The sequence below is a fragment of the Scomber scombrus genome, chromosome 17 (assembly GCF_963691925.1).
Source record: "Scomber scombrus chromosome 17, fScoSco1.1, whole genome shotgun sequence".
NCBI classification, from domain to species: domain Eukaryota; kingdom Metazoa; phylum Chordata; class Actinopteri; order Scombriformes; family Scombridae; genus Scomber; species Scomber scombrus.
This window is the reverse complement of record NC_084986.1, coordinates 13,609,443-13,673,087: the sequence shown is the minus strand read 5'-3', so window position 1 is coordinate 13,673,087 and position 63,645 is coordinate 13,609,443. Positions and strand designations below refer to the sequence as shown.

Genomic DNA, 63,645 nt, shown 5'->3' with positions numbered 1-63,645 from the left:
AATTTTGTGTTGACATTTATTCATGACATTTATGTCAAAAATCACTTGCAACAACTGTTTCAACAAAACGTATCCTTAATAAAAGGCTACGAGAGAAAGGGTCCAAGAAAATAGGCAAACAGACTCCTAAAGGAGACAGAAATGTCAGATGGCCATAAGCATCTTTTCTGCCTCCACTTTGTCAGTCACAAATGTCAAACAGCCAAAACAACCCAGACATTAAAAACAAATGCAAGACAATGCATCTGCTGGACAGTGAGTATTTGAAGGAAAGGACTACAGGCAAGCCAGTGGTGTAATGTGTTGGGAGATGTACTTTTCTATTTAAACTAATGCATATTGCAGAATGAAAAGGCTAGATTGTATGCTTTTGTGTATCACAGAGAAATTGTAACTGTGTTGAATGCATTTTCCTCCCTCATAAAACATTTACCAGTCAGTTTTGGATGGATTTGAAACCTACATTGCATCAAATCATCTGTGAGACTGTCACCCACATGCACCTCTGTTACAAACAAAACCAGGACCAACTCTTAACAACATTGCTCCATAGTGCTACTAGTGGTCAAAACCTCCACATGGTACCTTATAGTATTTGTGAATTATGTCCAAAAATGATCTCTTGTATATTCCAACTATGACATTATGGGAATGTGAACATTGTCAGTCGTGATTTTGCAGTCTGGTTTACTGTTCAGGTTTGTGTTGAGAGTATAAATTGCTGGTACCTTGTTAGCATTGCAACCCATAGACAGTAGATAAACTCTCACTGTAATTCAAAATGGGAAACATTGTTTAAAAAGTGATGTAAATACTGACATATTTGCAATAAACTATCAAATGTTAGGGTTTACATTTGGCATACTCATCTGCAAAATTTATGAAAGCCACTCATTGTTCTTTGCAAATATTCTACAATAGCCATCCTCAAAGAATAGCGTGCAGCAGAATAGTTTCCCCCCTGGTGCCTGTGTGTCTACTGTCCAATTGGTATAGCATAAGGGTGGGGCAAACAGGGACCGAGTAGTCTGCAGGAGGAAAGAACAGACACTGGGACAGCTCGGACAATGGCTTTGGCTAGCCTTTGCTATTCTGAGAGGCTTCCTCCACCTTTAGCCTCGCCCCAAACTTCACCCGCCTGGCTCGGCCCATTACAGTTCTATCTTTTTGGTCTTGTGCTAGCAGGCGTCTAATCAAAAGGCGAGGGTGAGTCATAGAGTGTACAGAACTGCTTGTGGATTGAAATTTGCTTCCCGGATGCTGTTTTGCTGTTCTGTCTCCCCCAACTTTCTGCCAATGCAAACAATTGGATAAAGAATTGCCAGTGAGTTTTTATGGGTCAGGAGTAGAGTTAATTTGCTTTTAATACACACATGCTAAACACATTTTAGTCCTGAAATAGAATGTATTTTCACCACTACATAGATATGCTCATTGCTTCTGCTCATTTTTTGTAAATGAATGTATTTCATTTCCTACTTCATGCTGAAAACGATCCAATATTAGACATCAACAGTACATACAAACTGTAACAGCGCCCTCAGCACAGGAAGCCCAGCCTTCCGATGACAGGAAGGCTGGGCTGCTTTCACCATGGAGACAGCAGTCTGAGATGGTGTCCTGCAGGTCAAACACGAGCACATTCATACACGCACACAAACAATCTGATGCCATCTATGGGCGAGGCAATGATTTAGAAATCTAAAGAGTCAGGAAAGAATTGATGCAAAAATCCCTTCCTTGTTTATACAGACCATAACCTTTAACCACTGGAAAGCGCACACACACACTTTCACTCATATACACGCTCAATACTGTGGTCAACACAGCACTTTAAATAGATGAGGGAAACACAAAGCCTCTGTAATTCCATGAAGAGGTGACGACCCGCTCCTGTCTTATTATCTTTTGATCTTTCCTCGGTTAATCCCCACTTATTTTCAATGCATTTTACACTGACTCAAGCCTTTTTACTATTCCTTTCAGTATACAAAAGCATGTTGAACAAGATCTTTTTAAATGACCTCTTTGCATGTGTATCAAAAACAAGTGATAGCTAGATATTAGAATTGTGAATGTGAATATATAACAAAGAAAAAAAGGAGGGGAGTACTTGAATGCATAAAAATGAGAACAGTAAGTGCCACTTCAAGCTTTTTTTGTTTTGTATGTGTGCACATATTAACCCTATCATATAATTAGAGAGTGGAGATTGCTCTGCTATTCATACAAGAGGGTTCACATAGCCTCCTTTATGATTGTGTGCACATCATACATTTTTCATAAATTGATTATTTAATATGTAAATTATCTTTGCTTCAAGATCATTTTCAAAGTATGAGGAGTTCGGGTAAATATCCTGTATGATGCTGGGAACAAACAATGGCAAAATGGCAGTGACTGTATTATCATTAACTTCAAGTTCATACTGAAAATAAATATAGTCCTTTCACAGTCAAACATTGCATGAAGACCAAACTCTAACACTATCCAGTACAGAATTTAATGCAAATATAAATCATCATTAAATGAAATGTGATCATTGAAATCGTGATGTGTGATCCTGCATGCTTTGTGATTTCTATTTTATTGGGAAGTTTAATTCATGCTTTTTCCCCTGCTGCTGTTGTTGCCAACAGAATTTCTAATGAAGCAGAAATTATCTCATCAAGCCTCCAAATTAGTGTAAATTAGAGCATGAATAATAGTCAGTGTATTTCAGTTTGCAAAATATGTTCAATAAAAGACTGTCATATCTGTAAACACAACATATGATGAGCATGCAACCCACAAACCGTTCCACATTCATGACCCTTACTAATGTGAGTGTGTGTATGCATGTATTTGTATTATTGGAACCGTAGTCGGTGTTCATTCATAAGCAAGCAAGTGTGTTTATACTCTGGCTCCACGCTGACCCGGACCTTACACATACTTTCGTCATACTCCCTTCTTAAAACCAAAACATTTACCACCCCTCCCTCTTTACCTCCCACCCTCTTTTTCAGTCAACCTTCCCCTTCTACCTTTATGCAGTACTTGGACATAACAGTCAATAATGTCACCATCAATAATGACATCAGCACTGTTATTTGAGTTTTTGAGGAGTTTTATGCCACGTGACAACATGCATGTAGTTGCAGAGATTAGTTAATAATCCATTGGGTGGAGCGCCCTGGTGGTCGAGTGGTTAGAGCGCATGTCACATAATAACAGTGTCCCTGGTTCGAATCTAGCCAGGGACCTATGCTGCAGGTCATCTCTCCCCCTGTTTCCTGTCGGCCTCTCTGACATTCACTGTCTAAAATAAAAAACAAACCCATTGGGGCCCCAAAACACAATACTGGAATTTTGAAGTAATTGCTTAACCAACCAGTTCAATGCATGTGAACACTGTTGTTATTGTACAACCCAGCCAATCAGATTGGACCAGTGGAGGGGAGTCTGCAGGCCATGCAGAGGGAATAAGGTCAATTGATTGATATCCTTGTGCGAAAAAATCTTTAATTTGTGTCGTGTTGGTGGATGAAATGTGGAAAACACGGCACTGCAGGTTAAGAACCTGATGTGACAGGGTTATATAAGTACATCAGGACCCCCTTTGGAACAAAATATCACATGATGTGCTGGCAGCTGAGCTAACTACAAACATTTGTTTTATATTATGGTGGTCATTCAAAAAGAGCTGCACTGAGGTTGTAAAGCTACCTGTGATCAGACATATACTGTAGATCACCAACAATTAGATTTATTCCACAATCTTGTAAGTAAAAACAAACAAGTAATTTGACCTTTTCTTTTTCCTTATTTTCCTTCTCTGAAATTGTCTTTTATTCACTCAGTCACACACACACACACACACACACACACACACGCACGCGCACACACACACACACACACACACACACACACACACACACACACACACACACACACACACACACACACACACACACACACAAAATCCTACCATTATGCATACCAAAGCCACCAGTCAAATGAGAACCAAAACAATCAGACACACAGAGCTTTGTTCATTTTTGGCCTCCCACAGAAAAGATGTGTACAGACTGACTACACTGCAACAAACCATGGAGGCAGGAGAGTGGGCTTAAACTGCTTGCATGGTGCAATATGAAAAAGCGGGACAGATATGACAAACTGTATGTATTTTCACTGCTGATTTTCTGTTGCTGATTTACTGGATATAAAATGCTACTGACTGATTCTGCTTGTCCTGCAAGCTACTGATATCTTACATATCAGAATCAGAATCAGAAATACTTTATTGATCCCCTAAGGGAAATTGGGTCATATTAAACTTGCTCACATTTAGAAGAATATATATAAGCATAGAGAAATTACAAGAAAATAGACATTAAGAACAATAAGAAATATGTAAAATATGTGCATCATACACATATACATATATATAGTATATATATATAGTCATCTGCTGAAGAAGAAACGTTTTTCTGCTCACCTTAAATCCAAGATTGTAGGGCATGTACATACGAGCAGGATTTGTGACAGCAAAAGTGAAGCCTTCATTGCACATATTGGACATTTTGTGTCCAGTAGTTAAACTCTTGAAATTAAAAATATCCGTATATCCATCAACTCTCACTCAATTTTTAACTAGGTAACTGAACTTTTTATAGAAAAAAACACATACACCCATATTACTAGTCAAAGCAGAGTATTTTCACATACCTTTAAGACATCTCTGCAGGGGATTTTTAAACAAAAGCAGTAACAATCTGGTTTTCAATGCCTGAAAATGCCCATTAAACCCAACATTATACAAAAAAAACTATACATTGACAGTATGACTGTGCTTAGAAAGGCAAATATGTAATGTAATTTTATATCATTAGTCTGGCATGATACCTTTAATATCAAAAGCATATTTTATTACATTATGGCAAGTATAGTTGTCGAAATCTTGCTTTTGGATCAGCTTTGGCTGACCAGCTGACTCAATGGCAACAACATGTCGCAACTCTCAGAGGAAAAAAATGGTAAAAGTATACACATGTTTCATTTCCCCTGGTTTTGAAAACATCATGGGATGTATTTAGAATGGGTACTATAAAAAGAGCTAATCCAATACAAACTAATCCAATTTCAGCCTAGACTATACACAGGTTTCTAGGTGGTCAATGGGCCATGCAGTGGTTACTCTGAATGCCACATCACACATTGATGATTAGATTGGTTTCATTGGGAAACTATTGAAAACAAACACTGTTGACTCACTGCTTTTTTGCTCAACATCGATCACTTATCTTTTTCTTTTTTGTACAACTCTGTTGTCAGAATTGCATAAATCTTCAGCCCACTCTCCTCTGTCTTTCCCACTTTCTTTCTCCCTGCATGCCTTCCTCTTCCTCCCCTCATCTCCCTGTTGTATCCTGAGCACAGCATCCCAGTAGGCCAAAAAGACGGCTGTCCTTCCGGTGTTGTGAGGCCCTGCTGTGCATTTACATAACCCTCTTTCTTTATTGTGTCTCTCTTAGATCCTCTCTCTCCGTCTCTCTATTTAATCCCACAGTTGGTTTCGGTGGCACAACTGACAGCACCCTAGGACAAGTGCTCTACTTCCTTTTCAAGCACTGCTCAAACAGTGGGTTACGCAATACACCAACACACACACACACACACACACACACACACACACACACACACACACACACACACACACACACACACACACACACACACACACACACACACACACTAAATCACCAAATTATTCAATTAGCTGAGAAGTGGGAAGGAGAGGAAAGGAGAGGAGAGGAGAGGAGAGGAGAGGAGAGGAGAGGAGAGGAGAGGAGAGGAGAGGAGAGGAACAGCAGACAGTAAAATATCACACTACTAAATACTTAATATCAGTGTATTTGGAAGAAAACAAGTTTCATGACATGAGGCCAAATATCACAATGCTTCAGCAGACACAAGAGAGTCTGGAAAAGGATGCGACTACCGGACAGTAGCTTTAGGGTTAAAGCTAAGTTTCGCTGTAATTCATCCAGAAGAGCTGAATCTAACACACACAATCAACCAGCTTTACAATACAATGTCAGACCAGAGATGTGGCGCCACTATCCCAACATCTGAGGCTGAATATAGTGCTGTGTAATCAGACAGCGTATAGGGAAGGAAGCGACCATGGCAGCTGTAACAGTGTCAGCCAAGAGAGTGAGTGTTGCGTGAGTGTGTTTCATCATGGATGAGGGCAAGGCATCAGAAGAATCCCCGGAAAATGTCCCTTTCTCTGAGTCAGGAAATGGACTGGGACAAGGCCCTATTGTCACGGCCTGTGTGTGTGTGTGTGTGTGTGTGTGTGTGTGTGTGTGTGTGTGTGTGTGTGTGTGTGTGTGTGTGTGTGTGTGTGTGTGTGTGTGTGTGTGTGTGTGTGTGTGTGTGTGTGTGTGTGTGTGTGTGTGTGTGTGTGTGTGTGTGTGTGTGTTTGTAGGGTCAATGCCCTTGTAAAATAATACTATTGAACCAAATCTAGGTGCAGACCAGCTGAATTACCCTTGTACTAATTTGATAAGGATATGATACGTGTGTTATGAAACAATACAGACTACATTTTTAGGCCATGGAACAGATGGCAGGATGGAATGGACTGAATGACAAATGGATAATAACTGATATATGGACAATAATATGCATCTTGGATTATTAGAGTATAATCTTAAATAATCTTGGGGTTTCCCATGTGTTTATTCTGCTACACATATGGGGCAAGGCATCAATGTTGTCAGACACAGACATAGTTGACTGTCGGTCACAGACAGGCAACTAATGTAAATAGACAGAGAGGTCACATGGTGCTGTTTTCGTCAGGTGCCAGGAAGGGTAGGTCACTCTTTGTGTAGTTAGGCATGTGTTTGATCTTTTGTGGCCGCGCTCCCAGAGGTGGTGTGTCACAAGCGAGCCAATCAAATGGCAGGAAAAGGTACAAGCTTCAACAATGAATGATGAGCAGGGTGGAGAGATGGACGTACGAGCAGGGCTGATGCTGTAAAGAGAGGAAGCGGGGAGGCTGGGAAACAGATAACAGCTACTATACCTGAGATAGGAAAAGACATGAAAAGCAAATGTAGAACGTTTGATTCTTTTGCATTTTGATCTTTGACATCCCCTACATAACACTTTATTTTACAGTTCAAAAACACTATGTGGATTTGTTCATGTGCGTAATTTTATATTATTTAATATGATTGTAGCTATCACTTATTAACTGCTTATACACCGGTTATGGAATCTTCATGGCAAACACTTTATCAAATTTTTAAAATGTCCAAATACTGTATATTCTTACGATAGTGTGTTGTAAAAGATAAGTTGTGAATTGTAAGTAAGTGTTTATATCCTGCTTATCAATGCTAATTACAGGTGCTCAAGTAAATCTGTCAATTATAACCTCCATATAAGCACATCTACTAATCTGGCTTCCAAGTGTGCAAGTATTTATCCCTTTTTTATTTTTCTGACATTTTTTCATTCTCCCAAAACACTTTTCATAAACTATATTATATAAACTAACCCAAAAAGTAGGACGACTGGCAAATAGGCTCAGGCAATTAACTGAATTGTATGAGCGACATTAGGTTTCGTATACTACTGTGTATATGCATATTTTTGTGCAGACAAATGCTCACCTGGACAATAGCCTGAGGAATCAGAGGCCAAACTGGGCCATCTGGTCTTTTAGCCAGAAACTGACTAGTCAGCATTAAGTAGGCAGCTCTCCCTCTCTCTTTCTGTCTCCATCTCCCTTCTTCTCCCCTCTCCCCCTTATGTATCCACACACACACACATACAAACACACATGCACCCACGCACTGACAGACAGGCTTCGTCTCTGTGCAGTCTCAGCGGAGCTCTGATGGCCTTCGTGAGGCAGCCATGCTGGAGGCGACAGGCTCGGCACACTGTTCCACCATGACATGTTTGGTGTCATCCCTCCCCCCTGCGTGGAAAGTGAGGCACTAACACCATGAGGTATATTTTTAAAGAATCTATTGTAGGGAATGCAGCAGAGAGCACAGCTGACACTGTAAGGATAAATGTCTTTCCTGGTCAAGATGTTTTTGAGTGCAAGATCTGCTGCCTGGTTTGTAAGACATGAACACAAATGGTTTGGCTAATTATTGGGTTGAATTTGGGTTGCGTATGATTCCTCCTAAACAGTTAGTAACTACTACCTAGTTTCAAATAAGGGAATTACTAAATTGGGTTGCAACATTACAACTTAATAAATGTCTCAAATAATCCTGAGCAGCAGCAAGAGAGATTCCCCCATAGAGTCTAGGCACTCGTGGTGGTGGCTGGTGACTCTCACTTTAACTTTGACTTTCTCTAAAGCTCCATACATTTTAAACTGAGTATAATGCAATACGATAACATGATTTCACACTACTGTATACAACATTTACATTAGCTAGTTTAGTTGTAAAGTGTAACAAAACTAATTAATATACAACAACTAGTTTGTTTGTTTGGTAAAATCAATTTGATCCCAAAACATCTGCATATCAGTTTAAAAGAAATGTTGTTGTTTTGTTGTTGTTGTTTTTCAAATTTTCATTATGCTTCGTTAACCAGCAACTCTCAGACATCTATTCACCGTTGAAGATTAAATTACTCCCAGTGAAGATACTTCTGAGCCCAATACACTTACTTGAAAGGTCATTTGTCTGCTCCTATTCAAACTCTTTAATTAAGGCTCAATAAATCTAGGCCAATCGGCCACCCAGGGTCATGATCTGAGTGCTGAGCAAATACACCTAGATTTGAAATGCAAAGACGAGACATACTGACTAACAGAGCATGAAAAGAAGACAAAATAATATTATTTTATATTTGGCTGACAGTCCTTTAAACTAACAAAGACAGTACCCATAAACAGTAGATGCTATTATTATTTGCAGCAGGGTTCATAAGCCTTTGACAAGTATATGTGACCTATTCAAGCACAGCTATACAACAGACCAAACATACTATCATACCAAGTAACAGCCCTCCTTTTGATACTGTTCCTCCACTGCAGCCCAGCATGGAAACACAAAGAGGACATTTAGTACAAAAAAGAGACTTTGGAAGAGGGTTATTTAACTAATTCAGACTGCTGACACCTTATATTAATTTCTGCTTTAGTATACATTTTACTCTGGAGTTTGTACCTGACTTTTCAGACAGCTGTGGAAAAACTGAACTTTCTTTTAAAGTGCATTGGAGAGCAAGGCATATAAAGATTATTTAAAAGATATAAATATTGAACATGAGTAATGTAGGTCAGACTGTCCTACACTGCATGGGCACACTTTCACATAGTTGCACTCTAGGTTAGTGATTACCTGCATGACGGCCTACTTATAAGACAACATGGTCAGTATTTTGTTGCTGGGTATCAGCTGAGAGCTGTTTGGCAAGCACCATGACATTTCATTCTGCTGCCAACACTGCATGTCCTTTAGCTAGGCGGCTGCATGTGTCGACAAACAACCTGAACAAATCTGACAAAGATCTCAATCATTTTTCAGAGTGCTGTACTAAACTGGTCTCTATAAAAAAAGATTGTCTTTTTTTCCCTTGTCCTCTACAGAGCAGCCACAGAACATCTCGTGGGATTTCAATTTGTGTCAGCTCTTTTCTCTTAGAATATATACCCTTTCTTTTTCATATTATTTAGGACTACTGGACTACTACTGTTTGTGTGTATATTTTTGACTGTTATGCACCACAACACCAAGGCAAATTCCTTGTGCAAAACTACTTAGTAGGAGACTTGATTCTGATAAGCAACAATCCTTAAGGGTGCCTCCCAAACGGCTAACATTCAACAAACAGGTTTACAGGTCAGACATGTCAACGATCTGCATGTAAACTATATTCACACCTAAAGCAACAACAACCGCTGTCTAACTAGTAGTCAGTAAAGGATTTTCAAAATGCTCCTGTATCACATGAACTCTTTTGTGTCCCTTCTTTGTTGGACTCTTCTAAGGTTTCAGGCTGAGCTTAATATCAATAAACGCCCTAGTGTAAACATCTAAGATTTCAGTGCTGACCTGGTTCCTACATAGGTTTGCTCTGCAGTGGCTGACCCCAAACTTTTGTGTCCTCTTGTGTCTGCATCTGTTACATGATGCTATGTAAACTATGGGAACTGCTTCAGTGCACTGCTGTAAACAAACAACAAGCAAAGAACTATGAGAGGTCATCCCCCCCCAGTGGTACATTAGTTTTTATTGCAACCAAAAAGTACACAAACCCAACCCCAGCAACATCGGACCTCTGTTTAATATGCTTCCTAAGTAGCTCATACTAAATGCGTATGGATAATTCCTAACGGCAAAATATTAGAAAGATAATAAGCAAGAAACCACTTCAAGATAGAGAAACTATTTATTCAAACATGAATCATTGCTGCCTGAGGACTGAAAGGCAATGCCTAAAAGTGTGCTTGTACTCTATATATATCCATATTTAAACAATAGGCTACACATTTTTATCCTCACAACGGCCTGGATCGGTGACAATGTTTTGCTTTCCTGCTTATTTTTCAATAATTTCCTAAGGCCAAAATATGTCATAGTACAAGGGGAGATTGGCATCATTTTAAATGCAATACTAGACCTAAAACTTTGCACATTGTTATCATGATTACATGACCTTGGGCTTCCTGACACATTTGCACTATGCTCCAGTTTTACACCAAATAAAATCATCATCCCTTTGCTCTGTGCTCTGTTTGTCCACACCGGTATAATTTGGCAGGTAACATGCAGGACTGAGGAGCATCAACAGTGCAACAGGAAGTGGACTCACTCTAATTGTTTGAAGTGTGGAAGCACAATTCTTTGGCTTATATGCACTATTAAACCTGCCAGTGTGGTTATTGAGTCATGAACTATAATCCTGGTTGTACTAAAAATAACAGTAACAAATAAGTGGTCTGATTTCATTACTTATAGCAGTTGTGAATGTGACCCAATATCGTCATATCTTTAGTTTTCAAGGGAATCAATGATATGATGATGTATTTACATATACAATATGGGTAAATACACTGTGGATGTCTGCCCGGGGGGATGTGCAATTTTGGGTCTCTATTGCATTATTGACAAATACACAGTCCAGATGGTGTGAAGTATAATGCTGTAATTGATGTATACTCAGAATAAACACATGATTCGCTCAATTTGTCAAGAAGAAAAGATCTAGGCCACCACATTTTGGCAAGCACAGTGTGGCAGAGTTGTTCAGTACATCATCAGCCTGTCACATTAGCAGAACATCAGGAGGGAAATTAAATGCAACACAAAGAAAGGCAAAAAGACGAGGCAAATGTGTGTAACTTTGCTAGAGAAGCTAAACACTGGAATTGAACACAATGTTCATAAATTACAGGTGTTTCAAGTCATGTTTTTTTTCAGTGATGGCTCCTAGCCAAAACAAGTCTATATCTTTGTCTGTCATGAAATAATGTAATAGGAAAGTGTTGCTTGTGGTGACAAACTTACAATTATCACCCAATCTTTAGATCCCATTCAGCTCTGTGTAGCATTATAGCACCATTAAGGTTGTTGTTTTAGCTTTACAGCCTACGTAATGACTGTGACAACAAGTCTATTCTCTGTAGTCAATTGAAAAAAAAACCTATTTCATTATCATCAAAAAACGCGTAAAGAATGTACATAATTGTGATATACTTACTTACTACTCATCTTTTAAACCCATGTTGTTTTGGCTTCATTTTGAATTTTCAGACTGGTAAATATAGTGCTCTCATTGACATGCAGCTGCAAACATTTGGCTTTCTGTTGCCAAATAACTCTCTCTCTCTCTCTCTCTCTCTCTCTCTCTCTCTCTCTCTCTCTCTCTCTCTCTCTTTTTCTTTCACTCGCCCTTTCTCCACATACACATGGGGTTTCTTGGCTGAATTTGTTTAACCTGCTTGAACTCAGCCTTTTCTCAGGGCTCAGCTTCATCTCAAGGCTTATCTACCGCAAAAACCCCAGACTGTCTGCTGTGGAAAATTCCCTGAGCCCCAATGTGGCAGAAGGCCTTGAGAATTGGGAGTGTGGCGAGAGGAGAGGCTGGTTGTGGGAGAGAGGGAGCTTACCATGTGTGACACCTGACATTCAAAGAGGGAAGAGGATAATTTAAACAGCTAAAAAAATGCCATTGACACAAAAACCAAGAACATATATTTTGACTCAATGAACAGGCATTCAATCCATAATTTGAGCTCTGATTTCAGATGTCATACCAGACAACCGTGTGTTGGTTTAAGCAATAAATGCAAACATAGCGCTTCATTTACAGAAACTAGGACACAAGGTCAAGTCAGGATAGGATCTTTCCCTTTTGGTCACCGTCTGTGACTCTCTTTCTCTTGTCTAATCAAATTGCACACTGCCTTTTCCAAATAAAACATCTTAAAATCCCCTTGTATATTAATAATTAAAACACATACAAAAAGATAACATTTGAGAGACTTATTGCATTGGGTTTAGGCCCAAAAACACAGAAAAAAATGGCTGTTGGCTCTGACTGTTCTCTCCACATACATATCAATGAGTACACCCTCTGCAGGAGGCCTATCACATCCCTGTAGCCAGCAATGAAAACAGATCCTTTATGTTTTCTACAGGGCTAGATATTCCAGTTTCCTCATGGATATAAAATGGAAGGATGCTTTATTTTCATTTCTCCATGTGCCCGATAAGTGAGGTGAGAGTGAAATGCTTGGTTTGGCTGAAGCCACCCAGCAGTGTCCTCAAAGTCACGTACTGCAGGGTGAGACCTGCTTCAATAAGCCTCTTCCTTCTGAATGAAACATCCACAAAAAGGGGCGAGATGAAAGATAAATAAAGAAAAAGGGAGGAAATGGAGGAAAATGTAATACTTGCTGACTTGCTTTGTTCCCATTCTGTTTCTAAGATTACGGCTTGGTGGGTGTGTGCGGTGGTGGTGGTGCAACTAAACACGTTGCTTTGGACCTCCTAACCTAACTTTTGGGTGGTATCCATTTCATCACACGCTATGCTCTAGGAACACATAGCAGTGCGCATGTGTGTGTGCAATCACACAGTGTGACATAGTACAATGCTCCTTCCCTAGCCAAAACACAAGAGGGTGGGACACACATTCTGGCTCTGTGGTGAACCACCAGTGGACGTGATTTTAACCACTCGCATTACAGATAGGGCACTTCCTCCGGTGTACTCTTTTACTCGACTGGCACGACTGCCGGAATGGTACAGAGTGTAACATGCGCACATGCTCATCAGCATGCATAGTGCACCACCCATGTCATTTTCATCACTCACTGCATTGAGTCATGATCAGATGTTTAGCAAGGAAACATGAGGGGTAGAGAAGGTGCTGACAAATGCGAGAAAAATGTGATCAGGAGATGATAAAGCAAGCTGATGAAGATGATTACTTAAAAGATTATTTTACTACTCAGCAAGAGTCGGATGTGAAATCACTGGAAGTTGAAGTTACCTACCATATTTAAGAGACGTGTACATTTATGATAATATGCATATTTGTTATTTCTTTGATTTAGTAGCTGTTGTGGAGCTTTCGATCATATCTCACAATCTTTGTTTAATTCTTTCACCACCTTCAATCTCAGCTTCTAAAACTCCTTGAAGTGCTCTGAAAAATGAAAACTTGAACAATGAACAATTTGACAACAACTGGGCAAACACTAACACACTGCGGAAGAAGACTGTGTAATATGATCAAAAGCCCCACCACAGCTAGTAAGTAGACTTAATTGTAAGGCTGTTTTGTCAACTACATTACAAGCATTTTACAATATGTGTCAATTTATCAGGTGGAACCTCATTTCATATGATATAGGGACATTTTGGGGGGGCTCTTTCACATGTGGAATATGTGGTGTGATCATGATGTCATTTTTTATAAGGGACACAACTTTCCTATTCACAAAAAAGACACAAAAAAACTTGTGATACAGGCAAACTGAGTGTTCTGATATGAATATTTGACAAGGGGAATGCTATATTCCACAGGTGTTTTTTCATAACAAATCATGCAACACTATTATTCAAATGGACTACTATACAGTTCAGTAAAGTATATATTTGTTTCCTGTCAAACAGTTATCCAGTTAAGCTTGCTGACGTCCCTAATTCTCTCTTCAAACATGTTGTCCATCTATCACATCGGACAGTTTGTCATTTTTTTTTCTTTCTTTACGTCAGCAACTGAGACATAAAAACAAATCAATGAGCTGTAAAACAGTTACTTTGAGTACTTCTGAGTTCACATGACGCAGAAAATCCTATAACAGAGCAGACTTTGACCAAATATATAACGTGACTTGTGAAAAGTACAAAGTGTGGTGAAGCTTTGACTTCTTTATTGGCAAAATAAATCTATCTGTGGACTTATTTTGCTTGTTACGAACTTGCAAAGCCAACATTCCAAACCTTTTACTGACAGTGTGTCACAGATACTGCCATGAGTTACTGCATTCCACAGACAACAATAACATAACTCAGACACTGCAGTCAACACAAAAACACACTTAACTACATGTGGCATTCGTACAAGGTGCTTTAATTTGGGAAAATGCTTCTATTTGATACAAAACAACAGAAAAAATTAACCTGGTCACGCTAATGAAATTCACCTACAATGCTTTGCCTCTTGGTTTTGGTTAGCCTGAGGGACGCATCAGATCTTGTGTTTACCTGCTTCACAGACCATTTTTTTCAATATTCCAACGTTTCTTTGCAGTATAAATGTATGAGGGATGTTGGATTAAATTTATAAATTGTACTCTTGACTTCTTCTCTTACTAAGCTTTAATCTTGTCTGGTCTGTACTCATTCTAGTTTTAAGAAAAACTCTGACGCACTTATCACTCCATGTGTATCAGCTTCAACAGAGGAGGATAGTATTACAAAATATTCAGCAAAGGTATAAATATTACAGCATTTCGCACTGTGGATTTTTTTTTTTACTATACTTTTTTATGGGATTACAATGTATGTATAAAGAGCATTGGAGGTGGGCTGGTTCATTCCCATGAAAGTTGTTCAGTGGCATATGAAGCCAAAGAAGGCACTTCCTATTGTAAAGAAATTACCTGGGAGAAAACTTACTGCACACACTCTATGGGCCCGATGTGCCCAAGGAGCATGCTCAGAGAGACTAATGCCAGCTGAGACAGATGTAACTTCCAGTTTGGCCCTCCAGCTAACTTGAATGGGGATAAAACAATTCAATGATGCAGCTCTTCTAGACTTTGAAAATGTGTTTGGCCACTAAATCAAATTTGCTTCAAAGCCCATACGTCCATGGACTTCCTCTGACTTTTGTAATCTAAAAATGTGACTTAATTAAAGGCTCCAGTATTCACAGGGGTGGGAGGAGAAATACATTTTTGAAAATGTTGCTGACAGAGACTTATGGGTGTCAAGACAAACCTTCTCCACGTGTGCACCTACTTCAAACAGAAAATGTTCCTCCATTCAACACATGCCTCTGCTGTCATCTTCCTTTGCATTTTCAGTGTTTGATGGTGATACTCTTCACCTCTGTGAAGAAGTGGTAGGAATCCTTCCCTCCCTCCCTTCCAACACCAGAATTCTTCATCCCTCCAAAGGGCAGGTTCAGATCTCTCACCAGCCAGCAGTTGGTCCACACCAGACCTGCCTGTAACCGCTTGGCCACCCGGTGAACCTTCCCCACGTCTCGTGACCACACAGTGGCTGCCAGACCATAGCGGACCCCGTTACCCTTAGAAACAGCTTCATCCTCTGTGTCAAAGGGGCTGACACAGGTGACAGGGCCAAAAATTTCCTCCTGTATGACTCTGGAGTTGTCAGACAAGCCTGAGATGACAGTGGGTGGCATGAAGTAGCCATTCCGGTTGCGTTCTGGGAGGTCCAGCTGGTCAACCCCCTCACCACAGTGGATGATGCCACCTTCAGATTTGGCAAGTGCTACAAAGCTACGAACCTGAAAATCAAGACAGAAAGACTTATACATATGAGTCAAGAAAAACAACACATCATTCCAAAAGTTGTTGTTGACAGTTTGAGTCCCCACCTTCTCCAGGTGCTCTTTACTGATGAGTGCTCCATTGTTGTTGCTGGGGTCAGAGGGCAAACCGGTCTTCCACTTCTTAGCTGCAGCCACAAACCTCTCAAGGAACTTGGAGTAAATACTCCTCTCTACATAAATCCTACTAGTGCACAAGCAGATTTCTCCCTGAGAAGAGGAAGAAAAAAGGATTTTCATTGAGGCACTTGTTCCCAGGCATTTACCTCACAACAAAATATTGGATTTGATCGCCATCATGTGGTCAAATAATTTAACTGCACCTTTATCACTCTTCTTCATACAGGTAGCATCCATTCAACACTCACAACACTCTTTTCTGACCTGGTTGGAAAAGCTGGAGCGAACAGTAGTTTCAATGCATTGGTCCAGGTCTGCATCAGCGAAGATAATGGCAGGGTTTTTCCCTCCTAGTTCCAGTGAAAGCTTCTTACAGTAGGGGGCAGTCCGCTCTGTGATGCGTTGGGCCGTTGCCGTGGAGCCGGTGAAAGAAATCAAGGGGACTTCAGGATGGCCAACAAGGGCATCGCCTGCTTGTGGGCCAGTCCCAAATATGATGTTGACTACTCCTGGAGGAACACCTGGATAGACAGACAGAGAGAGATTTTTAAATAGTAATTCTATAAAGTGAAATTTGACCATGTGCAAAAACACTATCACCATTATGGTTTTGCAAATAATTCATGAGAATATCTCTCTAACTTCTGTGTGTATAATCATGTGTTTCCTTTGCATTGTGGGTGTTGTAGTCTTACCAGCCTGCTGCATCAACTTGCACATCATCCAGGCAGTCACAGAGGTCATCTCACTGGGCTTGGCTACCACTGTGTTGCCAGCAGCGATTGCAGGTGCAATCTTCCACGACAGTAGGTACAGGGGGAGATTCCAGGGGCTAATCAGACCAGCTACACACACACAACACAATTTAAGAACACATAACAAATATATCCTTTACAGGTTTTACTGTGAACATATGGAGCTCTCACCCACTCCCACAGGGCAGCGGATAGTGTAATTGAGGCAGCCCATGTGGTCCATCTGGCTGCAGTCGGTGGTGTGGTGGAGCACGGATGATGCAAAGAAGCGGAAGTTGTACGCAGTGCGGGGAATATCCACAGTCCGTGCAAACGTTACTGTTTTACCTGTAATGTTGCATCAAATACATAGAACTGGTCAATAGAGAGAAGAGAGGAGAATAATACACTAATAATCATTTGCTCAAATACTCTTTGGAGGTTTTTGATATTAAACATTCATCATTCAAAGGTCACATATTATGCAAAATGTACTCTTTCATGTCTTTTCAACATAATTATGTGTCCCTGGTGTGTCTAGAGACCCCCAAAAGACTTATTTTTTTTAGTTTCAGTAAATATGTGTGCAAAAACACTGTTTAAATTAGGCTCCCATCATGTCATATAGGGATCTGTTGAAAATAGACCTCCAACGGTAGCCTGACGGTCCCTGCTCAGTGAAGACAAACTGAATCAAATTTTGAATTGAATAAAAGTTCTGTTGTTGGATGCAAGAACCAATACCATGGTCTTTATAAGTTTCCATCTTCTGAAGAAGTGCAGACCTGTCGGACTTTCCTTTTTTATGGAAATGTACCCACAATAACTGGAGTTTTTTTTTTTGCTGTTTTATTGTTTCTTTACCAGGCTAGCCTGTTGAACCTGGCATTAGCATGTTGCACGGCTAATATTGCCAGTGATGTTAATGTTGGTCTATTGAGTGACAGTCAAGATAAACTGTGTGAATGATAATCCTCATTTGAAGCTAATTTACAGTAATAAGTCAGATGTTTTTTCATTTTGCGTTTGGGGAACTTTGAACTGCAGTGCTACCTTTGTTGTTAACCATTAGTCCATTCTGCTTCATGATCCTTGCTGGTATGTCTGTGTTGCTGCTGTAACATTATGTAAATGTACTTAATAGACATGCCATGAAGGTAACATATGTGAAAAAGTAATGGTCAAACTCCTTGATTTCCTTTTCTTGGCAATGTTGCGCAACTTTGATTTGCACCCAGCAGCTAACTTGCGTCAGGCATCACAGGATGTCAGAGACCAATATTAACTTGTTGGAAAAGGATATGTCACCTTTAATATTTGTCAAATTATTCTATACCCAACTGACATTAAGTGTTTATGTAAGATAACACCTTGTTTAAAAGAAAGATTTTGCTGATGTACTCTCCTTCATCCCCAGCACCAAACTATTTGGTTTGAAGGAGATGAATGAGTTGTCTTTGGCTTGCAAGGAGACAGCTCTGTCTTTAGAGACTGGTGGTGGAGGCAGAGAGTTGGCTGGTGTATAGAAGGTTTTGTGAAAAGGTAGACAATGATCCAGTTCAGGTGGTTATTCTTTTCTTCCACATTTAGAGCCTGACTGTGTTTTAATCAGGCTATAGAGTAGGCTGTTTTTGTTTGAACTATGCATTAGTTGATCGGTAAAACTACAAAAAACGTTCTTAGTTTGTCATACATAAACCTTGCAACAGTTGTGTTTGTTTTACACAATGGTCTTTCCTTTTGCACTATACGTACAGGTCAGAATGTCCCTTTTTCCCATGCTTTGCATCCATAACAAAATAGGCTTATGTAAAAAATATAATGGTTAGATTGTTGTAAATGTTGGTGTGAATGTTTACAGCCCTAAAAGTACAATATATAAATACTAATGTTTTTAATGACCTCTCAACTTAGCCTATGCCACCATAAGGCCAAAACCTTCTGTAAATATTAACATTGCCATAAAATAGTTTGAGCACTCACGTTTCCCAAAGCCTAAACTTTTTGTTTTGTAACTCTCTAATGAGTTTTCCTCTAGCACCTCCCTCAGGCCAAATGTCAGCTGATCAAACAAGACATCTACTGCAATTTCACCATATTTGTTAAGTATTTTCATGTTTAGTGTCCCCACTACTGGTATAAGCCTAAAAGCAATAAAATCATCAGTATTATGTACTAGGATATGTCATGAACATAAACAAAGATCCACAAAAGATTATAGGACAAAATAAACAACCTTTCAAAAGCAAATCCATTCATCACAATTTAGTGAATTCAAAAGTATCACTTGTCACACAGACTAAATAATTGTAAAAACATATCAGTCATCATTCACTACTTAGACAACATAAAACAAAAACTGCATCTGAAATGTTGGAGCCAAATAATATTAAATTCAAGGATTTGGGCATATTTAAGATAAACTAGCCTTGTGACTCAAACAAACAAGTCAGTTTTGATGTGCTGCTGCTAAGTAATTGATTTACTGACTGATTGGTGGGTTGATACAAAACAGTTTAAGACACCTTGGTCTCTGGACTCAGCCTGGGCAAACTCCTCCAGGTGAGCTTCGATCAGGTCAGCCAGCTTGTTGAGAATCTGTGCTCGCTGCTCTGGGCTGCGAGCAGACCAGCCAGGGAAAGCTTCTTTCGCTGCTGCCACCGCTGCCTCCACCTGCACACAGTCATGTTCATTCATACATTGTTATATTCTGAGATTGTTCTGGGATTTGCACATTGTTCTGCATGTCCTTCAGACCTCAGTAGTTACCAAACTAATGATTAAGCCTCACATTAACTTAAGATAAACATCTAAATATCTTGGCCAGTATGAACAAGAGGAATGATTACAACAAGAAAACATGCCAATCTTCATTTGGGCACCTGACTATTGTTTCAAGACAGACTTGGACATTTGTGAACCTATGCTTTAAGGTTCATCAATATGTGTGTTCAGTGTGTTTAATGATTACTTGACTGTTGACTCTGCAAAGAGCAAAGGTGCTTCCCTGTTTTAGTATTAGCTCTCTGAAGCAGAGTTCCATGTGCAACATCTTACCTAACTGGGACCCCATAATAATATATAACACACAAGAATTTGCTTTCCTCGTCCTTTCCTTTACCAATTTCAATTTCTTCAACCAAAATAAAACCTTGCAGTAACAACTCTTAAGATAGAATGCAATTCAGCAGCAAATCCCTGCAACAAAGACTATCTTTGCAAAGGTTATGAGTACAATTTTGGACAAAAACAGCATCACAATCTGACACAAAGACAGCTGCAGAAATTAGTCATAGACTTCAGCATGGCCTCAAAAATGATTTGCTAAACACAGGGAAAATATACTGATAAAGAGGAGCGGTCCCACCAGTAAACCTCCTCTAACCCTACAAATATTGTTTAACATCTTAAAATATGTCTCAAAAAATCACAGTTATACTTTTACAAACCTCAATAAAACCTTAACATTATAACTTTACAGAGGTATTAGTGCAGGCCTTTAGCAGCAAAGGAAAGTTCAATTACAGTATAAAAAGGCTGTTAAAGGTTCAAGAAGTAAAGTACAAAATGCATAAAGGTTAAGTACAAAATGCATAGTGCAGTGTAATCAAAACAAAACAAAATCCTGTGTTATTGGGAAGTCCCACCTCCTCCTTGCCGCTGTCTGGTACTTTGCAGTAAACCTCGCCCGTGGATGGGTCGAAGGAGTCGATGTGACTACGACAAGGAATGAACTTTCCTCCAATGTAGTTCTCCAGAACCAGGTAGCGCTCCTCCGAGTGATTCAACATGATTGTCAAAATTAGTGCTATTTACTTATATTAGTACCAAACAAATACAACAAATCAAGAAAATGACAGGAGACTGGAGCAGGCAGTGCTTCAAATCTCAAAAAGAGAACTTTACCTGACCCTGGCTCCACTACACCTCCCACTGCAGATTTCACAACAAACCGCATTATGCTGCACAGCAGTAGGTTGACTAATTATTCTCCCAACAGAAGAGCTGATTGGAAAGTTCTCATGGAAGTCATCATTAAATAATAGTAAAACATAATAACAATCCACCGCAGTGACTCAGACAAATGAAAAACTATTAGAAAGGTATGAGAATTTGTTTTGATGTAAAAATAAGTGAACGTATATGTATTTCATTTTCAGTTACTTCCTGTTTATAATTAAGACAAATAAGATGTGTTGGAAACAAACTTTGACTTCTCTCCTTCAAAGGTGATTCTTGACCTTGGAAACATAGTTGACAAAAACTAAGATTGTGCTTACACAATTTCATGACAACTGGGGCAAACTCCATCTGCTGATGAAGAACATGTGATATGATCGGAAGCTTCAGAGCAGCTTCTAAATGGACCTTGAGGTAATATTGTTTTTTCAAGTATTGAAGACCCGCAGACCTGTTGGATAGTCATCTTCTCATTGTCTCCTCTGCCCAAGGTTCAGTTGGAGATTTTTAGCCATTTTAATGTTAAGGATTAACCATTTTTATGGTTTAAGGGAGACTGGAGTCTATCCCACCAATGCAGCGAACATCACAGGTTTTACCTTCATAATTTATATAATGTGCATTTATAATGAGCACAAGGCTAGGCCACAGCGGAAGAGCCAAAGCTACATACTGTTCTTCAAGAGACATACTGAGAGGTTAAAAGGTGCCCAAGTGTTTGTTTTAGGTTTGTCTTTTTAGGTGAGTCTGACAACCATGTGACTGCCAGTTTTAGAAAGTACTGACTCAGATAGAGCAGCGTTTGAAGAAGAAGCTAGTGCATTACTCATTCATTTACAGAGAAAGTGATTCATCATCAGGATATGGGCAACCAGACAGCATTTACAACGGCTCTTTCCCTTGTGCCATATTTTCCCCCCTTTCAGAGGTCTGTAGACAATCTCAGACACATACTGGACTTCACTGTATTTTTAAATATGCTTTGATGCAAAACAATACTGAATAAGGTATAAACTGATCTGTCAGTGTTGTGAATAATACAATAGGATGAGGTTCACATAAGTGTGTGGTGACCTTGCAATGAACTGAATACTGGCATCTAATGGTACCTGGAGAAATTACAAAATCTTTCTGTACTGTACTGTACTGTAAATTCGTTTTGGGTGGATTGTATCAGGGCACTGAATATCATTATTATCAGCCAGAAGATATTCCATTTAGTGTCCTTTGGCCCGTGTTCGCAAACAACTACACAGTCCCACTGTTGCTCTCAGATAATACATTTCCCTTTGGTGGGAATATATCACATATGAGACCTTTGCATCAGCCATTTTATCATACAACTTTAAAGTGTTTGTGGTTGATGCAAGTCAAGCCAGGTGGCAACTTTGGTAAAGGCAGTTATAAAAGGTAGAAGGTAGTAGCACAGTGAGTCTTATTACTGTAGGTTAAATATAAATCGGTAGTGCAACTGTCTGTGTTGTTTGTGTCAGATAACCACACAGACGAAGATAACATAAGGACTAATAGTCATTGCTTGTGCATCACTCAAAAAACATGCCAAATTATGAACAGAAATGCGGAAAATATATAAAATTCCTAATAACGCTATAGAGCATAAACTACATTCTAACAGTCAAAGCAACACATCTGGCAGTCTTGACAAATGATTATGAGCAGGGCTGATGTTATTCTATCCATTCTCTGAATATATCTAATCTTTACGTACATTATCAGAGATTGCTCATCATTGTTAATTAGAGACATAATCTGACAACGCCTGTGCACATTTATGTAGCTGAATAATGCCAGAGTCCCAAGACCCCACCCTGGACCCTTCCACAAAATGCAAACATGGTGTTTGGCATATGGGCCTGAGTGCACAAAATGATTTGCTAAACACAGGGCAAATATACTGATAAAGAGGAGCGGTCCCACCAGTAAACCTCATCTAACCCTACAAATATTGTTTAATATCTTAAAATATGTCTCAACAAACTATCACAGAGTTATACTTTTACAAACCTCAATAAAACCTTAACATTATAACTTTACAGAGGTATTAGTGCAGGCCTTTAGCAGCAAAGGAAAGTTCAATGTCAGTATAAAAAGGCTGTTAAAGGTTCAAAAAGTAAAGTACATGATTATGAGCAGGGCTGATGTTATTCTATCCATTCTCTGAATATATCTAATCTTTACGTACATTATCTGAGATTGCTCATCATTGTTAATTAGAGACATAATCTGACAACGCCTGTGCACATTTATGTAGCTGAATAATGCCAGAGTCCCAAGACCCCACCCTGGACCCTTCCACAAAATGCAAACATGGTGTTTGGCATATGGGCCTGAGTGCACGAAATCTTCCTATTTACTGTTCTTCTACCTAATTTGTGTCTTGTGCTCCCCCCAGTGTGTGTCACAGTTACATTTTGATGGTGTTTAAGGTTTTTGCAGACAGGCAGGTTAACTTTGTGATCATTTCTAAATTCTCATAAGCTACTTAAACAACAAGCATAAGTCTGATTTGGCATCCATTCCCTCCATTGACCATTGTCCTCCATTGACTTATTAAATTATTATCTCCTTTGATCTTTCCCTCTCTCACACCACTTAAACAGAAATGTGTCCCTGTATTTCTGTCTTTCCAGTCTCTCAACACTTATAAAGCAGTTTGTACTGGAATACTGGAAGAGCTGAGCAGCTGGGAGCCACCCTGAAATACACATGTATCACTTTAGAGTCTACAACTAGATCACCCCCCTACAGACAAGCAAGATGGATTGCCTTTAAACTTGAGCTTTTTTTTGTTTTGTTTTGTTTTGAAATTGTGAAGCATTTAACTTGCAAATCAAACTCCTTAAGATTCTTGGTGACAGTACCAATAAGATCTGTTTTTTGTGGTGCTTTCCAGCCATCAGGAAATCATCACCTCTATATTTTACACTTCCATATGCATTCTGACAGATGAAAAAAGTTAGTTATTGCTGGAGTACAGTATGCTCATTTTCACACCAACCATAAACCTACGTCAAGTATTTGCTCAGGTTGACGGAAAGTTGAAAATTGTTAAAATCAAAACTCAAACCACAGGTTATTGATGTCATGTTCATTTTGTATCATCTTTCTTTACACCAACTTGCACCAACTGTTCTGATACAACACATGGAGAAACAGAAATACAGCTCCTTCAGTCTCTTCCTTTGTTAGAAAAAACAAACAAACAGATCAGCCCTTCAAATAGCATTTTGAAGCTTTACTGAAAATCTCATTTGTGGAAGGATTTCAAGTAATCTATCTTTAAATAACATAAAAGATAATCCCAACTCCTTATCCAGGGAAAGATGAACATTTGAAGTTCCCTTTTTGTTCACAAGCTACTCTACCTTAGAGTAAACATATACATGTCTTTGTTGCCTTGTCCCCTTAGCTATGCAATTTGAGATGCAAAGTTAAGATTAACATTGTGCCTTGATCTCCTGCATGACATTATTGCTCATCTTTGATTTCTGTCTAAATTTAAAAATTAACCAGTTTCAGTTTAGCAGCTTTATTAGGGGACAATTCTGCCTCATGAAAAATGGAAAAAAATACAATGTACAATGGGTCCTCATTGTCAATTTTAGATAAGGGAAAATGGGAATGTGTTCTTTCTAAAACACCTCAGCTCCAGTTTCACTACCTGCACCTACAGTAGTTTGATTTGTTACATAAATGATGAGCCATCGCTCTTTCAGGGAGAGTGCAGTTGCATTAATCACAGAAAATCTCAGCATTTTAGGAGTCTGATTATAGTATTGATTTAACTCGATCAAACAAAGAATTAAGAGCAAACGGGTTTTACTGACAGGGGAAAATGGTTGTTTTTGTGGTGGAAATTTAAAGTTGGTGTAGATGGTTAGTGTGCCTGTTTGACGGTGGAGTCTGCTCAGTGTTACTGCATTAGGATGTCAGAGCTGGCGGATATGTTGCGATATTGTTTCGTGCAACATGGTTGGTATCTATGCAGTTAGTGTTGGTCAGCTGGATGGAGAGATGGATGAATGTCACGCTCTAAGTCCATGAGTGACATCACTTGAGGAATTGCACTTTTTCTCTGGCTGCATGCAGTCTCCAGAGCAAGGTCTGACTGGCTCTGTGTTGATGGAAAAGGTCTTCATTCTTTGATCTGCAGTGAAGAAAAAATAAGGAACACTTTATCAATAAGGAGAAAACAGCATTTCAAGCTAATGTCACTTCATGGAACCATCTGTCAAGCTGGGACAATTGCACTTTACCTCAGTGACCACGCCTGCAGCAATGGTGGAGCCTACGTAGCGCAGCATGAAGCGGCCAAGTTCCTTGTAGTCTTTGTAAAGCTCTAATGACACTGGCCTCTGGGTCTGGATCTCCACAATGGCATTCATACCCTTTCCCAAACACCTTTAAACAGGCAAGACACACAGGAAGTAAGCATAGCACACTTCCTAAATTTCACTACTCCAATGAGAATATGGTTTTCCTGCATTATCTCATTTAAATGATCTTTTATCTATTTCAAGTAGAAAGTAAAATTAACACGCTAATGTCCTGTAAAGCAGTGGATCAACTCTTTGCGACTAGAGGACACAATATTCAATAAAATTCTGATGTGAATATTAGGATATAACATGCCAAACAATGCCTCCCACGAACACTCACTTTGGTTTCTTCTTGAGGACTTCACCACTGCTCTTATGTAGAACACTTATCAGTTTCCTAATGGTAGCTGGCTCACTGACCGTCTGGTAGTGCAGCAATACCTGCACACAGGCAGACACAAGCACGATGCCATAATGAACAAACATGCACTTACAGAGTTGTTAGCTTGTAAATACATAAAAAAAAGAAAAAGTGTGTGTACTTACTGGGAAACCTTGTGTGATGGGGACCTCAATATTGAAGAGGAGGATTCGGGCTCTGAATCGGGTGCACGCTCGGATAGGCTCCTTGGGATCACAGAACACACAGCCAACACTGCAAGGAAGCAGTTATCACTTATACAGCCAAGTAAACACAATCCAGCCCCACAGACATCATCAAAAATATTTAAAGTAAAACAGTCCTTCCAGTTTATATTAACCCAAACAAAAGGTAAAAAGGGTTTACTTGATCTTGATGATGTCCATGCCAGTGACCGTCAGGCTGACATGATCTCCTGCTGCAGCCCAGTCCAAAGCCTCATCATGCAGTGTAATACCTGTAGTGCAGATAGACAGAGTTATAGTCACTAAGCTGCCACACGATGGCGGCATTCACCACTCACATGACACTCTCACTCAAGAGATGCACAAAAATGTCATGCACAGGTGTCATTGTGGCTTGAACATGTTATTTGTTCAAAGTAGAAAAACTAGCTGTATCTTTATTTAATTTAAATATTTGTATTGATTTTGGGTTGTAAGTGTGTACATGTGTTTTCTTTTGATTCAGCTCATCTTCTTTAAAAGGCATTGCATGATGTGAATTATTGACATTCTCATTACAATAGCTGCTAAAGCTGTTAGACACTGGACAAGATTTGTGTTGTTTGGACACTGAAACAAACAAAATCGTCTTTTTTTTTTATTTAAATCTGTGTAGTGGATGTTTCTACGAGCCAAGTAGCATTATTGTCAGCACCTGAACAGTTATATCTGGTACAGACAGTGGCAGTTTCAATGGCATAGATTCAATGCAATGCTGCAGCAGATATATTACTCTTTTAAACTATCGTCGTAATAAATTTCCCAACAAGGTTTTAGAGAATGTTTGAGCGTCTTGTCCTGCTGCCATCTTTAAGAAAAATGATGAGTACGTCAAAGAATATTGAATTGAAGTTCCTGCCACAATGTCAAACTGGCGCATCAGTGCATACCTTTGACAGTGCACGTTTCATTGGGAGGCATGGCAAGTATTCTTTCTCCAGTCTGAATATAACCAGCCTCGATCTTCCCTGTAACACAGAAGCCTGAACCCTGGTCTGCAGAGAAAAGTGCAACATCAGCAATTTTATAAATTAAAAAAGGAGAAATGAAAAGGGACATAAACAGAATCACTTATACAGTATGTGATAGTTATTTTACCTTTGAACACATCAGAGACGCAAAGTCTGAAAGGTTTGTCCACAGACCTCTGAGGGGCTTTGAAGGCATCTTTTGAATAGAAGGAGGAAAAGAAAGAAAAAAGAGGAAGAGATCCATGATGACAGGAAAGGCTAGTTAATATTATGAGAAGTATTGTAACCTGTTGGGATGAATAATCTTCTCTGGTACTGAATGACACAATAGGGGTCTGGATGATTGTCATGAAATATACAGTACTAGTCAAAGCTTTGGGCAAACTTTCTATTTCAACAGGAAGTTGTGTCCAAACCTTTACTGGCACTATGTTCTCAAAACTCTAAAGAAAGTATAAATCATTTCCTCTTGACTGTAAGTTACTTGGTGCTGTACTGAGTCATTGTGAACTGCAAGTACGGACAAATGTTTTGAGTATCTAATCCCATGACCCTGTAAGCTTTTTACTGCTAACGTTTGCTGTGAAAGGCTTGAATTCATTTGGTAACTGCCTTAAAATAGTGACTTTGTTATAGTAGAAAAAAGAGCATAATTATCTTCTCCACTCATATACTCAGTACACATACTAATGATTCAGGCAAGTTATGGCCTGAATAGGCTATTTTAATAATAGGCTATTCGATGAGCTACAAAGAGGGAAGAATCACAACTTTGAATAAACACACAAGTGGAACATGCAAAAAAATCCCACTGGAAGTGAAATATGCTGGAGTTGCTTGAGAACTGAACTGCTATTTTCTCAAGCCTAAAAGGTGTGCACAGCTTCAAGTGTTTGAAATGTTTGATTTTCATTGCATTAGGTGATTTTTTGCTTTCTATTTTTAAAGGACATTTTAATATTCAACAATAGCCTTGATGACTATGAGATGAGTTTTTAATGCTGCACAGTTAACAGGCTTTTCTCCATGTCTGTTCACACAGTTGCAAGGGATCTATAACGACCATAGAGCAGAAATGCTGCTGGGTCTGAGTTAGCAGTAAGCGCTTCGGGCAGCTTGATGCATGCCAGTGTGCATTACCAATCTGCTCAAGCAGGCTGGGTCCTGAGTACCAAGAGGTGAGCTGTGCAACCAAACTCCTGGTGGCTAGGTTCTCTCCTGACAGGCCGCTCGTGGGGATGTAGAAAACATCAGAGTCCTGGAAGAACAGATTAACACTGGATCAGACTAAACCCAACAAGGCAAGCCAGGTAATACTTCTGCTTAGCTAAAGAGATCAAATAATAGACTGTTTGATTTACTGAAAACAATTTCATATCCTATGATGTCAAGATGCTGTGTGATTTGGTGCCAACCTACCTTGAATCCCGCCTGCTTGAGAAAATGGCCAAGTTTGGATATAATTTCCTGGAATCGCTCTTGTTGCCAGTTTACCTGTGTACACACACGCATAAAGGAAAAATACAGACTGAGCGAGAAAGTTCCCCCTTCACCACTGCTTTGATATGGAAATGTGTCAGCAAAATGCCAGTGATTGTAGGAAACAACACACACACACACACACACACACACACACACACACACACACACACACACACACACACACACACACACACACACACACACACACACACACACACACACACACACACACACACACACACACACACACACACACACACACAGTTCCCTCAGGCCTTCTGCTTTCCTAACCGAAAGGTTTAGGGACTTTCAGAAAAATCTGAAAACAAACGGAATGGGTCATTGTATTGCAATTATCACTTTGTGATCTAAAGTGTATACCAGATTACTGCAGCTTAACTCCTTTTTTTATTAAAAGTGTAAATGAGTGATTTTAGTTCTTTTTGAAACATTTGTGAATACCACTTGGATAATCTCTGCATAAGTGTGGTTAAAGGACAAATTACAGACTGGCTCAGTGAACTCATATGTTCATAAGGCTCTATAGTTCATCAAAAAATAGGTGGAACAGATTGCTTTCAAATTATTTTTAGTTTAATTTATTTATATATACAGATATCATTTACAGATATCAATTGCATACACAATATGTGTAAATCAAGGACCTCCTCACTAATTTGTGACAATAATATTATGTTAATCAAACTACCCATATTGTGTACACATAATATGTAGTGGGAACAAATGGTGTGTCAGTAATGTGTAGCCGGTCTGACCTGGTCCATCTTGTTAACAGCCACAGCCAGCTGAAGGACGCCAAGCGAACGCACCAACAATGCATGCTCTCTGGTCTGACCACCTGCCTCAAAGCCCGCCTCAAACTCTCCTCGGCTGGCATCCACCACAAGCACCGCCACATCAGCCTGGAGAAAGAAGCCAAGGGGGAAGATAAGAAACATATGCATCTGTTTCTGCTGAGGCAGGCATGAGACACACAGTTCAGTAGTATTTGATATTTGGACGGCTACATTCTGTTGTTTTAGCTCGAAAGTGACAGGGATATTTTCAGCCTCATCAAACCATCACATTGGAAACATTAATGTTTTCTGCACAGGTCCCCCCATGCATTATTTTTGTCAGATAATGGCTGTTCAATATATCAAATTTTCTAACGCTGAAGCATTTATTTACATAAAACTATTTTCTCAATACTTGGGTTTCAGCATTCATTTTCCTATAATGATCCAATAAATTGATCTGTGTCATTCAACACAAAAAACACCAACATATCAAGTTGTAATTATTTTAAGCATGGGAAAACTGTATATATACACACACTATCACACAGTCAGCAATGTAGAAATTCTGTGACTTTTTTGTAACTCGGCTGTTTCTTGTCCCTGGGTCAGGTTCTTCTTAAATGAATAAGTGCGTGCTTTGCTCGTTTGTCTTCATTAGAAGACTAACTGAGCAACTCTTTCATTTGCTTTCAACAGAAACTCCTTAGTCACAACATGATCGGGCTGAACGTGAGGACAGTCATATGGCAAAAAGAGAAATTACAATAGTCCCCCAAAACAGACACAGACAAGCACACCCATGCTTGCAAAAACACCTTGTGACACCAACACCCAAAACCACCAAAAGCTATTTGAAATCAAGCTGACGGGTGTGGTAAGCTGAGAGTTGACTGAGGGAGGGAAAGTACCCATCCCATGACTATCATAGATGACATTAATGCAGCCAAATTATACATTGAGAGAAAGGATCAAGATACCTGTGCAGTAATCATGACATGGTGGACGCTCAAAGTTTGCATTAATCACATTATACTGCATTAGAGTTGTGCAAAAAACTGATGTATACTTAAATAAATAATTAAATTGAGATTTTGAAACTTCCTTTACATCCTGGAGGCTAGCTTACCCATTTAATATCCCTGCCTGTTTTAAGCTATTGTGAGAAATGCTGCAAATTAATGAGCAGGACTGTTTTATGGCAGCAGTGGATTAATACTTACTCTGTATACAATATGTCAAATATTGAATGTCGGATTATATTATGCACAAATCCTTTTTCAATTAATTTAGAAACTCTTATATCTCACAATATATATAGATGCCATACTATAAAATTACATATACCATGATAGAATTTATCCATATTTCCCTCTGCTGTCTATTTATATTTTGAATGCTGCTTTGTTAAAGACCATAAAGAACTTTGCAAACATTGCATCTTCTTTTATATGAACCACAAATTAGCTTATCATGCACCACATTTGTTCTTCTGAGCAACTATAAACACAACTCATGTGCATCTACATTATTCAGTTTGACCTTTGTGACTGTTCTTTTTAAATAAACCTGCAATAATATTTAATACCTTGAGACACTGCACAGTGTAGGCTGATTGAAGAGCTTAATGCTTTAAAAGGTTTTCTATTCTCAAGAGGAATGTTTTACGTGGTATACCTGTGCAGCTCCTGTGATCATGTTGGGAATGAAGTCTTTGTGTCCTGGCGCATCCATTAGAGTCACCACCTTAGAGTTTGTCTCAAACTTTGTCATGCCCACATCCATCGTCACACCTCTGGAGTGAAAATTAAACAAATTATCAACAAATTAATGAGTGTGACTTTGTGTGTGTGTGTGTGTGTCACGGGGGGGGGGGGGGTTATGGTGTCGAGAAGTAATTCTCAGTTTCAGTAGACAGTAGCTAGACTGCCATGTAAGGAAATGTTGATTTAGAGACTAGACCTATTTCAGTTCAACAGCAACGTCTACCAGTGGGCGAGGCTCTCTATCAGAATCTGTACAGATTACACACTCGCTTCAGAAGTTAGTGATCAGCGAATATGGAATCCCACCCTAGTCACTTTCTGTTTCTGGCATATTTCGCTTCCGTTTCAGTCTGGTAACAACAAAGGAAAGGTGGCAAAAGAGGGAGCTGAGATTTTATGACTCTGAGATTTTGTGATTCTGAGATTTCTTTTCAGATTTTGTGCGTTTAAAAACGATATTATCAACGTTAAAAGGTATTTGCTATCCAACTATTGAAAGAAAAAGTTGGTCATTTTTAAAAACAAGACAAGATCCACTAGGCATTGGTCAGGAACAAGGCAAATGTCTGACTCCCATGGTTTGTTTGTTATCAACCAGACACATATAGCAGGAGGAGACTGCTGTTTGGTAAGCTCTATGGAAGTGTCCCTGAGCAAGATATTAAACGTTAGCTTTAGAGGCATCACTCTGTTGCCAAACCTCCAACCTCTGCTCTCTATGCGGTGGGGGACAACAGAGGATTTTCCTTTGAATATCAATAAAATATCATGTGTAAATATACAATTACTGCGTATATTGTTTATATCTGTTTGTGTGTACTTTTATGCTCAAAATGTACCTGTCCCTCTCCTCGCCAGTTTCATCCAAGACCCAAGCATAGGCAAAAGAAGCCTTGCCTGCTTTCTTTGACTCCTGTTCATACTTGTGCATGGTGCGTTTGTTGACATTGCCCAGCAGATAAAGGAGGTGGCCCATTAGTGTGCTCTTCCCTGCATCCACATGACCTGCAAAGAAAAAGACAATAATATAATGATGACACACATGAGTCAACAGAACGAGATAGAGTAACTCAGGACTCAGTAGGTTGGAGTATGAAAGAGTACACCAAGGAGGCATGGAGGGAGGGATGAGGACAGAGAAACAGGAAGAATGCTGCAAGAGTGATAAGACAGGTAGTGAAAGGGAGAGCAGACATGGCAAAGGGAAACCACAGATAGGAGAAGAAGCCGTATTTCACAAGAGGAGTGAGGTAGACAGAAATGGGAACAAGGATGGAAGGTTGTAGAGGGGGGGAAGGGAGAAGACCGTGGTAAAACGAAAGGTTTCACAGGCTGTGGGAAACAAGAATCATCTGCACTTCTGAAACTACCAAGTCACTTTTTCTGCTGTAACTGAGAATGAAAATATATGATTGAGCAACTGCACAGGTCTGCAGTTTGTCTCATTTACTACTATTTAGCTTAGACATACTGTACTCACACCAAAGAAGACGACTCAAAACTGAAAATGATTTGCCAAAGTTAACATTGAAACAGTGAAACATACAATGTAAATCCACTAATTTAAAGGATATGAGGGAAAAACCTAATCTGGCGTTTTTTGAGGGGGAGGGGGGTTTCACACCAGCCATATTACAATGTGGGGAGATTTTTATATGGACCTCATGCTTGCTGCTTCAAAATGTAAGAAAGCTAGATTTTGGAGGAAAAAAAATCAACTTTATTTTGAGACTGCAAGAAGCACAACTATTAAACCTATATATACACAAACATTAAATGTTTTCCTGTCTTTAACACCTTAAAGCAAAATATTAAAAACATTAGGTGATATAAAATGACTGCTGAGCTTACAGTCCAGTGTCTAGCTAATGTTTGTAACTCATCAAATATGGCCCTATGTGTATTGTGTAATATGTGTATTTAACTGTCAACCAGTGTGTACATACGTGTTAAGAAATTCTTAAATACTGTGGTGAAAGAGTGTGTTTTTTATGTGCTTGGTGAAAAGAAAATCTACTTTTGGATCCCTATTAAAAAGGTGCTGAAAGCCTAATTAAATTAACTTGAGTGATGTATTTTGTGTGTATTTCTTCCTACCTATAACCACCAAATTTAACAGAGGTTTGCCCCCCTGTCTCTTCTCCAGTTCGGCCTTTACATTGATCGTCTGCTTGGCCTTTCCAGAGGAGCGGCCTGGAGTGGGAACTGTGGTGGTCTCGTCTCCATTTGACCCCTTAGAAGGAGTCTCAGGACGTTTGGAGGCGGCCTCTGAGGCAGGTGCCATAGTGGCGTTTTCGGGGCTGCCACCTCGGCGTACTGAAGCTGTGACAACGCCATTCTCCCCTGTGCTGAGGAGAGAATGACAATGATGGTGGCGAATGAAACACTTTGATGCAGCTTATTTAAATTATTAACAAATTATGAGTGGAACTGGTATTCCTAAATAAAAACGCTCAACCACACTACGGTGAACACACCCATTCAGTTTGAAATGTCAGCAATACTCGCCTACATTTACAATAATAACTTCTTTTCATTTAAATGACACCTCACCCATAGCTAAATAATTTCCTGTGTAAATAGAGGGAGACATTTCACAACATCTTATGTCACTGTTTTATAAGACAGATGTGTGTTTGTATACACAGGTACCTTGGAACATCAAAGCCCATGGTCTGCTTCTTGCCAGAGACGGTCATGCGGGCCACTTTGGGTAGCACTTCAGAGTCCAGTTTATTGTGAGACACTTCTCTGCTTTTCGCTACGGGGAACAGAAGAATTGAATGTACACATGCTCAAAGACATTTTACTGACCCTCAACTAAGGATAGAAGTATTACATCAAGATCCTCCAGATGCAAAATCTTACACACTTATTAATAATAATAATAATAATAATGATAATAATAATCAGTTTACAGTCAGTGGAGCAGCCCCATATCTAGACTGAGCATTAGCCTACACATGAGGTTTGATCTTGGGGCTTCTGCTTTTTTAACTTCGGAGAGAAGGCAGCTGTTGATAAACGTTTATTATGTAACCCTGCAACATCAGTATGTTATTCTAAAATGACTAACTCCTACACTTTTGTTGTAACACTGCCTACATTTGCAAAACAGTAACAAACACACAAGCTTATTCAGCATTGAACACAGCTATGCCACTGACAAAGACTTCCAGAGAATATCACTAAAAATAAAGGCCTACTGTTTATGACTATTTTCCTGGCCACAGTATTGTGCCATGCTGTAAAAAGTGCACATTCTTAAGTGTGAGAATGTGATGCAATCACTTGCACTCTGAGCCTCCTCTATCTGTCTGATTTGTAGATCATAATTCTGCAGCAGTGAGACTGGTTGAGGTCATTGCTTTGTCATCCCTGTCCCAAATGGCCACCATTTCCAGTCATATCAACCAGCAACTGATTCATTTAGACTGGGCTGCACAGCCAAGCCAACTGCACACTGCGTGCATGTGTGTAGCATTGACATCCTGGCTCAGAAAGGGTTAATTTCAGAAGTGGCCGTTGCCTCCTGTCTCCACGTAAATAGAGCAGTGTGACACAGCATTTCACAGAATGATTCTTTTGAAAAGGTCTCACCTCAGCAAAGTGCAGGTCTAGAAGTGAATGAGTGTATTATCACATTCACTCTCACACACACACCTGATTAAAAAGAACTTCCACACATTTGCACTGAGACAACTACAACAAACAAAAAAAGATTAATTTGTAACTACTTAGAAAGATAAAGTTTGTCATAAAATGTCAGTTTTTTAAATATATTTTTGGGGGGGTTGTATCAAAACAAAGCAAACTCCCACACACTGTCCTCATGCAATTGATTTTATTGCACAATTGCCTTGCTAAGATCTTTATTCCCTTTTAATATTTGTCTTCTAAAACTTATTAAAAAAAGTTTATTCTTTACCACATCTTTGTTTAAGGAAATGCTTTTTAAAAATCATATTAAACACTTGTGTGTGCCTTTAATGTATATGCTTCATGCAGTTTATTCATCATAAAAAAAAAGTACCCTGAGGGAAAATGAGTGGAAAGGAGGTGTAATTCAACAGTAGTATTAATGGACTTTCTCTAACCAAGCATTCTCTAAATGACTGGCTTCACATAAGAAGAAAAGTCCCTCTCATTCTGAAACACTGATACACAAACCGGCCGATTTGCTAAACTCTGAAGACACTTTGAACCGACGCAAAGTATCATAAAAAATGTCATAAACAGAAGTTTTATGACATTTTTATGCAAGTTTGACTCAACTGTCCAACTTTCAAACAGATGTGGACTAGTGTGTCACGTCATGTATTTTTTTTACTTTTATTCCTTTATTAAGAAAAAAAAAGCATATTTTTCAGTTCAGTAAGTTAGCATCTCTCAGTTGACAGTTTGGTTTAATTGTCTTTTTCATGGTGCATCCATCCATTACAAGCACTAATAGCTGGGGACTTGATATCAGAAATTTGTATCTAGAATTAGACTTATCCATTGTCATTTCTTATTCACAGCAATCAGTTTCTTTATGTGCAGTAAGCAGTTTCTTTAAGTAGTATCTTGAACACCATCATTATCACTAAAATCTGCATATTTATTGTGTTATCTGTCCTGCAGTTAAGCAGCAAACATGAGAGGGAAAAAGTACTCTCTGGGGAATTGTGGTACTTCCTGCAGCTGGCAGCTTTTCTTGTCCCTACTGCAGTGACGAGGAGGTTTCTGCCACCTGTGTCAAGCTGGCAATCAACTTTTATGGAATATCAGCTGTGAAACACATCATCTTATTAGATCAGTAAATGTAAAAGTTGATTAGGATCAGCTAATTAAACCTAGTACACGCATTGTTTAATAACCTCAAAAATTGACCATATACATCAGCCCCACACAATTAGGTTTTGTATGGAGATCTTCACCTCTATAATTTAACCTGAGGGAAAACAGAAAGGTGCATCCTATTCAACTCCCTCAAGCTCTCAGGCAATAAACAACCCTTTTTAAATACCAGACTTGTTGCTCTGTCAAAACACTTTAATACCTTTGCAAACAACTGACTTGCCAGATCTTTTTTTTGGGCTGCCCTGGGGACAGCGCTAACAGGAAGGCAGCCTGAGAACAACTCTACAGTGCAATCTGATTTCGAGGCTTGGAGCAGGATCTCTTTACACTGTTTGTATTGGCAGGTAAACAGTTGGCGTCCTCCCATCCAGGATTTCTCTAGTAAAGGGGACCCTTACAGTGACTTAGAGTAAGTGAGTCATCTGTACACCCTGTCCTTAGGGCTCAACTGAGCACAGGATAAGAGGAGTCCGCCCAGGATATGCAAATAATCAACCCTCCCCCCTGTCCAAATACACAAAATGTTTGCAGGCAAAAGTGACATAACAAGGGTTGAAAGAGAAGGTAATGGGGTGATTGTCAGTGAGGTGGTTGTGCAGGTGAGAGTCAGATGCAGAGTGCCAAATGGAGGGAGATCGAGTCAGATAGTCAATCTAACTCATTTAAATCCTCTGTATTTGTCAATATGTTTAACAATTTAATTTCCTTGCACAAAATCTGCATTCAACACACTAAACTTAATCCAAAATCCAACAAAAACTAATGCAGGGCTGCAACTAACACAAACTTTCATTCGATTATTTTCTCAATTCTCTAATCATCGATAAAATGTCAGAAAACAGTGGTAAAATGCCTGTTACAATGTCTTATAGTCCAAAGTGATGTCTCCACATGTTTTTGTTGTGTATGTTTTGTCTGCTCAACAGTTCAAAATCCAAAGATATTCAGTTTACTTTGATGTGATGACACGTAAAAGTTTCAAGTCCTCATTAGGAAAGCCACTTTTTCCTAAATTTTCACAATTAAGTAAACATTTTATTAACTCAATGTATTGTCATTCCATTAAAAAGGTGAGCTCTAGCACTGACATTTTGAACATGAGGCTCCCTGCCACTTGAGGCCGCTAAAGGCTGTGAGAGACTAAAAACTATTTTAGACTTGACTCAAAACTCCATTGGCCTGATGTGGGGGGAAAAAAGGGACACACCATTTACAGCTAACACAACTAACTACTATGTGACTAATTCAAGTACTGAAGCAGTACTGTAACCGAGTCTACAACCACGTCTGTGTAACAGTTAGCTATCTCAGATTAGTTTGATGCACTTCATGTCATAGTGTAGTTTCCGAATTTAAGGATGGACAACCCTGTATGCAGATTTAAATTTCAGCTTTAAGACTTGGATTAATTTGGTGATTTCACAACTGAAAGTAGCATACATGCCAGCAGAGAGGATTGAGCCATCAATGACATCACCTTAGTTTATATTTGTAGAAATGGAAGACTACATTTTGGCTTCATTCACATTTTAAAACTGGATGTTGACATGAATGAAATTGACAAGGAAGGAAATGAGTCTGCTCCTTGAAGAAAAGCTCTGAGTAGTACCTATCTAACCCCTTTCAGGATTAGTCATACCCAGACAAACAGTGTCGGTACCACCACTCAACATTTCATACAATGCCATTTATTAAAAACATCCCTTCAGCCACTAAACCCACATACTCAGCAGTAAACCTTGATACATACCTACTACCAGACAATTCTAACCTACTGTTTACAGATTCCAAAGTAGAGATTTATGAGCTTTAAAACAATAACCTTATGTCAACTAAAATAAGTGATTTACATTGTTGAAAATAATTATGTAAAACCCAGCTTTTTTGAGTGAAAGGTACATTACTGCATGGCTGGAGTTCCTGAACAGGCAAGAAAAAAATCCACATCTAAAAAATAAAACTGTCTGTATGTTTGTGCTGCTTTTCAATGACTTGCAAATACTTGTAGGTAGTCAGGCATGATGATGACTCGTATTGAAATCTAAAATTTAACCATGTATACATGTTATCTCTTGCTTACATTACAATGATTCATCTGCATTTGTGGCAGCATTGAGGCTATGAAGAAAACTATGACAAAACTCCTGCCTGGAGGAGAGTTTGGAGGAGAAAAGGTTCTGGGCACAAGGACTGAGAGTAGTAGCCTCCCTTACTGGCAGCACAAGCCTTCAATATTATGTGAAAAAGCTACAAGATTAGCTGTAAGCTAAATACTAAGCCATTTGAACCTTATGTGAGATCCTGAATAATCAGAAACACATGTACAACAAAACACAAAAAAGTCCTACATCAGAGTTCGTGTGCACATGGAAAAACTTTGGGGAAAAAAATACTCATGTTGGTGGCAGGAAACAAATCGACAAGTTTTTTGTAATAACATTCAATACAAAGTTTAGCAGTTGTATATAAGCTGTTTATTTTAGTATGCCCTTCTGCTGTGTGTCATGACATTGCCTGTCTTGATGAAGACACCAAAATGCAATAAATATATTTTATTTAAAAACAAAACAAAAAGAAGTTTCCCTACAACCTGTGGAAGAAAATTGTAATCCTTCTATGTTATATTTTTCATTATCTCATCCATAATTCTGCAGCCCTGGTGGACAGCTCCAAAGATGTCAGACAGGCAATAACTCGTGTTCTATGAACGTAATCTTACAGAGAAATCAATTGAGAGCTGGGAGTTCTTAGTATAAAATTCATGGACTCCATAGGGCACAGAAATCCCTAAAAAAAAAACAAATATGAGGTGTGGATGGATGGAGAAAAATACTCACAAACCTTTTACAAAAAAATTCAGTAACTTGATTTGCCTTCGCTAAAAGTGCAAAGTACACAATACTACACCTGGAAGGGAAGACGCAACAAGATGGTGATTGTGAAAATGCTCAAAATCTGAACCTAAACTCACTACAACCTATTATAACCTACTGGGTGTTTATTGTTCACCATTCCATACGTAATAACAAATTCAGACACAGTCCTGAAGAGAGGCCAAGCAAAATAACATCATTTATGAATCGGAATGAAAATATGCGGAATCACTATACGCATACCGTTAGCTTGAACAGGCTTCAAACCGATGACTCCACTATCCAAATGCGTATCAAGCTAAGACAAACATGTACAAAAGTATTCAGAATCACATAAGGTGCTTCAAAAGTAGGGGCCCATGATTTCCAACTCTTCTGCAAACAGTATGTATGCAATTCCTTTGATAAAGTTGCGCAAAAACATTAATGCCGTCACAGCAAAGCTTTTTCAATTTATGCTGCAACTGCACAACATGCAAATAATAAAAGAAATTTGAGGGATTTCTGCAGCCATTGAATATGCCTGCTGCAACCTGCTGGATCACATTTCTTTTTGAGGACTTTTAGGATGTCATGCCTTACAATTTGTGAGCAGCTTTTTCCATTGAACTTATGAATCAGTTTTCTTTTTCAGCCTGTTTTCCGCTGAACATATTGCACCACAACAAAGCAGCAGCAATGAGAGCAGTGAGTCCAAATGCACATCCTTTCTTTTGACCACTTGTAGTGAGTAAAATGGTATTTTCCACATCACAACAAAACATTGTTTGTGCAACATGTACGCCTTGCAAAAATGCAGAGCCTGTAAAGACACTGAATGATTTGATCTGTCAAAGCCTTTGACAAAGCTGTGAAAGTTGAGAGACATGATCAGATTTTCCTACGTAGGTGGTGTAAGACTCACACACACACACACACACAGAGTAAGATGATCGGCTGCTGTGCCGACTCGATGTGTGCTCGGGGTGACATTTTCTCCAACAGTGCAGCTTCCTGCTGAAACCCACACACTGGCTCACCTTAAGAGAAAAGGACAAAACTGTTTGCTGGACAAACCCACTTGTTAATGAGATGCTTGTTCATTTCTATATTTTAACAGAGTAAAACCTAAAACTACTGCAGATCATATCTTGACTTACAAAATCTAACAACATCCTGAACAGAACTCAACTCATTATTTCCAACCATCATTATGCTCCAGAGACTTCATATACACCAAGAAACCAGTTTGACTTCTAATGTTTGACTTGTCATCATAACCACTATCTGCCCTTTATAATCTATCATTTCCCTCAGGCTCACCAGTTCATGTTTGACAGCCTCAGGGTCCAGATCACTCAGCTTTCCACACCTGCATGAAGTTTACACACATGTAACCCAAAGCCTACCCCATTCACTTAGGCAGTTCTTAACAGTTAAGACAACAATGAGACAAGTGCAAAAAAAGGAATAAAACAGAAGGGAAAGTTTGACCCTTATCTTCTTCTAGTTTCTCAAAACTATAGTACAGAGTGTCCTGCCGCAAACTGTTTTTACCAGTTTTTAGGATTTACGTAAATGCATGCGCAACAGATGTACTCGCAGTTTCTGTGGATACATGTTGTTATTAATAAACCTTTGAAGCAGACCTTGTTTTATCTTAAGTCTAACAAATTCACTCCTTTAATCACAAGATCCTACATTCAAACCAATACCAATGACTCACACTAAAAGTGTGAGATGCCTTAAGAAACTTTAGCCTAACCCCCAAAAAACTGCATACACTGCACCAGATACATGAAGCAGTTCATCTGAATAATTTGAAAGTCCATATACATGCTGTTGAGCAGAATTTTAACTTGTTTTGTAGAAATAGTGAAACGAAAACTATACTTTTTACACTCAGACACAGAAACACACACACACGCACACACGGAGCCAGAAAGACACGCCCAGTCAGAGGCGCACTCAGAGTACATAAATTCAGTTATCTTTATTTCAAAATATGACAAATTAATGTTTGGCAGTGTGTGATGACACGCCCAGTGTAAATCAAACACACTTGTACTGTACATCGTAATATTAAAAACTTGTAAGAACAAGGTCCAAAGGCATTTATTTTGACTCATTCATTAGTCAGTGCTTCAGCTCATATGTACATCATTTCAACAATGTTTAACAACAATTAAAACTATTCACATGTCTGTGTAAGTGCTACTGTATGCACATGCATGTGTTCTCGCTCCCTCATGGGAAAAACTCCAGGTGTCCCCTAAACCAAAATGTCTACCCTATGATCTCAAACACAGGCAGCAGTAAACCAGCACAATGGTTAACTGATCCATATTCCAATAGCTGCAGCACACCTGCAAACAAAACCAACCTCTTTTTTCTCTTTTGGAGATGAGTTTTATGCAGCTAGAGTAGAAAAGAGGCCATTCCACTTTTATTTAACCTCGCTAAGATTAAACTACTTCACCGTCTTACAAAAATGTGAATTAAAAGCCAACGGCTGCCTAAGCATATAAAAATAAGACTCAAATTTAAAATGTAGAAAGAAATGCTAACTAGGATAAATGAGAAAAACCTAAAAATTCTTAAAATATTCATTGGCCTGAAAGTTACTTAGCTGCGACTATTTTCAAGCTGCCAGAGTAACTGAGTAGTTATTTTTTTGTTCTGTTTGATTTAAACATATTTGTTCTGTAAGTAGTAGCAACAAAAGATGTGTTTGTTTTCCTCTAGAAAAGAAGAGACCCGGTTTGAAACACTCATGAGAACTGATGACCCTGAGTGCCAGATCTCCTTGAGTTTAGGTCAGCTGGTAGAGAAAATGTCACTGAAAAGCTCTGAGGTTCTCATCCATAGTGAGTCTAGTTTAGAACAAACCAGTAGCAGCTGATTTAAGTGCTTATTATTTCCTTTTGTCTATCTGGTGAAAGCCTTTCTCTGATTAGCACGGACAATGTCATCAGGTGATGGTGTGTCAAAGCGGAATGGCACAATTGGCGTGAACAGGGTTTGCTGCTCTTTGTCCTGTTGGTCCTGTGATTTATAGAGGAAGGCCTGGTGACCACTTCCTGTCTTCTGACCTCTTAGTTTGACCTTTGTTATATTTCTCGTCCTCTTCTGTTGTCTGCAGCTCTGAATCGACAAAGTGATCGCAAATACTGATGGGCATGCAAAAATAGAAGAATCCAGCCCTGAGGCAGCTGGAGTTGGAGAAGACGGTGAAGGGAGATCGTTGTCGAAGTGACGAGGGCCTGCTCCATGTGACTGGGCCATGAGCGCACTCAGATCAATAGTCTGGCCCAGCTTACATGGCCTGGAATTTTCGTGGTATAGTTTGTGGTCGAGCTTACGTTTTGTCCCACCCTCTGTAGTGCTCTCTGCCAGCACACCAGCCCTATCTGGTTTTGCTGGTGAAAGGAGCGAGGTGAGGGAGTACTGTGACCCATTTGAGGTGGTTGAGGTTTTGCCTTTGTGTTCAGAAGCCAAGTGTGACAAAGAGAGCGGCTCAGGGAGGCCAGGTGGTTGTTTCAGTGCATTTGCTAGAGATTCAGGGCTGAGGGGTTGAGGGGAAGCAAAGGAACTCTTGGTTTGATGCTGCAGAGCTAGATGAAATAGTGAGACAGCCCCACCTATGCATGGAGGAGTAATGTTGGTTAGACTAGAGCCGGGGAGTGTGTTTGCAGGTCTACCAGCGCTCTGAGATTGAGAGTGCATGTGTGTATTCTTGTTTTGATGCTGTGAAGCAAGCTCAGACAACGAGACCGGTTGTGCTGAATCGGTGTTGCTATGGGGACTGGGGAAAGAGTTACTGAAAGTTGGACTGCGGTTTGAATGTTCCTGGATTAAATCAGCCAATGATGGGTTTCCCTTAGGATCCCGGTTTGTGGCTTTGCTTCCAGTCCCAACTCCCACTGAGAGCGGATTGCTCTGGAGGACAGAACTGAGACTCCCGAACCCAGGAGGAGCAGCCAAAGAAGAGCTTGCGGTTGTTACTTTGGGTTTGTCTATTGACAAACTACTGAGTGAAACTGAAAGGAGGGACGGAACTGATGTTGAAGACATATTTAAATACGCCAATGTTCCCAACGAAAGATTATTATTAAGGATGTGGGACGGAGGTGTATTAGGTCCTATGGTGAGAGCGCTTAATGGGGGAACACCTAAACCTCGCCCCACGTCAACTACTCCTGTCGCTTTATTCCTCTGCTCATGCTCAGACATGAGCTGCGAAAGACTGGTACCACTGCTAATGCCTGGCCCAACACTTTGACGGATAACATTTTGACTTTCAGCGCTGCTAGCCACTACGTCAGCCTTACGTTCAGATAAGAGATCACGTAAGTCTGGTGTGGTTAGTGACACGTGAGGTTGTGTGTATTTGCACCCATCATTCTGGGCTTTATGTGCCTTGGACATATTGTCTATGTGAGAAGCAGACAAGCAGGCTCCTTACCTTACGAAAGCCAATTGCAGTTGACGAAAAGGAGCAACAGCAGGACCACAGAGCAGATGAAATGAGACAGCAGGATGAATCATACCATAAATAAGGGGGAAAGAACAGAAAGAAGGCACTTTGTTAAACATTTGCATTTGTATGACTAAAATGTGTCATCCTACACATTTAAATACAATCAGTTCAGTTCAATTCAGTGAATTACATTTTTCATATCAACATTACTGATGAACATTATCTACAATATTCTTGTGAGTGAACGTCTTCAGAAGCATCCGCAAATATTCAGTCAAAAACACCTCATACTGAGCTCTGAATCATTCATTGGTTTATTCTGCAACAGTCCAGTTGTTATGTTTTATTTATTTTTACTAATGCCCTAATAGAGTTGCAATAAACTGTTTTGGGCATCCAAGGTTCCAGAGGTAAAAATCCCAGACATACTGTTGCATGATTCACACAAGGAGTCCTGTACCATGTCCTGTACTTTGATAAAACGTTCAAGGGGCAAGCCTGTGTATGTAAAATTGTGAAGTAGACATAACTACAACTACCATGGTGCATTTCAGCAAGAAACATCCAATCATGAGGTTGGTTTCCACGTGCGCCATTGACAGCCATTGGAAACAAACGATTATGGTGTTGTAAAAACTGAGTCTGGGTCAATGTTAGTTGACTTCAGAAACTATGGTGCCGTGTTTTGTTCTCAACTGCAACGACAAATCATCAGACCAATCCGCCATGCCAAAATGACGGACGGAGCATAAATCCCCAAAAGAACAGTTGAAATAATTTAAACCAGTGGCTATAATATAAACCTACAAGATTTTTACATCATTTAGAAGAGTCCTGCATCTCTGTTCTGAGTAACTTCATAACTCTATTTAGTATTACTTCCATCTAACCCTTTCCTGCTTTTCGAGCAATGTATTCTTCACAGTAACAGTGGTAAATTATTGTTGTGTTATTATATATATAATTATGACAGTGAGAACACTGCTGTAAATAATCCAAAAACTGGGAGATGTTGGAAAACTTTTGACATTGACTATAATGAAATAAAATATTTGAGCAGGTAATACAAATCCACCTGCCCTTATTTTGTATACAATAAAACTATCAGTAGATACTGTAACCAGGTACTTGGGTAAAAAACCTTCAAAATTGGTAACCAACTGAAATATCTGAATCTATGTCAGTACTGGATAAGAAATGCTCAAATCCTATGTTGTGTTTGGTAAACAACTGGAGAAAACCTTTAAATGACACTGACCAGACAAACATTCTCCTAACACGCTATTGTAATGACAAGTCAAGAATAACAACTCTACATTTAATAAAATTAACATAATTTTGATCCACTCCAGGCGTACCTTTCTCAGTCACAGCTGCTTGTTTGGTTCTTTGTGGAAGTGGAGCTTTCTCTTGACTAACTCCCATTACGGAAGCCGTCACCTCACTGGTAGTTTTGGCAACCGGGGCAGTTTTTCCTTCTTCAGACAGGACTGCATCCAGTGCCTTCTGCGGATCAAATCCACATCTTATGGCTGCTTCACTCAAGACTGAGTCTGACACTGCATCTCCCAACACAGTCCGCATATGGTCCAGACAAGAATACAGCTTGGCTACAGAGCACAAAACACACGTTTGATGGAGACATTGTATTTGTGTTTCAGAAAAAAAGTAAAAAATTAAATACTACTATTAAAAATAAAATAATAAAGAAAGAAGGTATAGAACTACTCATTCCAGACAATTTTTTTCTGAAAATAGGTAAACATCAGACAATCTCTATCATCTGTATACTGCTGCATTGAATTAACAATATTACCTTGATCAAGAGGGTCAAGATTGTGGCTGACAGTCGGAGATACAGGTACATCCTCATCTTCATATCCTTCTTCCTCTAAAGGCTCTTCCTTTGGTGCTTGCCTCTCTCGGCGTGAGTAGATGAACTGATTTGCTATATAAACCAAAAATGTCAGAACTCATTGGCCATGAGAGATATCTGTAAATGCTCTATAATACAAACTGTCATTTGGTCACACCAATAAATCATATCAACTAAAGGACCAGTGTGTAAGATTTAGTAGCATCTAGCAGGTAAGGTTGCAGATTGCAACCAAATTAATGTCCCTCCCCTGACCCTCCCCATCCAAGAAACTACAATAGCTGTGAAACTCACAAATAATACAAAAGGCCCTCTCTAGACCCATTGTTCGGGTTGTCCATTCTGGGCTACTGTAGAAACATGGCGGGCTCTGTGGAAGAGGGCACGCTCCTAATGTAGATATAAACAGCTCATTCTAAGATAACGTAAACACTATTCTTATTTTCATGGGATAATTCACTGATTAAAATATACTTATGAACATTATATCCAATATATGCCGATGGCTCCCTCTAAACCTTACACACTTTTCCTTTAACAAAAACAAATGGTAAAAAAAAAAACCCATAAAACCTGACTACTTTCCCATTACTGTTCAAGATGTAGTTATTGTTGTTATTGGCATTAATGTTACCAACCATCAAACATATATACTAGTTGACACAGCATTAAATTGTGGCAAACAGCAATTACATTGGCACACACACATCCCCTGAGAGTCCTACAGGCACTTCTACCAACCTGTTGCTGGCGATATACAATAGTCATCATCCACAGACTGTCCATACATGTCATCATCTTCAAAGTCTAGAAGGGGGAAAAAAGAAACTGAGGTTTTAATGTGTTCCCTTGATCTTATTTACACAAGCATAAAAGCGTGTAAAATACAGTTGTTGTCAAGTGAGAGACTTTTTGTGACAGCTGTCATTTTGCACTGTCAGCAACTTTACAGCATGCATAACAAGTTGTAAACCTGCAATCAGATAATTGTCTTTAATTACTTTAACTGTAGCTTTAAAAGATTGAGAGGCGTCAAAGGGTAATAAGGTAATGAAGTTTCATTTAGCCGTATCAAACAATCAGCTATAAGCCTGAAACATCTAACAAAACAGTGAAAGTTAGCACGCTAGTTAGCACCGCAGCTAACGTTATCTATAATCAACGTAACAATTGTCTACACAATCAACTATGGACACATCCTATCTAGTTTGAACGTAGCCTGGAAGATTGGGCATATAGTTATAGAGTAGAATAGTGGTGCAATTTAGTCTGTGTCAAGTGCTAAGTGACACGACAGCAATATTATCTTGCCAGCTAAACTAGCTAGCGTTAGCTGCCAGCGCTACAATCAACAACAGTGTATTTTAGCTTCGCGGCTAACTTAACTAGTTCAGCAGATTGAGGCCTTGTCGTGAGGTTTAAACTGCTACCAACATCCAGTTAGCGTTATCTACCTTCGTCGTAGTTGTAACCTCGGACATTTCTGTGCCGAGACATTTTGCTTATGTGTCTTCTCTCGGCCCCAGCGTGAATGTATATCTGCTCACAGACTGTTGTGATATGTGTGTCACTGCCCGGCTGCCATGCTGCTGCTGCTGCGGCTGTGTGAAATCGCAGCAGTAGACGTCAGATTAAGGTCTGCAGCCTGTGAAATAAAATAAATCAAATCAGATAGACAGTTTTTATTTTTCTATGTTTTTTGTGTTTTGTTGGTGAACTATGCAGTCATTAAAACTGATTTAAAGACTTGTTTATGGACTATTTTTTTCTTTCTCGCTGATGTAACTTCCTGTTACAGATCCACCAATGAGGGGGATCAGATGCCCAATATAGAAACGTTTGTAGAGCTGTATCCTAAACAAGCTTTGCATATTGAACGCTGCCAGACAGAGTAACTCTGAATGATTAGGGGGAAGGATACAAATGGAACCAAAATGCACCGCATCATTTTACGATTTATTATCCACGGCCTGTCTGGAAGACATATAACATTTAGTAGTATTGAGCAAAATGGAGACTAGCTTGTGATTAGGGTCACTGCTATACCTAGCACAACAATAACCGATTTGTCCTGTCCAGGGGGAAAACCCAGTGACCGTCATAATGATAACCATAAGGAGGAGGCAGTGGTAGTTTTGATGATGGTGATGATTGTGATCATGAGAAGAATGATGGTGATGATGATGGTAATGGTAATTTTGATAATGTGATAACATGATGATGACAGTTGTAATGGTTGCAGATTACCTGCAAACAGTGAGGCAATTTGCTATTTTATAATCTGGGTAACAATTCATAATAATGATGGCATGATGAGAACTTATTATGTGAAAGAGGAAGCACAATATCACAGACGAACAATGACAAAGTAACAAAGACTCTTCTTCCTCTCTGCACAGCCTTGAGAAAATTATTTCAGTTTAAGAAGTCATGAGCAGTGGACTTAAAGAACTTAAGAGAGTCTGCCTGCACAAAATAAACACACAATTTACAATTCCAACTATGATCTTGGGGTGTGAACATCTAAACCATTTTTGGCAAAGGTTATGCCCTATGGTTAGACACCAACCCACCCAAACCCTCTACACCTCGCACACAAAGTGACATCACTTTTTCCTACTATCTTTGTACCACAAGAAACCTTTAGCTTGTCTACCACGAAAGGAAAAGAAATGTTTGTTTACCCCTGTGTGTGCTTATGTTTGTGCATTCACAAGCATCATGCACATATCTATCTATAACTGAGTCTTTGCATGTTCTTTAAAGTCACAAATATGTGCGCAGGTGTATGCATGTGTGGTTTTTGATACACTGTGCTGTCCTGACCTCATCTGTAATAGCCTATGCACTGATGAAAGAGAAGAAGATGAAAATGTCAAACAATAATCTGATACTATCAGTGATGCAGGTGAAGTATACGCTTCCACATCTGCACAGAGAAATGAAATATGAGGTTTGGCGTGTCTCCCCAGACTATAAATAGAGCAGAATAAAGGCAGACGTCTGCTTAGGTAATTCTATAGACCTTTTCACAATGAATGGCTCATATTGCAACTGGCAGTTTGACGAAGAGCAGCTTTTAATTGACAGACGTTAGTAAGAACAGGAGAGGGATCATTCATATCAGAAGAGGATGCTAGCCAATGCGTTTGTTATTTATATGCATAAAGTTGTACCTTTGGTTAAGAGTGTGTGTATGTGTATGAGTGTGTGTGTGTATCTAAGTGGGTGGAGGTTTCCCCTCTAAGATTCCACTTCCTGCGTTTTGAAGTCTCAGTTACACATGTACAATTGTCAAAATAAACAACTGCACATGCACACATGGAACATGTACACATGCAAACATATAAACAGACTCAAACATGTTCACTTTACAGGGTCACACAGGTGACAGTCAGGGAACTCTTCCTCTGCATCACTCAAATGTTTCTAGGACATTTTAAAACCAAAGGCAGCCAACAGCACCTGATATGTAATGGAAATGGAACACATTGCTTAAGAGAAACGTAATGTATGAACCAGTCGCAACATAACATTTGTTTTGCAGCTTTTCTCTTGCATTGTCTTTGTTTAAAATATCAAAGCTTGTATAATAAGTAAAGTTTTAACTCAAACCAAGTCCTTGCAATATATTATGGCAAATAAAAAAGTTTTTCTGCTTTTGCCTTTTGCTGCATTTGTCAGCTTTCTTTATGTCATATTGCATCAAGTGAATCAACAATGCATTGGTGTTCTAACCAAGTTGAGGTGATATTTTTCTCACTTTCACACAGGATCTGAACATTTGTTTCGTTTGGATGCCATTCAAACACTCCTTGGTCAAAAATGTGGCCACAGAGTTCATGGAAAGTCTGATTAGTGAATCAGTGGTGGGTGAGAGAGATTTCAGAAAGCCTGACTGATTAGATGGATTAAACAGATGGATGGACAGATTGCAAGAAGAATGAGGGGATCAGTGGATTGGTGCCTTGTTTATATGATAGAAATAATATAAATGAATGACTAATAAAATTGGTGGTTTGCATTTGTGACATTTTCCTCTGTAACTTTATTATATTTCACTCTAGGAGGTACATAAAATAGTTGCTGGCAAATGGGGGGAATGGTATCTATGGAATCAAGTGAAAGCAAAGCAATTGCAAATCTGTCAACAACAGCATGTAAATCTGAAAACTGATTTACAGAAGCCAGTGTAATTGTAGAAGACAAAGCTTATGCTGACATGGGTGAGGGGTGAAGTCCATCCCAAAAGTTGGCAGTGGGTATGAGGTAATGCTTTACATAATTTGCCAAGGGCAGCAGGCATCATGGGAAGAGTTTTTCACTGGAACTAACCTCCGGAGAAAATGCAAAACCTACAACTTTGGCTGTCTTTAACAGGTGGTTCAAACTACTAAAGTCTTTTTTTTTAAGTGCAAGGGGTCCCTAAATTTAGGTATGCATGGGACAAGCTGAGAAATTGAAAAGTAATAAAATAACACAATTCTAAACTCAAATCAATAGCACAAGTGGTTCATTCTAAAAACATGTTATATTTGATGGACCCTTTCCACAGTGTGTATTCATTAAGCATGTAGATGTAGTAAAGTATTCCCAGAAACTGTTCCTGGATAATGAACACTGGTTTTCTGTACAGAAATGCAGAATAATGTAGAAAATCCAAAGCATTTTTATATACATGTTTTGCCCATTATGTTTACACATGGGTTTATTTAACCACATAACCATACAGGATAACATTCACTACCTATTTGAATTGGGATTAATCCTTTCCAAATGCAGGCCTTTACAAACACACTCGCACAAACAATTAACAATACATAATGTTTGGCCTTCTCAACACAGGATTTGAAAGCCTGGTGGGATGATATCTCAAGCCCGGGGGCCATCATTAAAAATCATTCAAATGAACCAACCTGTGCACACAATGCTTTGCAAAGGGGGCAGCCATCATAATACCTGCCCTTAACCTGTCCAATCGAGCCCATGCAAATGTCCTCAGCTAAGAGTCAATGGATCCCAGGCTTCCTGCTCTACCTACTACAGGGCGATTTGCATACCCTGGTTCCCTCCTTTAATTTGGTTTCAGATAACAAGATGTAGTTTTTAATATCACCCTCGAGGGAAAAGGTCCATGTGGGGCTTGTGCATAAAACTACAGACATATTTCCAGACATACTTAACATTTTAAACAAAAATACAAATACCTCAGGAGATATAATTTCTTAATTATGATGTAGTGTTTATCTGTCTATTCATTTAGCTTGTTTCTATTACTATTAGTCTTCATAATATTGTTAACACTGGTACTTATTGATATTTTAGTTTTTTGTTGTTTTGGTTTTTTGGTGTGTCTCTTTACTGACTTGTTTTCCTTTCTATGTGGGGCATCTAATTCAACAATCTTGCACGAAAGCTTGTATGTCATTAAATTTTGATTTGAATAGATTAGATGTACCACCTCCCTCAGGCAAAAATGACAATGCTTGTGTACACAGGTGTGTACACCTCCATGGGATTTGAAGCCTACAGGGTTAATGCAACCAGGCAACCATGTGATACATTGTGTCATAGGCCTGCAGGTACAGTAGTACTTAAAATGAACAGTAATAGTTTTCCTATGTTACATGGGTAACCTCTGAACCAAGAAATGTATTTGCAATTCTAGGTTCTACAAATAAAGTAAAATTCATACATTTTTATACATGTTTTGAAAAGTAGGCTTTCACACTATACTTGACTAACCCTTGACTATACTAGTCAACTCATATTCAATCTTGAAAAAAATATTTATATTTCTAAATGTTTGGTGCTTCACTTCACTGAGCACTCTGTCCACGCTGTTGCATCAAATAGAGAAATTTGCAATCCATGACCATGTGTGTATGCCCCTTTATCAGGCCACTATTATGATGACTGCCCTGGGACAATAGGCTCGTCTGGGGTGATTGTAATTACAAGTGACCAGGACAATACGGTCGCGTATGGAGGAACTAATACAATGAGAAGACACATTTATACAAATAAAGCATTAAGCCCCCCCTCCCTCCTCCCCCCAATGAATGGCTGAGTGAAGACAGTTCTGGTGCGGGGAGGAAGGGGACCTCTGCAACCAAAACAAAATAATAATCATAATACATGGACTGTGCCTATGCTGATAAATGAACACAGAATAATGCAGAAGTTATGCAATACAGAAATAAAGAAGCATAAGGTTATTAGGCTCCTTATCTTTAACAGAAAGAGAAACAGAGAGAACAAGTGAGTATTGAAATGCTGCCTGGTGCGATTTATAGGCTCATATAAATTGGCCCATAGTCCCACAAAAAGACATAATTTTAAGCTTCTTTGTCTGGGCGGGCACAGAAGCTTGTTTGTTTCAGGTTTTATCACTGGGAAACATCTGTAGCGGGCACTCTGCAAACAGGTAGTCAGGCACAGAAAGTAATGCAACTACTCGCATGACAAAACTCAAGCCGCAATTGTTTACATCGTCCAAATGCATTAGTTTCCTTCTCCTTTTCACCAGAGAAAATGTCACTCTAGTAATTTGTTGACGAAAAAGCTTTTAGCGCGGAGGACCAGGCAAAACGCGCCATTGACAAGTCCACGGAGTGCACTATCCTGCTGCGTTCAGGGCTGCCTCGTAAATTGAAAACATCTAAGGCATATGGTAGCTCAGTAGAGTGCAAATCCTTGAATGCATCACTATTTCATATCATATGTACAGTGAGTGATTATTTAATAAAAATTGTTTTATAACATTTCATGGTGTAAACTTTTTAAAAGCAGTGCAAACGAACAAATTTCAGGAAGACAAAATTCAGACTTTTCCCATGCCGTATTTTCAAATCGTCTGACGGTGTGTGAAGTGCACTTTTTTTGGTCATGCGCAGTGGGGCGCAACTCAGGAGCGCCAAATTTACCGGGATCCGAAGGGAGGAGCTCTGGTGTAGAGGGTGCTGCACTTAAAATTAATGTCAACCTGCCTCCTCGCCGGTAGAACCAATTCAGCACAGATAGCGAAAGTACGTGCTCAGCGCAACCTGCGAGCCGCTCTCCGCATATTAACATGGCTAGGCGGCCGAGAAACAGGTAAGCTCACACAGACCTCTTACTCCTCAATTTGCTAATTTTCTTTTTTTCCTGTAAGTTATTCTGCATGTTATTAGTAGTTAGCTACACTTTTTTTTTAATTATTATTATTTTTTTTAAATCTTGTGTTAACTACCCTTTCTGTTAGATACTGCACGAGGCTGAGCGTTTCATGAAGCATCTAATTGACATGAATTTAGGTTTTCTTTTCATGAACTCTGTAGATCTTGTATGCTCTTTTGTGCCTGTGTGTGCGCCTGTGTCTATGTGTATGTATGTGTGTGTGTGTGTGTTTGGGAACAGAGTAGTGGTGTGGTTGTCTCGCTCGCGCGCCCATGACAGGTGGTGGTCATCTGGCATGTGCGCCTCTCGCGCTGCTGTCAGTGGTGAGACAGAAAGGGGTAGATCTCGCTCTTTCTCTGTGTGTCTTTATTAACACGCGCGCGCGGGCGCGTACACACACACACACGCATATATTAATGACATTAGGCGGGTCGATAGGCGCGTGCCATGCCGTGCGCAAGACGTTGTGTGGACAAGGGTTTTAAAAGGAGTTTATAATAGTACACATCTAACACATTGCACCATGCCGTCTGTCTTAAACGCTCGTAGAGACTTGAATGTGCTGCAACAAACAGTTTTACGGACTAAATTTAGTTTAAGTAGCTTTTTGGAAATGTTTCTTTTTTTTTGTTTTATTGCGCGTGGCTTTCCTGGGAGCAATCACCACAGTCAGCCACACAGACGCAGATGTTTTCATTTTCACAATTGTTTTACGTGCAAACTGGGTCTTACAAGCCATTCTAGCTGGCATAAAGGTAATTTTAAAACCGGCTTGATGAAAGCTGCATACACCCTGAATAACACCGCAGCATCTCAGAGAGCGAGGGACGCTCACTGTTATTTTGGACACTGCGCTTTGGCAGCGTCCTGTATGTGCACTTGTCTCACTGTGAGGGTGCATTTTTGTGTTTCTCCTTGTTTTTGATACACCAATCGCCTCAACTTGAACCGCCTCTCACCCTCACCAGCTCAGCTTTGTGTGCACTTTATTGACGCGCATCTGTCGGTACCAGCTTTCCCTGAAAAGCATCTGGTTATTTTGCGCACTGTAATGAAGCTCGTGCGTCTGGTTTCTAGAGTTAAACCGACCATTGTTTCAGTACGGGCTATTGGTTCATTCTCACAGATAAACTGAAGGTGCAACGCCAGTTCACTTTTCGCAAAACTATTCCGCAGATTGAGATAAGAGGAGTGATCAGCATAAAACAGTTTCATGATTCAGTTGATTCATCATTCTCAAGATGAGTTCAACTTGGTATATTCATTCTCATTTGCTGGCTTGTTTGTGCACTTAATTCTCTTCAATCTTTTTCTTATTTGGTGGCATTTATTTTATCTCTCTGAAAAGCATGAGAAGTTTAATTGTTAAAATAGGAAATTAGCTTTTGTCATACAACTGACAGAAATTAATCTTTTATAATGATATGCTTAAAACATGAAGTGATTCCAATACAATACCCTTTTGTGTGTGCATTTCTCTGTATGGCTTTTAATCAAGAAGTCAAGTTTAAGTAAGTGGACAGAAATAAGGAAGATAATCCACTGTAAATATCCTCTTGTATAAGCACACACCTCTGTGGGGTTCCTGTTCACCTGTTGCTCTGCATGACACCAAAGTACCCTACCTAGCCTCCACGTTGTCCCTGTTCTACATTCTGATTGGCTAACCAGCCACTCAATGTCAGTGTGCATGCTGTACAATGCCAGTGCAGGTCTGAACACGCCAGGGTCACGAAATTATGATCGCATGTGCCAATCCCAGTATCTGTGGAAACCAACAACATTGGAACCTGTTCATCCATCCATACCCCTCCTTCCCTCCCACTTGCTGTTCTTCTCTCTTTCTCTCTCTCTCTTTCTCCCCTTGTGGGTGTCTTGGCTAAAAGCCTGCAACCCAGACCTTCAAGAATGACTGGTTCTGTCTGTGTTGACACCTGATGAGTTAAAAAGTAGGCTGAGTTCTTTATACACTCTGTAAAGAAATGATTAGGGAGTTGTTTGGAAATAGACAGGTACTTATTGTGCTATTATTTACCTTTCTATTGTCTTACATTATTTAGAATTATTTTTCATGCACCCTCCACCTTTTAAAAAAAAATGTCTCTTTCTCTGTGTGCAGTGTTTACAGTAGTGAGGAGGATGAGGAGGAGACTGAAATGTATGAACATGATTATGATGGAACACTGGCAAAGGCGGGGAAACGCCACCTTGGAAAAACACGATGGACACGGGAAGAGGTACACACACACACACACACACACACACCCTTGTCTAAGCAGTTTAAAAATACTGCATACAGTTCTCAAGAGAGATCACTTCCCAGGAACCAGAAAACGTTTTTGTTTTATTTTCTGGTCTAATCACATTCACTTTTATGCTTTTTTTAAACTGCAGTAACATATATTAAATATCTTACACAACATGTATTGTCTTTTTTCAGGATGAAAAGTTGAAGAAACTTGTGGAGCATCATGGATCAGAGGACTGGAAAATCATTGCTAGCTTATTAACTGTAAGTAGTAGTTCACCTACTAGTTTGTATGTTTACACAAATGCATACACGTGTACACAAAGACACACAAGCATGAACCATATCCTTCTGGCAAAGTTTTGTTTTTGGTATTTCTAAATTAGCACTAGCAAGTCTTAGGTCTTGTGATTTACATGCATATTATTTATGACCTCCCATTGTGTAAAGATGGTAACTAATGTTCTCACTCTCTGACATACCAGAATCGTACAGATGTGCAGTGTCAGCACAGGTGGCAGAAGGTTCTCAACCCAGAACTCATCAAAGGGCCGTGGACCAAAGAGGAGGACCAGAGGGTAAGAAAACAGCCTTACATAATAAAACTTTAAAATAAAATGATGATGAAACAATGGTGGAACCACATTTGGTTTTGCATAGTAAAGTATAACCTTCACTTCATAATACAGAACCATTTTTAATATGGCACTACTCAATTCATTTAATTATATCCCAATAATACATGAAGATGTTTCAGTCCTAAACATTGATGTAACACAGTCTTACACTGTTAGGGCCGTGTTACATAAACTTTTTTTGGAGTAATGTATTTCGATACTACTCACAGGAAATAGGCAATCAAGGGTAAAAAAAAACAATTACTTTGTTTTCCTGTATGATTAAAGAAACTATTCTGTAGCAACTCCTTGGCTGCTGTTGCACATTTTAAGTTTGCTAAAAAGTTGCCGTTACACAACACATGACATTGTAGTCTCTTAAACCCTGTGAAATGTTTATTGAACTTGTCCAAAGGAGTTATATTTCCACCCAGATGCCACTGTAATGATTAGCAGAGTAGCTAACGTTCCACTGGAAACTCCCTCACTGCTCACCAGCAGGTGTTCTCAATCACCTATACAAGTTGAAAGATAAAGAAAGAGGGAAGGAGGGAGGAAAGCATAGAAGAAGTATTCACTGACACAATAATCTGGGATTTTTCTGGAAGACTAATTTTTTCTTTTGTCAATTTCTCTCCCTTATTTTGCTTCATTCCATCTATTCTACACCCCACTTGCCTGTCACCTCTTTACCTTGTTATTTTTCTTACTCTGTGCCCCTTTACTTCTCCCTCTACTCCCTGTTATTGCTCCTTCCTTCCTCTTTTCTCATGCACCCTCACTAACATTGATCTCTCTTCCCTTTTCAACACTCTTCCTTCTCTCTTTTCATCTCCTCTTTCCCATGCACATAAACACACCCCAGGTGATAGAGCTGGTTCAGAAGTATGGAGCCAAGCGCTGGTCGGTGATAGCCAAGCACCTGAAGGGTCGCATCGGCAAGCAGTGCCGGGAACGCTGGCACAACCACCTGAACCCAGAGGTGAAGAAGACTTCATGGACTGAGGAAGAGGACCGGATCATCTACCAGGCACATGAGAAGCTGGGCAACCGTTGGGCAGAAATCGCTAAGCTGCTCCCTGGCAGGTGAGGCAGACAAGGAAGAGAAAAAGAGAATGAAGAGTACAGAAAATTGTAAAAAGAGAATCTAGAAAAATCACTGAATCTTTGTTGGTTGGGTGTGAAATGTTGCTGTTGAGAGTGTGAAATAAAGAAAGGGCACTCAGGGAGGGATGAGTAAGAAAGAGAAGAAAGAGGTTCAAAGAGAAAGGACAGAGAAAGGCCTACAATCAAATGACAATGGGATTGAGAGAAAAAAAGATACGGTAGTTTTGAAATGATTGTAATTTCTCTGTGCTGATAACCTTATCAGCGCTGTGTCTGTGTGTGTGTGTGACTATCTGTGTCGGCATCTGTGTGTGCCTGGATTGATAGTGCTATCAAGTACCACTAGAGGTCCGGGATGTCTTTTCATGCTTGTGGGTGTGAGGATGTGTTTTGTAACGGATAACCTTTTAAAGTTCATGTATCATTCATGCCACGCAGGACTGACAATGCCATAAAGAACCACTGGAACTCCACCATGAGGCGAAAGGTGGAGCAGGAAGGCTATCTTCAGAGCACGTCAAAGAACAGCAACACCTCACACTCCATCAACCATGGCTACGTCAAGAACACCAGTCACATTATGGGTTTCTCCCACCACTCGCCCAATCACACGCAGCTGTCGCCACACAGCTACACCTACATCCCCGAAACACACAGAGTGAGTGGATCGTAAACTAAAATTTGTGATCTCGGAAGGAAAACTGAATGCTACTGAGTGTTCAGCTGCAAATATTTGATGTGGACTTTTTTCTGATTGGTGTAACAGGTGCACTTCCCCATGGCCTTACATTTGAACATCCTGAACATTCCCCAGCATGGAACCGCTGCTATACAGGTAAAAAAAAAAGAAAAAAGAAGCAAGTAAAGTCAGTGTAATTGATCACTATAGGGAGGAAACAGTAATACAAGAAGTTGAACAGGGTTGAATTAGCATTAATATCTGCCTCCTGTTTTCTTAATTCTGCTTTCAGAGACACTATAGTGAGGAGGACCCTGAGAAGGAGCAGAGGGTGAAAGAGATCGAACTACTGCTTATGTCAACAGAGAATGAGCTGAGAGGCCAGCCATCACTACCAGTGAGTTGCACGCGCATGTGTGTGTGTGTTTGTAAATTGCGGCATGTGAGTGTGACAGTACAATTTATGTGCATGTGGGTCGACCCTGGCTTTAAGGACAGTGGTTGGATCTTGTGTGAATAAGGAGGAGGAAACATCTGGGGGGCCTGTTTCTGCAAAAGTGATGAAATAGCACCTTATCTCACCATTTGTGCGTCTGCATCTGCATGACCCCTTGTGCAACCCAGCACTACTGTCAGCCTGCTGCTAGCTTAATGTTAAAGTTCCCTTTGTCCTTCTCTTTTTCTCATTTATTCAATTTTACACGCCCTCACTTATTATCCGCCTTGCTTTTTTTCTCTAATGCATGTTTGACACTTTTTTTTACACTCGCTCTTCAATGCTCATTTTCACATATTATTATTCTCTGGCAGTTATTTCTAGCCTTCACAATTAATGTCCCTTTCTTACACAGATGAATTTGCCCTATCCGAGCTGGGCCAGCCAGTGCTCTTTGACCAACAGCTCAGAGGGTGTGGCTATGTCGTTACGTCATCACCAGGCAGCCGCCCCTGCCCTGCCGCTTGACCAGAGCTGCCTACCTGAGGAGAGTGCCTCTGCAACACGTGCTCACAACAACAATGTCAGCAATAATAACAACAACAACAACAGCAACAGCCATCACAGCAGTCCCACGTTCTCAAATAGTATTCCAGAGTTCATGGAATCTGTCATTGACTCAGTAAGTATCAGCATCACATATTAAAAAGATGTAATGTCTTTGGACTCTTTGCCAACAACACACTTTGTTCCCTGGTCTCTGTGACCAAATGAAAAAAGATAGCTTAGCAATTAGCATCATATATTTTACTTAGTGGTGGGCTTTGACCCATATTTCCCTGCCTTTTCCCCAGAGCCTCGCCTCAGTGGGTGAGGCCAGTACCAGTGGGTTCTCGGATAGGAACGTTCTCAGAACAGGCAGGGTCTTGTCCAATCAGGGCTCAAGAGCATGGGCTGGTTACGTCTGCTCAACTCCCAAGCCCTCATCAGTCAGAAACCTACCGTTTTCACCCTCACAGGTAGTTAAAAGTAGCTGCGTATGATCAGAATCCATCCAATAACCAACCTCCCATCTGATGACATCAATCACTAATCATTCAGAGCTAGTGTTTTCTCCTTCATCCATTTGTTTTACTTGAATAATTTCATCTATAGCATGTCTTTTGAACCACCAGGCCTCTTTTCTCCTCTCCTCTCCATTTCTGTAATGTGCTCCCACAATCCACCACTTTTTTACTGCTTAAAACTGTCTGCTACTTTGACTGATTTAGTCTCCTTTCTTTTATCTTACAGTTTCTCAATCAGTCAATGAGCCCGGAACACTCCGACAGCGACAGTTTACCCATGAGTTCACCTGTGGACACCAAGCCTCTGATTGACCACACTGTCAGGCCTCAGAAAGAGAATGAAATGTGAGTGGTACCGTTTTTAATGTGTTTTACTATGCAGATTTGTGTTAAGCCATGTTTTACAAACATATCTCTCTGTTTCTCTCTCTCAGGTTCAGAACTCCGAACATTCGTCGGTCAATCCTGGAATCCTCTCCCTGCACACCCACACCTTTCAGGTCAATCCTGGCCCTGCAGGAGTCCAAGTATGGACCCCTCAAACTAATGGTGAGCATGACTTAAGAAATACATGATTATTGAATTTGTCTTGTTTACCACTGTTGTGCTTGTTGTATTGTCCATGTGACTCACTTAGGGATTTGTGTCTTTTCCAGAACCAGCCTTTGGATCAGCAGATGGTCGAGTCCATCAAGCAGGAGCCTATGGAGTGTGCCATAGAGCAGCCTCCTCTCAAGAAAATAAAACAAGAGGTACTTTCCACTCAACATAAGCACGTACACTCATGCAAACAACCATGCACACACAACCAAGCACGAATGCGAGACTGACATAAGTTTTTGTTTTATGTTGAGAGAGCAAAGCAGCTTTAAAGGTGTGGAATGTACTTTCAGTTTACAATTGTGGTGAAAAATGTGGCTAAAGGTTCCATCATTAACTATTTTGGGAATAATTTGAAGACACTGTAGTTAAGAAAGGGGCTGTATGTAGCTACGTTTGCATGACTAAAACCATGATGTGTTTTACTTGTTTTGTCCAAGGTGGAGTCCCCATGTGAGAGGATCCTGTGTATGCAGTGGGAAGGACAAGGTCTTCACACACAGCTTTTTTCCCCCTGCGGCCCCCCACAGGAAGTACCTGTAAGCTCACATTTGACCTTTGACCTCACTATTCATATGTTCTCTAATGTGTAGCTGTCCTTAATTAATCCTTATAAATACTCAAAGAATATTTTGTATTGCCTCCTCTGCTTTCTGAGCTATTCTGTTGTTAATACATTTTTTGCATTTTCATTCAGGACTTACTTACTAGCTCATTATTGAGTGAAGATGGACACAAAACCTACCACCTCCCTCGCAGGACCGTGGGCAACCCTCTACAGGTGTGCACAGTATATGTTTGTTTGTATGTGTGTATTTATCTAAATCAAATCCTTTCTTTTTCATCTTAACCATGGAAAATTAATCATCCTGTCTTTCTCTTGCCAACAGCAGCTCAGCTCCTGGGAGCAGGTGACCTGTGGGAAAACAGAGGAGCACGTTTTGGCCTCAGAGCAGAGCCACAAGTACATCAACACTTACCCTACGAGGACACTGGTCATGTAGACCTAGACACACGTTGATCTGGACACATCAACATTCCCTGTGCTGGACACAGCGCCACGGGTTTCATATTTGTTGTGGTACAACAGTTGGGAGAGGCTCTATGCCAATGGTGTTTTTACACTCACACTTGTTGGATTTCAACCAACCAAAGACTATCTTTTTTTGTTTGTTTTTGAAATCTTTTATATAGAATTTGCATTTGGGCTTTTATAAATGTACATCCTATCTCTTTTGGTCCATGTATTATTATCAATGTTGTATTATAAATGGGAAAAGGTAGCTATATAATTTGCATTGGGCTGTATTATGAATTACGAATTTTGATATTAATATAAAGAACAAGTTGATTAATTTATTTCTTTTGTTTTGACAATGTTGTTTTTTTTTGTTTTTTTTACAATTGGCCAATGGAGCAGTGTTTTAAGTTAAGTATTTAAGCCCTATTAGCATTATCCAAAGGCATTTTATTGAATTGAAAACTGACCTCTGTATTTCAGTCATGATACTTTTCTTTTTTTCTTCTTCTTCTTTTTTTAAATAGGCTATAATGGGTCTACTGAGAATTTCAAGTGTTTGGTCTGTGCCACCTCATGTAAACACTTAACTACTGAGCACGATTTGCTGTCTGTTCTTATTTAACTATGACTGGTCATGTTTTACACGACAGAAGGGGCCAACCTTACTAGTATTACCTGATTACTACATTGGCACCTTTTTTATTTCATGAAAATTGAGCTTTCATTTCAACTTTCAATTTATGTCTGGTCTTTACAGTATCCTGTGAGGGGAAACGTTCAATGAACAAATATTATATTTGTTAAAATTTAAGCATATACACAGTATATTTATACGTTTAAAAAAAAAAATCTGAAATGAGCTTATATGTTTGAAAACATGAGCTTCATCCAGTAACAGTAAGATCAAGCTTTACTTGAATGTTATGTTCTCCATAAAAAAGAGAGTACTAAACACTGATATTTTATATAATGCTACAAACAAAAGCCCAACTGAAACTCTTGCATGGTTGTTTTTTAAACATTTCTTTGAATAGTTTTGTACTGTTTTATATTGCATATTCAATCATCATGTTGCTTTCTTACTAAGACTGCAGTAGCCCATGTCAAACACTTAGCAGACAATCTTTTTTATACATTTAATGCCTTGTTTTGTACTAGCTTTTGAGCAAAAATGATTTTATAAAAGCGTTTATACATGCCAAGTTTTCATGATTTTTTTTTATACTTTTATATACTGCCTAGTAAATAAAGTGTGTTGTTTTTATTACAGCATTGTGTCAGTGTTTTGTATGTTTGAAGGGAAATAAGCAAACTAATACTCGTACATATATGGATTATTATTTCACCAAACATAACCTAAGGTCTAAACATCTAATAGTGATTGCAATTCCACAAGCTGTTCCTCTAGGATAATAAACATTTTCACATATTTAAGCTGTAAATATGCTTTTATCTGTCATAACTTTAGTGCAAATAGCCTGCAGTGGTTGAATTTACAAGTGTAAATAGCACTGGGAAATGTCTATTGTCAGGGATAATTCCTCTATTTGAAGTAAATTAATTATTTGCTCTCCAGTGTCTACAAAGTGTAACCTATCCTTAGTATTCAAATTTTGTGAGGTGTGTAGTATTCTAATACTCCTACCTCCTACCCACACACACACATCCACATGCACACACACACACGCAACCACAATCCTTCAGATAAAAAGGCTTATTGTCATAAAGTTGTGCAGAGCATATCATAAAACTTTCCCTCTATCTACCAATTGCGAAGTGAGTCCAGAGTTTATCAGCTAGCTGAGGTAATAAGCAAATGTCCCCAACCGTTGCCTCTTTTTTGTGGATAAAGGGGACCACTCACCACTGAATGTTCCAGACATACAAAGGGAAACTTTGTTCTCATTAAACTTCATGGGGTTTTTTTTTGGATTGGTTTCTTTAATGATCCCTCAACTAATTTACACAGAGTCTGGGACTAACTACATCAGGCACAACTGTAAGCAAATATGAAAATGAGCCATCCTCCTCATTGTTCTCTAAAAACACACACACACACACACACACACACACACACACACACACACACACACACACACACACACACACACACACACACACACACACACACACACACACACACACCACACACACACACACACCGCCGCCACATGCATGAACTCCACATTCAGTCTCTTGAGGAGACTTGTTTTCCTGTGAGGCCATGTAAGCCAAGGGGCCCAGACTCAGACCACTAGTTATATTTACACCCCCGCCTCTGAGCTTTTGCATCCCCATGATATACCACAGTGCCCTCAAATATAGATTCCCATCTCAAGTAGTAGTCTCAGAGGAATACAGACATATAAGATTCATCATGATGGACACAGCTAACAGGAACTGTGATATTTACAGCAGGGCCAAACAGAAATAGTTTCATCTGGGCCGTGTGCATGCTTACTGCAAGATTAAGAGACACAATATTAATTCATGATTATATACTCATATGAAAAAGGTTGTGGTTTTAAATATTGTAACATTGGTGTGATCAGACAGTATAGATACGGTAGAACAGGTTTGATGTTTGAGGATGGGTTTGAAATTCCCTGTCAGCAGGTGTGTGTGTGTGTGTGTGTGTGTGTGTGTGTGTGTGTGTGTGTGTGTGTGTGTGTGTGTGTGTGTGTGTGTGTGTGTGTGTGTGTGTGTGTGCATGTACGTGTGCGTGCACGCGCGTGCGGGTGTGTGTGTAAGTGGGTGGGGGTGTCTTGTGGAAAGAGGCCAGAGCAAGAAGCAGACTTTCACATTGGAATTTCACCATCTTCTAGTACACCCAAAAGAAAAAAGAAAAAAAACACACACATACACACACACACACACACACAAAGCCCCAAACCCCATGAGATTCACAGACACCTGCTTCCACTGAGTGAGAAGGCAGCTGCCTGTGTGTGTATGTGTGTGTGTTGGAGGGGTTGGTGGTTTATTCACAAAAACAATATTCAGATGGATATTGTGTAGTGTCACCCCATTCAGTGAAAGGTATGCATTGATGTCAGTGTCTTTTAGGAGTCAAACCAAGACAAACTGTTTGAATTTTACTATTTATCTCCCCTCATAGTGACACCAATACCCATTCAGCACAAAAAAAACAAGACCTCATTAATTGGACCCTCCTTGTTTCCTCCTTTTTATCAAATGAAAAGTGTATGCATATGATGAATGTGAATGTGTTATCACCAGCAGTGCAGCACAGCATTCATTTTAGAAAGGCAGCAGGAGACTGATAATGTGCAATATCATCAAAACATTGAGTTACAAAGCAGGCTGATTTTTTTTTTAAAATCTCCCCAGTGTTTTTCATGCTAAGTTCATTTCAGTTCAGAAAAGTGTTTTGGTCCCAAATGCACACACACACACACACACATACACACACAAACAAAAACAGAAAAGTACACTTTATATACTTTGAATAATATGTAAAGTAGCAGGATAGAGCAAAGAACTTCATTCAGTTTAATAAAAGAGGCGTCCAAGGTGCTGAAATAGCAAATGAAATAAAAGCAAATCTTCATACTGTTAAATATAGTTACATTTGCACTTGATACCTTGTTAGTGTGGCTAGATATTTAAATTCAGTGTCAAGAAAATGACAATAAACATTGTGTTTTACATTTAGGAATGCAACACTATAGTTGAAGTTTTAATAGTGTTTTTTTCTTACATAGATAAAAATGCACTAATCTTTATTGGATTTCTTTCTTTCTTATTTATTTCTTTAAGAA

General features: G+C 39.5%; 3 protein-coding genes across 4 annotated transcripts; 1 reads left to right on the top strand and 2 right to left on the bottom strand.

Moving 5' to 3' along the window:
* Nucleotides 1-14,595: 14,595 nt before the first annotated feature.
* On the bottom strand, nucleotides 14,596-20,829 carry aldh8a1 (aldehyde dehydrogenase 8 family, member A1). The gene is made up of 7 exons (XM_062436873.1): nucleotides 20,567-20,829; nucleotides 19,445-19,592; nucleotides 17,112-17,267; nucleotides 16,881-17,030; nucleotides 16,450-16,706; nucleotides 16,114-16,275; nucleotides 14,596-16,023 (listed from the first exon to the last, which is right to left on the bottom strand). Exons 1-7 carry the CDS (start codon nucleotides 20,708-20,710, stop codon nucleotides 15,571-15,573), a joined length of 1,470 nt encoding a protein of 489 aa, XP_062292857.1. The 5' UTR covers nucleotides 20,711-20,829; the 3' UTR covers nucleotides 14,596-15,570.
* Nucleotides 20,830-23,969: 3,140 nt separating this feature from the next.
* hbs1l (HBS1-like translational GTPase) lies at nucleotides 23,970-46,528 on the bottom strand. 2 transcript variants are annotated; one of them, XM_062436737.1, is made up of 18 exons: nucleotides 46,385-46,528; nucleotides 45,672-45,737; nucleotides 44,871-45,002; nucleotides 44,413-44,664; nucleotides 33,533-33,641; nucleotides 32,978-33,228; nucleotides 31,720-31,885; nucleotides 30,792-30,909; nucleotides 29,094-29,240; nucleotides 28,255-28,329; nucleotides 27,976-28,093; nucleotides 26,963-27,031; nucleotides 26,755-26,859; nucleotides 26,007-26,097; nucleotides 25,766-25,874; nucleotides 25,560-25,660; nucleotides 25,157-25,301; nucleotides 23,970-25,047 (listed from the first exon to the last, which is right to left on the bottom strand). In XM_062436737.1, the coding sequence occupies exons 1-18, from the start codon at nucleotides 46,425-46,427 to the stop codon at nucleotides 25,036-25,038; spliced, it is 2,109 nt and encodes a 702-aa protein (XP_062292721.1). In that variant the 5' UTR covers nucleotides 46,428-46,528; the 3' UTR covers nucleotides 23,970-25,035. The 2 variants fall into 2 exon arrangements, with proteins under 2 accessions (XP_062292721.1, XP_062292722.1); XM_062436738.1 differs by lacking the exons at nucleotides 23,970-25,047; nucleotides 25,157-25,301; nucleotides 25,560-25,660; ... (8 more) ...; nucleotides 31,720-31,885; nucleotides 32,978-33,228 and having other exon boundaries at nucleotides 33,589-43,034.
* Nucleotides 46,529-51,959: 5,431 nt separating this feature from the next.
* myb (v-myb avian myeloblastosis viral oncogene homolog) lies at nucleotides 51,960-60,791 on the top strand. The gene is made up of 15 exons (XM_062437246.1): nucleotides 51,960-52,025; nucleotides 54,208-54,325; nucleotides 54,529-54,600; nucleotides 54,822-54,914; nucleotides 55,819-56,039; nucleotides 56,499-56,718; nucleotides 56,827-56,895; nucleotides 57,032-57,136; nucleotides 57,591-57,857; nucleotides 58,469-58,587; nucleotides 58,677-58,791; nucleotides 58,899-58,994; nucleotides 59,283-59,381; nucleotides 59,540-59,623; nucleotides 59,733-60,791. Exons 1-15 carry the CDS (start codon nucleotides 52,003-52,005, stop codon nucleotides 59,844-59,846), a joined length of 1,815 nt encoding a protein of 604 aa, XP_062293230.1. The 5' UTR covers nucleotides 51,960-52,002; the 3' UTR covers nucleotides 59,847-60,791.
* The last annotated feature ends 2,854 nt before the right edge of the window (nucleotides 60,792-63,645 follow it).

Excerpts from the sequence above, each read along its gene's own strand:
- hbs1l (XM_062436737.1), bottom strand. The coding sequence starts at position 46,427 with ATGTCTCGGCACAGAAATGTCCGAGGTTACAACTACGACGAAG. Across the intron at positions 45,003-45,671 it reads TTGTATATCGCCAGCAACAG|CAAATCAGTTCATCTACTCA; the intron begins GTTGGTAGAAGT and ends TGGTTTATATAG. Across the intron at positions 25,661-25,765 it reads CCATCACACAAGGTTTCCCA|GTATTGCTGCACTACCAGAC; the intron begins GTAAGTACACAC and ends GCCTGTGTGCAG.
- aldh8a1 (XM_062436873.1), bottom strand. The coding sequence starts at position 20,710 with ATGTTGAATCACTCGGAGGAGCGCTACCTGGTTCTGGAGAACTACATT. Across the intron at positions 17,268-19,444 it reads GGCTGAGTCCAGAGACCAAG|GTAAAACAGTAACGTTTGCA; the intron begins GTGTCTTAAACT and ends GCAACATTACAG. Across the intron at positions 16,024-16,113 it reads GTAAAGAGCACCTGGAGAAG|GTTCGTAGCTTTGTAGCACT; the intron begins GTGGGGACTCAA and ends CTTGATTTTCAG.
- myb (XM_062437246.1), top strand. The coding sequence starts at position 52,003 with ATGGCTAGGCGGCCGAGAAACAG. Across the intron at positions 56,896-57,031 it reads ATGGAACCGCTGCTATACAG|AGACACTATAGTGAGGAGGA; the intron begins GTAAAAAAAAAA and ends TTCTGCTTTCAG. Across the intron at positions 59,624-59,732 it reads CCGTGGGCAACCCTCTACAG|CAGCTCAGCTCCTGGGAGCA; the intron begins GTGTGCACAGTA and ends TCTTGCCAACAG.